We start from the raw sequence: 71,773 nt of genomic DNA, 5'->3' as shown, positions 1-71,773 counted from the left end.
AGTTGAGAAACATTCTACATAAGAACTGACCTGTGCTCAAAACTGTCAAGGTCATCAAAAAAACATCACAGCCAACAGGAGAACTCAATGCATGTACTGTGGTACCCTGGATGAGGATGGGACCCTGGATAGGATCCTGGGCTAAAACTAAAGAAATCCGAACAAAGTCTGGTTTAGTTTCATATAATGCATCAATATAGGCTCATTAATCATGACAAATGCTCCACACTAATGTAAGATGTTAATAATAAGGGATATTGGGAGTACAGGCAGGAGTGTATGGGAGTTTCCTATATGATCTTTGGGGGTGTTACTGTAAATCTAAAATTATTCTAAAAGAATAATTATTCTTAATGAAATCTAAAATTATTCTAAAAATATAGCTTATTTAAAAGAATAATAGGTGCTATAAAGTAAATGAAATAGGGTAATGAGAGAGAAGGGTGGGAAGGGCTACTTTAGAGGGAATAGTCAAAGAAAATCTCTAAGGAGGTGACACTTATGCTGCCACCCAAATGCTTAAATAAGCTGGCCATGTAAGAGCTGGGTGAAGAGCATTTCAGGCAGAAGGAATGGCAAATGAAGGCCTGAAGGAGTTTAAGGGAGAAAGAAGGTTCATGGGGCTGAAGCAAAGCAAGTGAAAGGAAAAGGCAGGTGATGAGATTGGGAGATGGGCAATGCTGACGGAGCCTGGTCTGCAGACAGTAGCCAGCAAGGAGTCTGTGATGTCCACAGGTCGACCTCTGGATTTGACAGCATGTGGATATCAAGTAATATAACTGTATTAGTCTCCTATTGCTGCTGTAACAAACTGCCACAGATTTAGTGGCCTAAAATAACACAAATTTATTATCTTACAGTTTTGTAGGTCAGAAGTGTGACATGAATCTCATGGGCTAAAATCAAGGTGTCACAGGGCCACGTTCCTTCCACGGGCTCTGTTGCCTTGCCTCTTCCAGCTTCTAGAGGCTGCTGGCATTTAGGGGCTTATGCCCTCTTCCTCCATCTTCAACCCCAGCAGTCACAGCCCTCCACCCTCTGCTCCCAGCATCTCCTCTCCTGAGAGTCTGCCTCGCCTCTTTCACTTCAAAGAACTCTTGTGATTACATTGAGCCAAACCAGACAATCCAGGAGAATCTCCCCAACTCAAGATCCTTCCTCACTCAATCATTCCTGCAGCGTCCTCTTTGCCATTGCCATGTAAAGTCACATTCATGAGTTGCAAAAATTAGGATATAACATATCTGTGGACCATTATTCAGCCTATAATAACAACAATAACAACAGGACTACAGACATCAGATTGTGGACTCTTTTGTCAAGTTGAGGCATTAAAAAAAATCGCCATATACCAATTACAGTGGAAAATCATCCTCAGGTTTTAACCGAGGAAAGGCATGATAATGGCCACCATTTTCTGTAGAGACTCCTTTGGGAGAATGCCAGGCCCCCTGAGAGATGCTGTCCTGCAGATTTCTGCCTCCCGTTGCCCCCCAGGCCGGCACACTTGAGCACAGCATAACCGCACAACCATGAGCAGTCACCTTGGATATAACCTCGTTTATGGTCTAAAAGTTTACTTTTAAAAACCCCTTACTATAGGAATCTCAAGCAAATACAAAAGTAGAAAGTATACTAAATCTCCATGTGCCCATCACCCAGCTCCAACAATTACCAATACCTATCATCTATATTCCCACCAACCTCCCTCCCCCACTGGGTTATTTGGAGCAAATCAGACATCATTATTTTAATCATAAGTAAAAACTTTACCCTTGATATTGGACAGAGAAAGGTTGTTTAGGGAAGAGGCAGTGGGAATGCAAAAGTGTGCAGGGCAGAGTGGAAGTACGGAGACCCGCTAGATGGCTTGGAGTAAGACAGTAGAAGTGGGAAAAAAAAGAGATGTGGATACATTGGGGCTATACCGTGGAGGCAGAGCTAACAGTGATAGCCAGTGGATTGTACGTAGGCCATAAAGAAACCAGTCAAGATGGCACCTACAGAATGGCAAACAATGCTATGACTTCACCAAATTCTATTTCCTCTTCTTCCTGGGCACCCAGCAAGACTACATTTCCCAGGCTCCCTTGCAGTTAAGTGGGGCCATGTGACCAAGACTGGGCTGATGAGATTTTGTCAGAAATAGCATCTGTTATTCCGGGGCCTCAGATCTCCCACACAACCCTCATGCCCCCGCTCCTCCTTTCTCTGCTGATCAGGGGCAGAGAGACCTAGGACTCTGAGGCTGAGGTGCTAAAAGAGTGCTTCCGAAACTATATGTAGTGAGGAGCTTTTCTTTTTAGTTCTTATCTATCATGGCCTGCTACTTTTATAAAATACAGTAAAAATAATCACTGAGACAATTACATTTAAAAAAAGACAAAATATAAGCCCAATTCTATTTTTTATTATTAGATTCAATAGACCTAAAATTATCCTGTCAAACGGCTGTAATTTCTGAACACTCTCAGTTCCATAATTATCTTGGCACAAAATGGTGACAAAGAGTTCATGAAACCCCACTGGCCCATGGACCACATTCTGAGTAGCACCTTGCTAGAAGACGGCAGAGCCAGGTAGAAGAAGCCTGGGTCCTGACTGGCCGCGTGGAGCACAAGCATCCCCTCCCCCAACACTCCTTCCCCAGCCAACATAACTGGACTCTGACACGAGTAAGAAATAAACCTTTGTTGTCTCAGGCCACTGAGAGTTTGGAGTTGTTTGTTAAGACAGCTAGCACATCCCAACTAATACATAGGGTTTTGGTCTGAGCAGCTGGCCAGATGCTAATAACTGAGATGGGAAGACTGAAAAAAGTCTTTCTCTCTCTCCCTCTCCTTCCCTCCCTCCCTCCCTCTTCTTCCTTTTAAGCCAAACTGCCTGGAAGTATTATTTAACCTTACTAAATACTTTCTTAACTTCCTATAATTTGTTTTCCACCCTTATGGTGCTCCTGAAATCGCTATGCTCAGGGTGAGATACACTGAGCCCCAACCACGTACCAGTTCAAGAGTCACCTCCTCTGTAAACACTTTGCTGATTCCCTCAAGAAAGGCTAGTTGTCATTTCTGTGTGAATCCTATCCACCTACACACCGCTGAGCCTTAAGAGGCCTTGAGGATGTATTCCCTTTCTTTATACCACCCCAACCCCTAACACCTAACTGGGGCTTGTCCGGGATCCTTCCTAATAAGTGTTGCTAACAGACTCAGCCACTATGCACTTCCTTACGAAGCCCAGGTTTAACGCATAGTAACCTCCAGGTAAAGTTCTAAATTTTAGCCAGAATCCTTCAAGCACTTCAGTGCTTTTCCTATGGAGAGCTATCAGGGGAAAGGTAGCAAAGAATATTTTGTCAGTTCCTTCTTTCGCTTGTTACAGTATTGTTGTATTTAAAAAGATACCATCCTGGGGCGCCTGGGTGGCGCAGTCGGTTAAGCGTCCGACTTCAGCCAGGTCACGATCTCACTGTCCGGGAGTTCGAGCCCCGCATCGGGCTCTGGGCTGATGGCTCGGAGCCTGGAGCCTGTTTCCGATTCTGTGTCTCCCTCTCTCTCTGCCCCTCCCCCGTTCAAGCTCTGTCTCTCTCTGTCCCAAAAATAAATAAACGTTGAAAAAAAAAATTAAAAAAAATAAATAAATAAAAAATGAAAGATACCATCCTGGGGCGCCTAGGGGGCTCAGTCAGTTAAGCATCTGACTTCAGCTCAGGTCATGATCTCGTGGTTCGTGGGTTCGAGCGTCAGGCGGGCTCTCTGCTGCCAGTGCGGAGCCCTCTTGTGATCCTCTGTCCCCGTCTCTCTGCCCCTCCCCACTTGCGTGCTCTCTCTCTCCAAATAAATAAATAAACTTAAAGAAAAAAAAGGTATCATCCTTCAAAGGAGTGTAAAACAAGATCATGTTAATTGACCTCAAGCCCAGTCAGCAACCAGACTGAAATTCTTTTTTAAAAAAAGGCGAATCTTCAAGGCTGCTGTTTGTTCATTCAGCAAATCTTCATTAAGCATCTACTCTTATGCTGGCACGGAGTTAGATGCTGAGGATACAGCAAGAAGCAAAACAGGTAACATCCCTGCCTCTGTTAGCTTCCTAGGGCTCTGTAACAAAGCACTGCACACATGGTGTGGCTTACAACAAACATTTTTTTTCTCTCACAGTTCTAGGGCCTTTAAGTCTGAAATCACAGTGTTGGTAGGGCCACACGTGCTCAGAAACCATAGGGGAGAATCCTTCCTTGCCTTTTCCTAACTTCTGGTGATATGCTGGCACTCAGCTTGCAGCTGGACCCTGATCTCTGCCTCCATCCTCGCATGGCATTCTCCCTGTGTGCCTCTGTTTCTGTGTCTCTTCTTTTTATATAAAAAGACACCAGTCATCTTGGGGCAGTGACCCACCCTACTCCAGTATGGCCTCTTTTTAACTAATTATACCAATAACAACCCTATTTCCAAATAAGGTTATATTCTGAGGCACCAGAAGTTTACAACTTCAACGTATCTTTTTGAGGGGACACAATTCAACCTACAGCACTGTTTTTGTGTTTTGTGTTTTTCTTTTTTAGTTTGTTTATTTTGAGAGAGAGAGAGAGAGAGAGAGAGAGAGAGAGAGAGAGAGATCATGCACGCAAGCAGAGGAAGGGCAGGGAAAGAGGGAGAAAGAGAGTATCTGGACTAATAGTGGGGAGCCTGCGTGGGGCTTGAACTCTCGAACCGTGAGATCATGACTTGAGCCGAAACCAAGAGTTGGTTGCTTAACGGACTGAGCCACGTGGGCGCCCCTAAAACACTGCATTTATAGAGTTTATAGCTTAGGAAGGAGCCATAACTCAACATGAAAATGCCATTTGTGGTAAATGCTCTAATGGTAACAAGAACCGGGAAGACATTATAACAAGAAAACCTAAGCTAAGGTAGTTAGTAGTCAGGAGGAGATAGTCAGGAAAGAAGGAGGGAGTCAGGAAAAGTTTCTCTGGGGAAGAGAAACTTAAAGTGAGGCCTGAAGAATTTTCAAGCTGGGAGCATTCCTGGGCATGGAATGACAAATAGGGAGCCCCAGGCTGAGGAGAAATTTGACGAGGGACACATAAAAGACCCTCCAAAAAGGACAGCTAGAGAAAACTTGAGACGAAATAAAATCTCTCTCGTTTCATTCACTTCAGTAATCTGAATGGCCCCAACAGGTTGTGTGCATAGGAAATTCAGTTACTCCACTGAGTCTATGAAAGAAGGAAGATCTGTCCTATCATCAGGTTCCCCGACTATTTTAGTGATTGTTTTGCTTAGTCTTTTCAAGACCGTGTTGAGTGAGCCAAATTTCACTTACCGTCATCTCCCTTTGGGAGCTGGCTGAGGCCGCCGGGTGTTTTGTCTGACCAGGCAAATGTGATAGAGTCACTTCCAGTTTGAAATGTTTGAGAGAAACATATCATATTTACAAGATTTCTGGATTAGCGAACATCGATTTGAGGGTACGATTTCAGTCAGTTGCCGCTGGAATCATTGTGAGTTTTCAGCAAAACACTGTTTAGTGAGCAAACCTCTGAAAGTATGCTTTTATACTTTCCACTCACCCCCCAGAAAGTCTCCAAAACCCAGCTATCCTAAAGGGAGTTAAGACTTCCTGAAGCAGTAGACAAAGAATTGAGTGTTAGCTTCTTGGCCAGGTTTGGATTACCTCCGAAGGCAACTGGGCCATCGTACGTGGCATATATTTTTAGAGTTAGATGGGGAGAAGGGGAGGGCCTGTTGTCCCGGGAAAGGCTGTGCTGTGGCTGGGTGTGGTAGGAAGTCACCCTCCCTCTTTGGGGACAAAGTGTCCCACCCTAAGCCGGATTGTGACATATCACAGCTCAGCCTCCCAATTTCACCCACTGGCCTCTTTCCCATATCATCCAAGGTCAGAGAGACCCAAACCAACAGAGGTGACTCCACAGCCCACAGGAAGCTGAAGCTGTGAGAATAAGGATGTGCCACACCGTGCACGTCCCCAAGGAACTGTCTGTGCACTGGGCCGGGGCTGCTTCCGGGCCGGCGTCCAGGTCTACTGCTGAGGGCCAGGTGGTGTTGGAGTTGACCCATTACCCCTCCTCCATCACATTTTCCAGGAAGGGGTGGGTAGGGACTGGTGGTAGGTGGGGACATTGTCGGCAATGAATGTTGGTGTTTTTTGAGTGGGAGCCAAAGCATTGTGTGTTTCTGGGGGTCTGGCAGACTGCCTCCATTGAGGGAGACACACATGACAAGATCGCCACCTCGGCCTCTAGCAGATTTGTTTGAACTTTGCAGGGTAAGACGGACACTGGGGTGAGTTCCATCATGAGGGTCAAGCCTTTCTCCCCCTTCAATCTTCAAGCAAATGAAGGAAAGGGGCTGGATGATGGGCTTGATGAAGTGGGAGGGTGCTGTTTACTACCAGCCCTGTCAATTATTTCCAGGGGTTAGATATTGACACAGAGTTCTTCTCCTTCTATTGCCCTGTACGTGAGTCTAGATCTTAGCTGAAGCAAGTGGGCATTAATAGTGGTCCAGGGCCACGTGAGTGTCTCAGTTGGTTAAGCGTCCAACTTCGGCTCAGGTCATGATCTCGCAGTTCATGGGTTCGAGCCCCACGTCGGGCTCTCTGCTGACAGCTCAGAGGCTGGAGCCTGCTTCGGATTCTGTGTCTCCCTGTCTCTCTGCCCCTCCCCTGCACTCGCTTGCTCGCTCGCTCTCTCTCTCTCTCTCTCTCTCTCTCAAAATAAGTAAACATCAAAAAAAATATTTTTAAATAATGGTCATCCAGCCCACAGCCAGGGTAGCATAATCAAGCTGTGTTGAGTTCCTAATTGTTTGTCAAGCCACTTTCCCACTGTGATTAGACTTCTTTCTCACATAGACTTCAGTGGCCTAAGAATAACTCAGGAGAACAAAAGCAGGAGAAGAATGTCAAAGTCCAGAATGGCCAGCTTCTAGCAACTCTCCAGGATTTTTTCTTTTTTATTTTTTTTAAGTTTATTTATTTATTTTGAGAGAGAGAGAGAGAGAGAGAGAGAGAGAGAGAGAGAGAGAGAATGCATGCACATGCACCCAGTGGAGGAGGGGCAGAGAGAAGGAGAGGCTAAATCCCAAGCGGGTTCCACACTGTCAGTGCAGAGCCCGATGCAGGATGCAAACTCAGGGACAGTGAGATAATGACCTGAGCCAAGACTAAGAGTCAGACGCTTAACCCACTAAGCCACCCAGGTGCCCCTCTAGGAAATTTTCTACCAGAAGTGGGTCTTGCCAGCACAGAATGTTCTTCAGGAGCTAGGTTGCTGTGGGATTTGATTGGCCCTTTCTACACTCTGCCTGATCACAGCTTGTTCGCATTTGGAAGCTTCAATGCTGCAGGCTGTTGCCCACCTGATGTACATCACAGGGGCTAGTACTGCCACCAGGCCTGGCATTTGTTACAAATTTGAGGCTTGTGGTCTTTGAAGCCAGACAATCATTTGGGAGACTGAATATTCATGGAGTGGAGGTGGGGTTTGGTGAGGGAGACTGATGTCGTAGTACAAGCCGCAGAGGAGACCGTCCCTGCTCTGAACTCCTGGTCTGAGCATAGCCTACAACCCTATCAGTCAGAATTTCAGAGAGTCCTTCAGAGGTTGCCAGATGTAACAAATAAAAATATAGGACATCCCAGTAAATTTGAATTACAAACAGGCAACGAACACATTTTCAATATAAGTATGGCCCAAATATCACATGGGATATACTTACGCTTAAAAAAGTATTTGTCCTTTATCTGAAATTCAAATTGAACAGGGCACCCTTATTTTCTCTGAAAACCCTAACCCAGGTGCAGGATGCCTCCAGAAGCTTCTACTAAAGGCGGAAGTGAAAGGAAACTCTGTGAATGCTGGCTTTTTAAAAATTTGATAATTAGCCTTTAGAGGCTAAAATTAACCAGCTTAGAGGCTGTTGTCAGACTCCAGCAGTGTTTGCTTATGGGATGAACAACTTCATGCAGAGAACCTGAATGGCCAGTTATCACCAACGCAGCCAAAGGGACTGTCACAGAAAAAGAAATGTTGTTGCCCTTGTAGAAAAGTTAAACCTTCAGGTGTTTTAGCTTTATCTCAATGGCTGGCTGAGGCCTTGGCAAGGAACTGCCTCAGCCCACGCCCTGGGGCACCTGGGCTTGTCTTCTCTTTTTTCTTTGCCCTCTTGGCCTCTGGCTGTGAGGAAGGCAAGCCCTTGGGTGTCTCTCCTCATTCCTCCACGTACAGTATTTCCCTAACCCTGGTTACCCGAGAATCTGAACCATTACTTGGCCGGAAAAGTAATTTAAGTTTTGTACCGAGGTGAAATTCACATAACATTAACCACTTTAAAGTGTATGACTCCACAACATTTAGTACCTTCACAATACTGTGCAACCGCCCACCTCCATCCGGTCCCAAAACATTTTCATCACCCCAAAAGAAAACCCCGTCCCCATTAAGGAATCTCCAGCGACTTACTTCTGGTTTCTTCGAAAAACAGAGTGCTTCCCGCTGCGAGGCTGGAGTAAGGGAATGAGAGAAAAGCAGGCAGCACAGCACGGCTGTTAGGAGCTTAATCACACACCTTTAATTGGTTTGTAAAATGGAAGATTTCACAGTTAAAGGGCCCCAGAAAGACAGGTGTGAGAGCAAGTGAGGCTGTGGTTGACAGGAGAGGGTGTGATGCAGGGCAGGGCTTCCCAGGGAGAGTTTGGAGAAGTTGCCAGCCTGTGAAACAATGGGAAGGGAGCCTTCCGGCAAGAAAGGGTGTGAAAGGTATAAATCTGCTCACGGACCACATTCTTGGGGGATAGAGTAAGGGAAGGGGCACCACAAAGGTGTAGAAATGGGCCTGACTTTCCGGGTTCCGCGGGAGTAAATGACTCACTTTGGGGAGGTGCCGGGCCTTCCCTTGGACCGTCAGTACTTTGACGTTTCCTGATTTACAGAAGTTGGTTCCTTCTTGAAGGAACCCTTGACTGTCTCCTCTCCAGAGGGACCAGCCCTCCCTATTATATATAAAATCTGGTGCAATGGCATTTTTGGAGCCAGCTGCTACTTCCTGCAGTGACTTGCGGCAGTTTTATTATCCAGATGCTTCCAGTTTCCTTTATTCTTTTGCTGCCAACAGGGGTCCCCAGCTTACTGCAAAGTCAGAAGCTTCCTCGCTTTGAACAGAGCTGCAAGGGGAGCCCTTTGTTCAAGATTTAGCTCAGGTATTGAGCAAATGCCCCTTTTGTTAAGGGAGGCAAGAAAAAGAACCAACCGATCTCCCAAAAGGGAGATCTTCTGAGACAGTTCAAGCCACCAGGGTGCACAGAGTGGAACGTCCATCCACTCGGCAAACACCTGTCGAGTGCATGTTTGCATAAGGCACTGGAGGAGAGGAACGAACGCAAGGGAAACGGTGTTGCATTCTTAGGTGTTAGGTGTTGCATTCTGTGTACCAGGCACCGTTCTGAGTGCCTCACTGATATTCACTCACTGAAGTACAACTATCCTGTGATTATTGACACGAAAATGAGCTCGTCTCAGGGTGGGGGTTGTCCTCAGTGTGGTTCACCCTATGTCCAGGCCTTAACCACCACCCCAGCCACCAAGAGGAATTCAAACCCCCTCCTCTCCCATCTGAGGTAATTACAGGACCCAAAGAAGTTGCAATAATGACAGAGAAGGGGAGGAACAGAATACTCCCACCCTTGTGTGCACAGAGTTTGCCCTACAAATATCTTTACCCCGTCCCCTTGCCCCTGTGTCCGTGGAGTTGAAACAGTTGCCCACTCTGTACAGCCTATGGACACTTTGCTCAGGTATCAGAGAAGTAACAATATTCAAATAGATGCCCTAGATAACTGAACCAGGAGAATCTCTGGCCCACTCTGCAAGGTAACCAATCATTCATCCTGGGTTTGGGGAATGAGAGATGTAATTATACTTTGAAATTAAGAACTAGAGGAGGATTTAGTAGTAAATTGAGAATAGAGAGCTCAATTGAATTGGGCCACTTATTTCTAATAATTTATTAAACGTATAACAAGTTGAGGGGCGCCTGGGTGGCTCGCTCGGCTAGCATCCAACTTCGACTCAGGTCATGATCTCACAGTTTAGTTCCTGAGCTCAAGCCCCACGTCGAGCTCTGTGCTGACAGCAAAGAGTCTGGAGCCTACTTTGGATTCTGTGTCTCCCTCTCTCTCTGTCCCTCCCTCGCTCGTGCTCTCTCTCTCTCTCAAAAATAAATAAACATTCACAAAATTTTCAATGTATATAACAAGTTGATTTTATGCCCTTATACAATTTCTTTCATACTAACATCCATAAATTAGGAAAAAGTCTTTATCGTGCCCAGTAGTGCAGATCAAGAAATATAGTCCCTATGTTTTGCCTTCCACACTGTATTTAAGCAGAATTGTGACTTCTCAAAAGTACATTCCAACTGAAATTAAGTCTCACTTTCAAATGTACTCTTGAATGCTGCATACTCTTACCTTGTTTTCCTACCTCGGATCAGGGTATAGATGCTGTGTGTGTGTGTGTGTGTGTGTATGAAAGAGAGACAGAGAGAGAGAGAGAGAGAGAGAGATTGAAGTCTTTCAAGGAAGGGTTAAAGAATCTGTGCATATCAGCTTCTTTCTCATGGTGGACACTTGGAATCACAGTGCTTAGAAGAAGTGGGATAATGAGGGAGTTGCTGGTTGTGGAATTGCTTCCCTGGGAAGCTTCAGGAAGGGTGAAGAGACTAATTGGCTGGTCTGGCAAACAATTCAAGATGAGCCCAAAAGGAGGAGCCAGCTGCTGTTAGGAAGTGAATGGAAATTCATCTACCCACTGGCCCTTCAGTGGTGGGTACGCAGATGTGAAAAGCAGAGCACTTAGGGAGAGAGCAAAGACCCTTCTCTAAATCACCTGCCAAGAGGAAAGCAAAGAGGATTTGTCATTGCCTCCGGGGAACAGCCTTTGCTGTCATTTCAAGATCACCTAAGGAGTTTGCCTACATTGCAAGCCCGTTAGCATGAGCTTGATGGCTTCAAGGGAGTCTCCAGGCAGCATAACTAGGGAAGGGTTATGAGTGAGGCTTTAGTGGCAGCAAAATAGATGGATGTAATTAGTTTAAAATACTGGACATGGGGGACGCCTGGGTGGCTCAGTCAGCTAAGCATCCAATTCTTGATTTCAGCTCAGGTCATGATCTCACGGTTAGTGAGTTCGAGCCCCACGTTGGGCTCTGTGCTGACAGTGTGGAGCCTGCTTGGGATCTCTCTCCCTCTCTCCCTGCCCCTCCCCCGCCTGTGCTCTCCCAAAATAAATAAATAAAAACTTTTTTAAAAATTAAAAAAAAAATACTGGACATGGGCACCCTCTAATCTGGGATGACCTAGGGTAGTTACACAGGTCGTGCACTACAGAACACTAGGGGGCACCGTTGACATGGAACCGGCATTCCCTAAAACACCCCACCCCACCCCAATCCTCCCTGCTGCAGCTCACAGCCTACACAATTTCCTGTGGCAGTCCTACTCTTGACTGCTTGGAAGCTGAGTCTCTTATTCAATTTCATTCTACCTGCTCAAAGTGGCTCTTCTAGTTTCCAACCAGGAAGCATTTTCAGGGGCAATGCTGTCCGTATCCTCATTTCCTCAAGGGACTGACTGGTAGTGTATGTTTTTCCAACATATTCACCTCCAGCAAAGAAATCTCACAGATTCAGATTAACTTGAGAGTGGATAGAAAATAAGGAAGAAGGCAATAGAAGTTAACCAAAAAACATCTGAGTACTTATAATGACATGTAATATCTTTATGCTTGAGTACATAAAGGGAATTAATTAGGACAGGGCTATAATTTTTTTTAAAAGTTTAAATAGTTTAAGTGATATTGAGAATTTACTACGTTGCTTAAGAAGAAGTCTTGTGGTAGGGCAGAAGCGAAGTTAGTTAATTTAATGCTTCAACAATGTCTAGAAAGATGGGTTTTTTACAACCATCCCATACCATTCTCACTTGGAAGGTCAGCTTTGTCCCCTCTGGCTACCTTACCTCATGGTAACAAGATGGCATTCATGGTTCCAGACATTCTGCACAAACCCCACATCGTCTTTTGGACAGAGTCATTTCCTGTGTGTGTGCAGGTGTGTGTGTGTGTGTGTGTGTGTGTGTGTAGGTACATGTGTGTCTTTTATCAGAGCGGAAAAGCTTAGTCAGAAGCACTCCATATTAGAATACAAGTCAAGCTGCTAAAACAGAAAGTCTCCAAAATATGATGGTTTGAATAAGAGAGAAGCGTGTTTATCTCTCATGTACCAATCCCAATACGAGTAAGTCTGTCTTATTACTCTTGAAGTCACGCTGTGTCTTCAAGTTGAATCACCAATATCACCTCCCAGGCTGCGGTAAGTGGAACACACGATCTGGAAATGAGACTCAACACTTCTTCTCATATCCCCTTGGCCAAAACAGCCACATGGCCATACCCTGCAGCAAGGGAGGCTGAGCAGTATGGTTTTGTGGATGGGCATATGCCTAGCTCACACTGAAGGGGTGTTACTACTAAAAAGGAAAAATGAACAAGGGCAGGTAATCAATATTCTCTGCCCCATTCCCCTCATGGATTTCTGCTCATGTCTTATTGACCAGAATTACTTCACATGATCAGATCTAAAGCACTCACTGCATGAGAAATGGAAACGCCGCGATTAGCTTCGACCAGGGTTTCTCAACCTCAGCACCGCTGACATTTTGGATTTGGTGATTCATTATTGGAGGAAGCTATCCTAGACTCTGCGAAATGTTTAGCAGAATCTCCGAGCTTTACCCACTAGATGTCAGAAGCACAACCGTCCCCCTATTATGACAACCAAGAGTGTCTCCAGACACTGCCGAATGACATTTACTTGAAAATCCCTGGCTTAGAGCAGGAATAGGATGCCTCTTCTTTGAGTCATATTTGAGCAAGATGGACACAATATCAGAGCTATTCCAACTGGAGTGATGGAAGAAATAGCAACCGACAGTGCCTGTGATTGTCAGTAACACAACAAATGTCAAACAACATGTTACCAAGTGGATGTCCTGTCAGATCATTTTAATTAAATAATTTATTTATACTACATATATATGTCTTAAGAGCATACATGGTGGCAAAGTGTTCCAGATACACTCTTGGCTCTGGAAATACAGTAATAACAAAGCAAAGTATAAAATCCCTGCCTTTGTGGATCTTGAATTTTAGCACATAGCTACCTAATAGTTACAAGTCAGCTCTGGGGGCAGTATAGGGTAGTATGGCATTGGAATTAAACACTCCTGCACCCAAATTCTGATTCTGCCACTTATCAGATACGTGACCCTGGTCAAGTTACTTTCAGCCCCCTGAGTTACACTTTAGAAGAGACTTATACTATCACCTCTTAGCATTATTTGGAGGATGAGTTGAGATATACTTTGTAGCCCAGCACCTAACACAAGTCTTCGATGTGTGATAGCAGAAGAGCACTGGACTGGGAGTCAGAAGTCTTTCATTCAACAAACATTTATTGAGCAGCTACTATGTGCCAAGCTCAGTTCTAGATACGGGGCATTCTGAGAGTCAGGTAGCTAAGACATACACTCTGTGCTTAAAGGGCCCTCCAGGTTTAATACCTACTGGGATGACACGGTGGGGGTGGTGGTGGTAAGAGGATGAATATAACCTGTTTATAGGTCCCAGTTTAATCAGACCATTTTCTTTCTAGCACCTGGAGCAATGCTTGGCACATAGGAGGTGCTCAATAAAATATTTATTAAATGAAGAAATGAATGAATGTCTCTATACAGTGAGAACAAAAATTCTGACTCACAGAAATGTTTTGTAGACTTACAAAGTCCAACGTAGATATCAGTGAAGTCAGGAACCTTGATAGTCATTTGTCATTATCAAAGTAAATGACTTACATGCAAATTGAAAATGTCAAAGCTTTTTCAAGTACTTGGAAGCCATTTGACTTCTTAAATAGATTGAAATCATATTTATATTATTTTCCTAGTAAACCCTTTCCCCCAGTAACTGGAAAAGTAAACTTTAAACCAACTTGTATCCAAATCATGGCAAACATGGGCGAAATCCAAATGAATGGGATTTCACTACATAATTTATCTGGATTTAAAAGTTTTAAAAAATGATCATGTTAAATTCATTGACTTCATCTATAAAAATACATTCAAATGTGCTTAGAACTTGTTTTGGCTGGAGATGTGGAAACAGAGAGTAATAACAAATGACACTCTACAAATTCTAAAAATTATTGGTGACAAAATTGAGTCTGTTCTTCCAATTTGCTTATAATTATTTTACTCTGATTTTTATTATTTTTTATTTAGAGAATCAAGCTGTTTCCACTTAGATTACCTCTAAGTCTTCAAATGTAGGTATATTTAATATAAATCAGGGGGCAATTCCAAAGTTTGAGTGAAAACAGAGGTCCAAATTAATGTCATGCTGTGGGGAACGGCTGCAGGAACTGTTATCACATGCTTCATTTCTCTAAAACGTTGTATTTAAATCTAGACAATTAAAAAGGTAAGGTGTTTGTTGGCTGGGGGCAGAGGTGGAAAAAGAAAAGATAAGTTTTACAGAGAACTAAAGTTGGCAGGAAATTGCAAGATGAGATTCGGCTTGAAATATAAATTTATTTACCAAGAAGGAAACTATGAAAAGATCAAAGTACCCACGTCCCCTTGCACATTCCCCCAATTGATTCTAGGTATGACTTGCAAGATCAGGGTAGCCACTACCTATGCACTATATTAAAACTAGAGACACTTGAAATATTCCCCTTGCTACTTTGCTTGAAATATGGGTCACTGCCCCAAGGTGCACGGAGGTACTCAGCTTACAGCTTTGGCCAATGAGCTAAGCTTTTGCATGCATGGATAACTGCATTTCTTTTTATACCCTATAATCCATTTATATATATATTTTTTTCCACTAAAAGGATGTATTGAAATAAGAAGCATAAGTCATAATCACTAAAGGCATTTTTACATATGCAAGACAAAGAATAGGCTAGAACAAGAATGAAAGACATAAAAATAAGGGAGTCTAATGGAGAACCTTCCTCATTAAGTGAACTCTAATATTGTCTGATTTGACCTCAGAGATTGAGGAATTCATTGTGAATCTTTTCTTAGGGACAAAAGAATTCTTTGCCGTCAGAGCTTACTGTACCTAACAGACACCTTTGGTAGATGTGCCCAACCCACAGCCCAGCCCATGTGGCCTCAGCTTCTTCTTGGGTGTCTTCTCCATGGCTCTAGTTCTGCCGGTCTTCAGTGACGCCCTTCTTTCTTCCATGCCCTTCAGGCCTCAGGATGGTACTGGTTTCCTGCTGTTGTTAATCTCCTGGTGCTTCTCCATCACTTTGTGGTGCCCTTGACCTCCATAAAACCATTACTTACAGTCTGTTCATGTGCCACTTGTGTCTCTCAGGGACCCAGACAACCACACTCCTTGTATAAGTAGTTCCTATTGCTAAAAAAAGTACCACAAGGTTGGTGGTTTGAAAAAATGTATTATCTCACAGTTCTGGAGGTCAGAAGTCCAAAATGGGCTTGACTTGGCTAAAATCAAGATGTTGGCATGGCCTCATTCTTCTGGAGGCTCTGGGGGAGAATTTTCCTTGGTTCATGGCTCCTTCCTTCCTCTTCAAAGCCACAGTGTACCATCTTCAAATCTCTCTTTCTCTGACCTCTGCTTCTGTCATCCTCTTGGCTTCTCTGACTCTCCCTCTCCTGCCTCCCTCTTTCCCTTATGAGGCCCCCTGAGCGTAGACTGGGTCCACCCAAATAATCCAGGATAATCTCTCTAACTCAAGATCCTTCATTTACCAAATCCCTTTTGTAGTGTAATTTACTCACAGTTCCAGGGATTGGGACATGGATGTCTTTGGAGGGTGGGTGGGTATTACTCTGTCTACCACACCTTCTTTCAAGGCAAAGGATTCTTCTGTTTCCTTCCTGGACTCTCTGTTCTCCCATGCTCTATTTTACCCGCCTCCCTTGTGGCATTCCATTAAATTTTGTGTGTCCACTGCTAGGAATTTACCCAAGGGATACAGGAGTACTGATGCATAGGGGCACTTGTACCCCAATGTTTATAGCAGCACTCTCAACAATAGCCAAATTATGGAAAGAGCCTAAATGTCCATCAACTGATGAATGGATAAAAAAATTGTGGTTTATATACACAATGGAGTACTATTTGGCAATGAGAAAGAATGAAATATGGCCCTTTGTAGCAACATGGATGGAACTGGAGAGTGTTATGCAAGTGAAATCAGCCATACAGAGAAAGACAGATACCATATGGTTTCACTCTTATGTGGATCCTGAGAAACTTAACAGAAACCCATGGGGGAGGGGAAGGAAAAAAAAAAGAGGTTAGAGTGGAAGAGAGCCAAAGCATAAGAGACTGTTAAAAACTGAGAACAAACTGAGGGTTGATGGGGGGTGGGAGGGAGGGGAGGGTGGGTGATGGTATTGAGGAGGGCACCTTTTGGGATGAGCACCGGGTGTTGTATGGAAACCAATTTAACAATAAACTTCATATATTGAAAAAAAAATTTTTGCGTGTCCATTATCCCTTTCTGTCTCAACCTTGACAGGTCAGATAGCATGAGGAATTACCTAGTACCAAGAGTTCCATGGTTATAATGGATTTTTGTGTTGCCCCTCCCACATTGTGTTTACATTTTAACCAGATCTCTACTGCCCCAAAGAAGGGAATGATCATGGGGTTTCCAGGTATTCAATGAAAAGATTATACAGTTTGTGTTTTACAGCCCATTTGACTGTCCTTCAAAGCCCAATACAAGGGGTGGTCTTGCCTGGAGATTATGAACTTTTGGAGGAATAAGATCTTATTATACAGTTAGTGGTTAAGCTTAGGCTTTGGATTATTGTACAATTAGCTTGGGTTCTGGATTCAAATCATTACCTGAGTTAAAATCCTTTTGCTGTCATTTATTACCTTTGTGATCTTGGGCATGTTACTTAACTTCTCCATTTTAGTGAAAGAACATGCTAAGACGCTGTAATAAAGACACCCAAACTATAGTGATTCAAACAAGACAAGTTTACTTCTTGTTCACATAATAATCTAAAGATAGATTTAGGGTCAGCATGTACATGGCTTTGTCCCATAAGCTCATCTACAGACCAGGTTCCTTCTATGGCGTTGCTCTTCTCTTCTTCATCCTATGCTCCTTGTTTCCATGGTCAAAGCTGGCTCACTACTGTCCAAGCATGGGGACAAGGAAAAGAGGACAGAGAGAGCAAGAAGCTTCCTTTCAAGGATGGGACACTGAAATTGCAGCCCTCTTTTCTATTCACATCCAACTGGCCCAAATTAAGTAATGTGGCCACATCAAACTGCAAGGGAGGCTGAGAAATGTGGCCATTCTTGGGCACCCCTGGGTCTAGCCAAAATCCATCAGCTTCAATTACTTAAGGAAAAATAGAGAAGACAGAAATTAGGGAACAATTAGGAGTCTCTGCCCGTTGTCTACAGCTTAGTTTTCTCATCTAGAAAATGAGAGCATGGTTTTGATGATTAAATGTAATACGCAGAGAGAATTAGAACTGTGTGCAGCGCATGGTAAGTGTTCAATAAATGCTAATTTACATTACAATACTACATGTCTCCTCTTCCCTTCCCTGCCTGGGTCCTAATGTCTGTACAAGGGAAAGGCAGACAGTGAATGATCCAAGGACTGTTGGAGGCTCATTCCATTGGGTGTTGTCCTGCTGGGTGTGGATGGACTGGCTGGTTAAAGGTGCAAGGGTAGGGTGCACCATTTGGTATCCACAAGACAGCCTGGCCCTAAGGTACTGAATAATGTGTGCCGTGATAAATTAATCTCTTTATGAACATGGAGCAGGTTCAGCCTAAAGAGGAGAGTAAGGAAGGAGAGAAGCTGAAGCAACAATGATGAGAAGGACAGGAACACAGTGGAGGGGGCCAGCACCTTTGTGTGAATTTGAAAAAGACTCCTCTTCTTCAACACATCTTACTGCCATCTGCCTCAATGCTGCCATAATATGCAAATGTACGCTATGATATGAACGATGCCCCCTAGAGTTGTTCAGCTACAACCTGTACAAGTCCTAGAAAAGCCATATAAAGATTCAAGGATGGGTGAATAACAGGAAGTAAGAAAGAAAAGCTACATTAGTAAGAAGTATGAGAACAGAGTTTATAAATAAAAGTGGTATTATGGACTGAATTGGGTCTCCCCAAACTCATATGCTGAAGTCTTAATACCCAATGTGATTGTACTTGGAGATAAGGTCTTTAGGGAAGTAATTAAGGTTAAGTGAAATCATAAGGGTAGGGCCCTAATCTAATATGGACTGGTGACCTTACTAGAAGAGGAAGACATACCAAAGCGCTCTCTCTGCATGTGCCTAGGGAAGAATCACGTTAGGATATAGTGAGAAGGTAGCCATCTACAAGCCAAGAGAGGGGCCTCACCCAAACCAACCCTGAAGATATCTTGATCTGGAACTTCTAGCCTCCAAAACTGTGAGAAAATGTCTGCTGTTTAAGCCATCCAGTCTTTTGTACGGTAGCCCCAGCAGGTTAATACACGGGTGGGGCGGGGGGCAAGGGGAAGGAAAGGTTTATCACAGTAGAGAGAGGGCAGATATTAGAGGAAAAGGAAGGACAGAAGAGGAAAGGGGTTCAGTTCCTCATACCGCATCTGGGACTTCATGAAGGAGGGAGTTTCCCCGACTCCAATGAAGTCTTCTGGTGGTTTGGTTAGTCCTTATAAGTGAGGCACTACTGCCACCTGGTGGCAACACACTTAATCCAGTCCTTATTCTCTCAAACTTCTTTTGAGCACCTGCTCTGTGCAAAGAAGGTTGCCAAGAAGAGGGAATAATATTAGTAAATGTTGATTGACACCTGCTATGTGCTGATCTCTGTCCTATGTGCTTTACACACACACACACACACACACACACACACACACAATTTAAGATTCACCACAACCCACCACAATAATATAGCAATATTATTATTGCTATTTTACAGAGGAGGAAACTGAGATACTAAGAAATTCAGTAAGTTGCCTAAGAGTCTACAGCTAATAAGTGAGAGAGTCAGATCTTAAACCAGGAAGTCTGGCTCCAGAACTCTTTACAGGCATCTTTCCTGCTCTTATAGTTTCTTCCTAATAAGAAGTAAATAACCAGCTAAGGGAGTTGTGTAAAATACTAACAATTTGAAATGATAGCATACCATTTTATTTTTTATGTTTTTGAGTCATGATCAAGAATCCTCAGGGTGCCTGGGTGGCTCAGTCGGTTAAGCCTCCGACTTCGGCTCAGGTCATGATCTCGCAGTTTGTGAGTTCAAGCCCCACGTCAGGCTCTGTGCTGACAGCTCGGAGCCTGGAGCCTGCTTCAGATTCTGTGTCTCCCTCTCTCTGGCCCTCCCCCTCTCACGCTCTGTCTCACTCTCTCTCTCAAAAATAAATAAACATTAAAAAAAAAGAATCCTCCTCTTTAGCTAAAAGACTGACTGACTCATTGTGCATCCCCTGGGTTAGGGCACTGGCCCAGAATGTGAAAGTCCATATCCCACAGAAGCTATTTCAGCAGAAGGGAGAGGGACGGGTGAAGAAATAGGTAGAAGAGGCAAACCAAGAGAGAGGAGAGAGAAAGAAACTATAGAGCTGTGCTATCCAATACGGCAACCACTGGTCCTTGTTTAAATTTTCATTTTAAAAATTAAATTAAAAATTTTAATGCTTCAATTGCACTAGCCATCAATTCATCTCAAGTGCCCAGTAGCCACTGTGGCTGATGCTGTCATAATGCACTGCATACAGAACATTTCCATCATCACAGAATGGTCCATCTGTACTGCTATAGATCCTTTATCCCGGAGAATGGAGTCTTCTCCATGGCTGATCTGGGCATAAGTTATCCAGAATCCACCTTGCAGCTGGCAGTCTGCAGGTCAGTGACAAAGTAGGAGGCCAAAAGTACAATAATCCCAGAGCAAAACGGATGGTACCTCCCTTGCCCTCTGGCCTGTCCTGGGGCAGGCTGAGAGTGAAGATGTTGAGGCTAAGTAGGACTTAGCTCCTTTTTTAGGTGAGCTGATGGGAAGCAAAGAGGCGCCTTGTTCCTCCCTTCCGCTGGGTCCTGGAGCTGGCTGTAGGGTGCTGTTGCACATAACTCTCAGGGTCTCTTACTGGATGTCCTCTTAGCTGGTGGTTAGGGAAGGCAAAGACGTCTTCACCACCCAGTTTCCATTTTACTCAGGGCCTTTGCTCTTAGCTGATGCTCCATTACATTGTCCAGGAGCTGCCTATCACCACAAGCTGAGTTGTGTGGGCCTCTCAACTCCCAATCCTATCTCTAGGAAGACCTGAATGTTGTTTAATAAAGCTCCTTTTTTTGTGATAATCACGGTTATTGGCTCATACGTGAACCTCTGTCTAACATTAATTTTTCTACTGTGACAAACTGGCAGAGATGGGCAATTTAGACAGGCAATAACCAGCTAGCAGTATGAAATTTAATTTAGTTGGCTGCTCAAGAGAAGTCTACTAAAACACACACAGAATGGTACATAAATACACAGAATGGGGTAGCACTCGAGCTTCAATGTAACTACTGTGCACCCCATTCTGTACCACTGCCTGGTTCTTTCTTTGATTCCTGTCCCTTTTCTTCAATCCCACTCTTCAGTCCCTCGATTTTATTTTGTACCAGCTAAGTTCATTAGCCTCCATAAAGATGTCCCCGCTCTAGGCTCAGTTCCCTCCAAAACACTCCTCAACTAAATTCATTCAACAAATATTTATTCAGCATCTACTGCCCCCAAAGAATTATGGTCTAGTTCACATTGGTACAGTCAGATAGTTATAGATACATGGTAGAATACATCTACTGGTTAGTATTCCTCTGGTTGCAAATGAGTGAAAATTCCATCTGGAGTAAGCTGAAAAAGGGAAGTCTAGCTCATCGAGTCCAAAGGTGTATCTTGAATTTAGGTGGGGTTTGACCCAGAGGTTCAAACAATGTCTCCAGCAGGCTTTTTCACTCTCCTTCCTTTCTCCCTGTCTTCAGTTTGGCTTCATTCTCGGGCACAGTGTGAAGACAGAAGGCTGCCGGCAGCTCTAGACTTACAATGGAATCATGTGTTTCTCTCCACCAGCTCCTGTCATGTCCCAGGATTCGATTGGATTAGACCAACCTGGTTCACATGGTTGCCTCTGAATTGTGGCACCAAGGAAAGCCTCAGGTCACACGGACCACCCCTAAAATGGGGGAGAGGCGCATCACAGAACTGGTAACAGAGAAGGTAGACGAGAAGCCGAGTAGATTAAAAAATAGCCCATGTCTCAATAAAATGATCAAAGCATATTAAGAACACAAAGAAATAGGTGCATAAATCTTTATGACTTCCAAGTCATGGAAGGCTTCATAGTAGAGGGTAAACATGAATTGACTCTTAGGGGAAAAAAAAAAAGCGCAGAAATTGCTGGTCAGGCAAGAGAAGGGGTGAGAGTGGGAGGGAGGGGATGCTAGTGGCAAGAAGGGCCTATGAGGTCACAAAAGAGAATGACCGAGGCATCCATATTTTGTTCCAGCCAAAAAGCTTGACTAAAAGCCAGGCTCTGCAGCTCTAGTGCCTGGTTGGAACCCAGTCTCGATTCTGAAACTTACTAGCTGTGTAATCTTGGCTGGTTACTTAACCTTAGGTTATTTTGTAACTTGTGTAATGTGGAACTTAACCAGGATAGCGCTTGTGCCTCAGGTTCCCCGTCTATAAAATGGGAAAAGTAATCATACCTACCTCTCAGGGTCGTTGTCAGGATTAATAGAAATATGTAAAACAGTAAAGGTCATCTATGATAAGCCCACAGCTAACATCCTACTCAATGGTGAAAAGCTGGAAGCTTTTCATTTAAGATCAGGAATGAGACAAGGATGACCATTCTAACCACTTTTATTCAACATAGTATCAGAATTAAAATCTTTGAAACCTCTGTACTGTCCAAGGCAAGCTACAAATTCAATGAAATCCCCATCAAAATTCCAATTGTATTTTTCATAGAAACAGAACAAACTATTCTAAAATTTGCACGGAACCACAAGAGACTCCAAGTTAGCCAAAGCAATCTTCAGAGAGACGAACAAAACTGGGGGCATCATGCTCCCTGATTTCAAACTACATCACAAAGTATAGTAATAAAAATAGTATGGCACCGGCACAAAAACAGACACATAGATCAATGGAACAGAATGAAGACCTAGAAGTGAGCCCAAGTATATATGGTCAATTAATTTGTGGCAAAAGGAGCCAAGAATGTACAATGAGGAATGGACAGTCTCTTCAATAAATGGTATTGGGAAAACTGAACAGCCACATGCAAAAGAAGGAAACTGGACCACCATCTTATACCATATACAAAAATAAACTCAAAATGGATTAGATTTAAATGTAGAACCTGAAACCATGAACTCCTAGAAGAAAGCATAGGCGGTTAGCTCCTTGACTTCAGTCCTGATGATGATTTTTTTTTTCAACGTTTATTTATTTTTGGGACAGAGAGGGACAGAGCTTGAACGGGGGAGGGGCAGAGAGAGGGAGACACAGAATCGGAAACAGGCTCCAGGCTCTGAGCCATCAGCCCAGAGCCTGACGCGGGGCTCGAACTCCCGGACCGCGAGATCGTGACCTGGCTGAAGTCGGACGCTTAACCGACTGCGCCACCCAGGCGCCCCAGATTTTTTTAAATTGGACACCAAAAGCAAAGACAACAAAAGCAAAAATAAACAAGTAGGACTATACCAAACAAAAAAGCTCCTGCACAGCAAAGGAAACCATCACCAAGATGAAAAGGCAACCTGCCAGATGGGAGAAAACATTTGCAAATCATGTATCTGATAAGAGGTTAATATCCAAAATATATAAAGAATGTATTCAACTCAATAGCAAAAAAAAAAATCTGACTAAAAAAATGGGCAAAGGATCTGAAAATCCGTTTTTCCAAGGAAGACATCCTGATGGCCAGCAGACACATGAAAAGACGCTTAACATCACTAATCATCAGAGAAATGCAAATCAAAATCAAAATCAAATGCAAATCAAAACCACAATGAGATATTACCTTATACCTGTTAGGATGGCTATTATCAAAAAGACAAGACATAACAAGTGTTGGTGAGGATGTGAAGAAGAGGGAAACCTTGTGCACCGTTGGTGGGAATATAAATATGATGCAGCCATTATGGAACACAGTCTGGAGGATCCTCAAAAAACTAAAGATAGAACTACCATATAGTCATTCTCTTTTCCTCCCTGGCTGCTTGAAGCTCAGCCACCATCAAGAAGGACACAGTACCTATCTGGGCCAGGAAGTTCATGACCAACCAACTACTTCAGAGGAAGCAACTGCTCATTGATGTTCTTCACCCTGGAAAGGCAACAGTACTTAAGACAGAAATTCAGGGAAAACTAGCCAGAACGGACAAGACCACACCAGATGCCATCTTTGTATTTGGATTCAGAACCCATTTTGGTGGTGGCGAGACAACTGGCTTTGGCATGATTTATGGTTCCTTGGATGATGCACAGAAAAATGAACCCAAACATAGACTTGCAAGACATGGCCTGTGTGAGAAGAAAAAGACCTCCAGAAAACAGGGAAAGGACCATAAGAACAGAATGAAGAAGTCAGGGTGACTGCAGAAGCCAATGTTGGTATGGGCAACAAGTGAGCCGGAGATTGGAAAACAGAAGGAATAAAGGTTCTGCAGTGACTTTATCTGTGGTGATGGTGCAGATTTTTCATGAGAGGATTAATCAGCTAAGAACTTAAAAATATATATGGGGCGCCTGGGTGGCTCAGTCGGTTAAGCACCTGACTTTGGCTCAGGTCATGATCTCATGGTTCAGATAGTAAGTTTGAGCCCCACATCAGGCTCTGTGCTGACAGCTCAGAGCCTGGAGCCTGCTTTGAATTCTGTGCCTCCTTCTCTCTCTGCCCCTCCCCTGCTCTCTCTCTCTCTCTCAAAAATAAATAAACATTAAAAAAAAAAAAGAAAGAACTTAAAAAAAATAGAACTACCATATGATCCAGCAATTCCACTCTGGGTATTTATCTGAAGAAAATGAAAACACTACCTTGAAAAGATATATGTACCCCCATGTGCATTACAGCATTATTTACAATAGCCAGGATATGAAAACAACCCAAATGTCCATCAGTGGAAGAATGAAAAAGAAAATACGGTGTGTATGTCTGTGTGTGTGTATATATGTATACATACAGTTATACACACATATATACACATATACCTACACTTACACACACACACACACACGCACGCACACACACATGGTTCAGCCATAAAAATAATCCTGCCATTTGCAACAACAGGAATGGACCTTGAGGGCATTATGATAAGTGAAATAAGTCAGGAAGAGAAAGGTAAGTATATACCTACATACCATATGATCTCACTTATATATAGAATTAAAAACAAAATCAACCTGAGAGTTACAGAGAACAGATTGGTGGTTGCCAGAGGTTGGAGGCAGGGGGAGTGGACAAAATACATGAAGAGGGTCAAAAGGTAGAGACTTCCAGTCATAAATAAATAAGTCACGGAAATATAATGTGCAGCATGGTGACTGCAGTTAATAATACTCTTGCATATTTTAAAGTTGCTAAAAGAGTACATCTTAAAAGTTCTCATCACAAGAAAATAAAATCTGTAGGTATGGTGACAGATGTTAACTAGACTTATTGTGGTGATCATTTTGCAATCTACACAAATATCAGATCTTTATGCTGTATGCCTCAAATTGTTGTAAAAAAGAAGTTTAAAAATTATGTTAATATGTCTAAAGCACTTAGAATAGGGCCTGACATAGAGAAAATGCTAACATAAATTACTAAATAAAACAAAATGTGTGTATTGATGAATGCCGTGCCATATCTAGTTTAAAATGATGGCCTACAATTCAGCGCAACTACAGATTTGGTTAAGAAAAGATCATAACAAAAGAACAACAAAACTTTACCTTTCTCATGATCGTTTATACAGATAACATTAAACATCATATATAGTCCTACTCCTTCTCACACATAGATCGCCCTCTATCCAGTCACACTGTTGGCAAGATGTTATCCAATAGTTCCACTTTTTATAGGAAATGTAGTTTCTCTTTCCGGCTTTTGTTTCCTAAGGTCTAATATTGCAGACTTATTTTAGCAAAATGTTGCTCAATTTAGCCCACCCAGACTCGTGAGACAACCTGACCGAAACAACCAGGAAGGGAGAAATGGAACAGGATGTACACACAACCCACTACCTTGTGATCATTTTGTAAATGTCAGATTCTGAAATCGGGTCAATGGTCTTGTTATTCTCAGTCTCTGGATGACATTTTCTTAGTTAATTAATTAACGTGTACATGTTAGGGACTTTGGCCAGATATTCTCATTGTATTTCCTTCTTTGGAAACCCTCCAACCTCCACCCTTAAGAAACAATGACTTTTGAAATGGTCTAAGCAAAAGGAAATCTATCTCATTTGCAATGTTTCACGCAGTGGGGTGAAGAAAGGAAGTTAGAAAAAGGCCTGCGGTGAGATCAGGCTACAGTGCTGTGCTCAAAAAGGATGTGCTCTGGGGTCACACTCCCTGGTTGGAACCCACGGTCTGCTTTTTCCAAGCTAGTGACTTGAGCAAATTACTTATTTATCAGGCCCTCGGTTTCTTCCTTTGTAAAATGGGGATGATAATAATGCCTACGTCGTGGTAGTAGCCAGCTCCAACAAGGCTCCCAATGGCCTCTACCTCCTGGTATTCATGTCTTTGTGTAGTTCCCTCCTATGGTATCAGGGTTGGTCTTGTGTGACCAATCAAATATGGCAGAGGTGAAGGTACGTCACTTTTCAAGGCTCAGTGATGCTAGTTTAACCTGGAAAGGTAAGTTTCCAGTGGCTGCGATTTCTTCCGGTTCTAGGGGACAGAAAACCTCAGTGAATCCCTGCCCTGATCACTAGGCCAGGGTGGAATGCACAGCCCCAGTGCACATAGGCATCACAAGTAAAATGTGATGGATTCGTCCTTTGGAAATACATCTGGGGGTTCAAGAAGTGTGAGCTATTTTTCTGAATTTGCATTTGGTTTCTGACTATGCTCTTAACCATTAACGTCTTAGGAATTACTGTCCCTTTCAGTTACCCATCCAAACTTTACACATTCACTCAGGAGAGGTTTCCAAAGCAGGATAGACAATGCATGCAGCAATCATTTGGGTACAGGCAGGAAATACTAAACCTCTAATTTTATTTATGAAAGTGGTCTGCTTCACAGATATGACTTGTGAGATGTAATCATAAACAACTGTATTTTGTTCTTCTACTGTTCCTTTAACTTTTCTCAGTGGGCTGGCATTATTTCTGTTGCCCCTGGCCAAACCACTCTGCAGGCTCATGACTTTTCTGGAGGCTCAGGTAATTGGAAATGCTATGCTTAGGTTTCACAGATTGCAGCCTCAATGCAGAAGTTACCGTGTAAGTATAAGTAAGCAAACGAAAATGGCAGAACTTATGCTTCTATTCCAAGATAAGGTAGGTTACCTCGATTTAACGAACAAAATGAAACAATGATGATCAAATCAAATCTGACAGGAAGGTAGCTCTATATGATGCAAAGCAAAATTATGAAGATGATTATTTAAAATTAAGGATTTATATTCACTATCATTGACCACGACCCTTCCTCCAATGTATTTTGTTTCATGAGATATTCATTAGTTACATTAGCACATGTAAAGAATTTATAAACAAGCAAAAAACCCCACATTTTTTGAGGGTGTGCCCCCCCAAATTTTTATTGATATTGGTTAGCAATTTAAAAAAAATGAGACCTCTGCTTTATGTTTCCATGCATGCCTCACTGCTTCCAGAAAGATGCCCACAGACCTCTCCACTGAACTCCTACAGCATTTGTGGACCGGTCCACCTGAATACCCTTTAATTATTCAGTCACCCACTCTGTTCTCTAGCGGTTTCATTTTATGGTCTTCATTTGCCCAATAAGGTAATGAACTTCCCAAGGACAAGCCAATATCCATGCTGCTTGCTACCCATGAAAGGTGTCTGGTAATATCTCAGAGTTGTATTTAAGCCTGCCTTGAGTACAGTTCCTTTTGGCCTAGAGTTGGGGAATTACAGGGCTTTCCTGCTCCAAGTGAACAATGGGTGAAGAGTGGGTAGAAGGAGGAAAAGGAAACATTTTTTTAAAATTCCAAAGAATCTGGAAGATTTGCTCTGTGTGATTCCTTAAAGAGCAGAAATAAAAGCCAAAGCCATCACAAAATAGCACTTAATTTCTAATTTTATGTTATTCTAGTTCAATGATTCCTCTCGGAAATAAAGAGGAAGCATTTGAGGACTGTGAAATTCCGGGAATCCAAGCTCTCTTTGACAAGCAATAATCTCAGCTTCCACTGTTCCTTCCTTCCCCCCACCCCCACCCCTCCTTCCTTTGTCCCATCCTCCCTCCCCTCCTTCTTGGATTCCTTTCCCATCTACTGAGGACCCACCTACCACATTGTACTGAGCTGGGTGCTCTGAGAGAGTAAGGTATCCCCAGGGAAAGCTTGCCACCTTAACTGCTTTGGGAACAGAGAGAGGTTGAAAGAAACAAATGTGAACTGACTGGAAGGGCAAGAATATGTACAGTTGACTCTCCTTACTTGCTGTGGTTGTGCTCTATATAAAGTTGCAGTGAGCACTGAATTAGTGAAACCTGAACCACTGCTCCCAGGGGAAGCACAGTGGGGTTCTGTGAACTTTTGGTGGCATTTTTCAATCAATACATAACTTGTTTTAATTTTTTTTTAATGTTTATTTTTGAGAGAGAGAGGGAGGGGAGGAGAGTGCAAGTAGGGGAGGGGCAGAGAGAGAGGGAGACACAGAATCTGAAGCAGGCTCCAGGCTCTGAGCTGTCAGCACAGAGCCCGACACGGGGCTCAAACCCATGAACCATGGGATCATGACCTGAGCTGAAGTTGGACGCCTAACTGACTGAGCTACCCAGGAGCGCCTTAATACATAACCTTGTTTTATGTGTGCTTCTGTCCAAAGACACCTTATCTAATACAGGGTTGATTCATTAATATCAAACTCATAGCCCCCAGCAATGTGAGTCATGCCTGAACGAAGCTTCTCTAACACATGTATGTTCTCCATGGGGCACATCATAGCCTTCCTGTGCTTCGGAAAACAAGACAGCACTTCAGCATGTGCTTGGAGGATATTTAGAACAGTGAAATAACCACCCCCCAAAAGCACAAAAATGTGAAAAACATGACACTAAACACCACGAAAAGGACACTTGTTTACAGTGTAAGCTGTAGGCAGAAACAAGAAGGCTCAGCTTTGCCTTGTTCAGCTTCAGCTGAGAATGTGAGCCTCAGGCAACTCAATTTTTTCACTGCTCTGCATGTGTCCACAAAGGACCATGAAAGGGCTTCAAGTATTGATTTGGGGTAACAACTAAATTTTAGTGAGTGGATGAACTCACAAATATGAAATCTGCAAATAATGAGGGTTAACTCTGTGTGTTGTGTGTGTGTGTGTGTGTGTGTGTGTGTATAAAGTTCCTATTCAGAAAACTTCAGGACCAACAAGGGAAGGACAATACATTGGGAAGATATTTCTGGAGAAGGGGGCCAGCAAACAGGGGAGAGAGGAGTGAGCAGGGAATCAGTCCAGCACCTTGGCCTGGGGGAGAACAGTGGGGTGCACCCCTGGGAAAGAGTAGAGTCTGTCTGGAGAAGGGTCTGTATTGGATGCCCGGAGGAGGCAGCATTTGGAAGGGAAGTGGAAAGCAGGGTGGGAGGTGAGGGGACGTGCATGGCTCAGCTGGAGAAGTACTAAGGCACACACCTGCCGGAGAACGTGAGAAGTCAACTATATGAGCCTCTTACTTGGGTTTGCTCAATTCCAAATACAAAGCACAAGAGGCCTTTTATAAGAAATGACAAAATACTAGTTAGTTCTTCAAACACAAATTTGTAAAGGAGAAGAATGTTTAGAAGGAAAGACTTTTAGGTAGGTCTTTGCTGCAAACGTATTTTACAAGCAAATAGCAATCACCCCTGCTCTGCAGGCAAACAAGAGAAACTGGGCTCAACGCCAACCAACCTGAGACAGAAATACTGTTTTTGAAACCAGTAATGACACTTGTCAAACCCCACACATGCTTTAAGCCATCAGAACAAAAGGTGTAAGTACCTACTTTGATGAAATACCACTGGCTACTTAGCAGGAAAAATGTAAGTAGAGCCGGAATCTCTGAGTCAGAAAAAACCCCAGTGCGGCTGAATCTTGCAATCAGGTGCACCTAGAAAAGAAACAGTAGGGACTGAGAAGAAAATAAAGTATGATTTAGATCAGTATGTGGGAAGAATTTTTTTAAGTTTATTTATTTATTTTTGAGAGGGGGAGAGAGCGAGCAAGAACACACACTGGGGAGAGGCAGAGAGAGAGGGAGAGACAATCCCAAGCAGGCTCTGTGCTATCAGTGCAGAGCCCCGTGCAGGGCTTGAACTCATGTGAGGCTTGAACTCATGCGGGGCTTGAACCCAAGAACCGTGAGATCATGACCAGAGCTGAAACCAAGAGCCAGCTTAACTGACTAAGCCACCCAGGCGTCCCTGTGAAGAAAATTTTTTTCTTGTAACTTGAAAACAGCCTCCCTTCCTGCTTGATCCACCTTTCCCTACTCCAGCTGGGAGCTTGTTGGGTTTGAGTCCATAATGAGAGAGCCTGGGTTGCTGCAATGAATGAGTTTTGGCTTGGTGCAGAGGTCCCAAAGGAATGGGACCTGGCATGGGTCAAAGCAGCACATCAAAACCTGGCGGCAATATGTCCACCAAAAGACATGTTCTGGAATGTGCTATAGCAGCACCATTCACAGTAATGCAGAACTGAAAATTATCCTAATGTCCATCCACACTAGGACAGATAAATATATCGTGGTCTACCCACACATGTAACACTACACAGCAGTGAGGACACATAACCCAGAACTATACACAACAATATGGAAGAATCTTACAAATATAAGAGCTAAAGAATCCAGGCATGAGAGTACCTACTGTACATTTCTTTTTAAGTAAAGGAAATATAAATAACAAAACAGGTAGAAATAATATGTTGTTAGCAATCAAGCAGTGATTACCTCCAGGGAGCGAGGCTTATAAAGAATAGGAGAGAATTTGAGGGGGCCATCTAGTGGGGTGGTGGTGATGCTCTGTATCTAATCTGGGTACTGATTGCACTGGTGTGTGTTCAGTTTATAAAGCTCAGTGAGCTATGCACTTATGATATGTGCACTTTTATGAGTAGATTCTATGGTTCAATGAAAATATTTGTAAAGGGTTTACCATTTACAAGAGGACAGTAAGTGCATTTTGTGTTGCAAGCAAACATATTGCCTGGTGACATCAGAGGACAAGAAAGAGTTCAAGAAGCAGCTTTTTCTTTGCTTCAAAGCCAACAAAGAGTAAAGCACTGAATAAAAGTATCCCTGGAACCTCATATGAAAGCCTCATTCATTTGTACATTTATTCATCCATCCAACAAACATGGTCAGAGATGGAAAATATACCATCTGGAAATTCAGGACACTCCATTGAGTGGGGAAAAAGGACAAATAAACTGATATTTATGCTGTATTGGGGATGACATTAGACTATTAGAGGAGTACCGATTTGAGGATCCAGGGCCAGGACTCCAAGAGAAGGAGTCCTGATATGTTTGATAACTCTTGAACTGAATTTCCTCCAATCCCAAAAGTATCCTTTGAGTCTCTAAGGCAGTGGTTTAATTTAATATTCATACTGATCCCTGGGAGTATCTTATTAAGATGCAGATTCTGAGCCAGCAAGCCAGGGCCAGGGCCTGAGATCTGTATTTCTGGTGAGGCTTTTAAGAGACACTGATACTGCTGGTCTTGGAACCCTACTTGGTGTGGGGGAAACAGAGAAGGTCATGTGACCAGCAGTCCCACCCAGCACAGCTTGACAATCTATCCTGTTCTGGCCAGTCCCTCCTGTGGGCACAAACAGAGAAGCAAATGGCAAATCTGTGTGAGAGGCTCTCCAGACCCAGCCTGCTTTCAACCAGGGATAGGGGCCAGGGAGGAGGTAGAAGGAGTCAGGGCAGGTGGAGAGGGTCGCTTATGCTATTTTACTAACTGGGAAGAACTTTGTCTTGTGCTCCCTTCATTTCTGGCCTCCCCAGCTGCCCTCACCTTTTCTTGGCATGACCAGACTAGAGATGTGAATATTAAGTATAAAATTCTTGAACACACAAAAACAGATTTCATAGAAAAATGCAGAAATGGGTCAGGGCTGCCTCAACCATTTTGTGAACTAAACATGAAAAAAAAAAAAGTAGCTAAAATAATTTCTTCCACTTTCTCACCCACTGGAAGGAGAACAGGAAGGGCGTCACGTACACTTCTGTTCTGTCAGGAAAAGAGATTCTGCTAGACTCCTGTCCAGATTAGAGGGACGGGAGAGAGCTCCTGGGAGAGAACTCTTTCTAGGAGCCCTGGGGACGGGTGGAGGTCAAGTCTTAAGGAAGAGCTCCAGAGAGCTGAGATCTTTCTTGCACAAGCTACTCTGAGCTTGGCTGAAGTTTGGCGTGTGAAGGTGACCCTGAAGAGCTCGACATGATGGAAATAGGAAGTCATGTGTTAATACACCTATTGCGATTTTCCCAAATTTCCTAAGTGTAAATATATTTCAAAAACAGGTGATCATCACTAATGTTGGGAACTCTCTTCAGAGGTCTCTTTTGGCACTATCTGCTGATTTCCCATGTCTTGGTTGCTTCTCATTTTCCAGGTCTTCCTAAAAACTCTTGCTAACAAAATAAGGAAAAACACATATTAACATGACCAAAATGGACAAAATAAAAACCAATAAAAATAATAGCAGCAAACATGTAACAAATGATCACTATGCCAAGTACAATGCTTAGCACTTCACATGCATTATTTCATTTCATCCTTCCAACAACCCCATGAGGCACAGGTATCTCAATTTTCCCGAAAGGATTGAGGATTCTAGGGATTAAGTAATTTTTCCAGGTGAGCAGTAGAGCTAAAATACTCCCTGTTCAAATGGCTCTGTAAATATATTTACTACTTCTTTTAATAAAACTTTACATTTAGGGGCCCCCAGGTGGCTCAGTCGGTGGAGCGTCCGACTTCGGCTCGGGTCATGATCTCACTGTTTGTGAGTTCGAACCCCACATTGGGCTCTGTGCTGACAGCCTGGAGCCTGCTTCCGATTCTGTGTCTCCCTCTCTCCGCTCATGCTCTGTCTCTCAAAGATGAATAAATGTTAAAAAAAATTTTTTTAAATAAATAAATAAATAAAATTTTACATTTCATCCTTAATAAAGTCTCCTTTTGTATATCATTCTTATTGTTATCATTCTTTTATAGAAGCAATGGAAAAGTTCATGTTTTTATTTTTTTTAATGTTTATTTATTTTTGAGAGAGAGAGAGAGAGAGACAGAGCGTGAGTGGGTTAGGGACAGAAAGAGAAGGAGACACAGAATCCAAAGCAGGCTCCAGGCTCTGAGCTGTCAGCACTGAGCCCAATGCAGGGCCGAAACCCATGAACCATGAGATAGTGACCTGAGCTAAAGTTGGATGCATAACTGACTGAGCCACCCATGTGGTCCAAGCTTCATGTTTTTAAACCTTCCCAATCCACCACTGGATATGAAGAAAACTTCTATTGTTTGTGAATTGCTAATTTTGGACACTGTATTTGGGGTCAGTGGTATCTTAGAAGGTAATTGCGACTGAATATCTATCTTTTGACTAATCTATTAATCAATTCGAGGAATGCATTTGTGGTTGCCTGTGACTCCCTCTTTTTGCACACATTGGCATAAACCCTGTGGGCTCCTGGTAATCGATAATAGAAGATGATGATATTGACATTCTTTTATTAAAACAAACTATCCTTTCTCCATGAGGAAGATCATTTGATCTTCAAATGTATGCAAATGTCAAAAAATGCAAATCTCAAAAAAATGTGTGCAAATGTCAACTATGTCACAGATTCTTAGGTCCTATGAAATTCAGACTTTCGCACGTGTAAAATATTGGATTTCATAGTTTTGGATGTTTTTATTTTATTTTGTTTTCCTTTGGCTTGCTTAAGCCAACACCAACCACACTTGGTGGTGTGACTTGCTTAAGCCACAACCTCCCACACTTTTTAAATCTTCAATTTCTTCTTCTCTAGAAACCCGTTCACATCTATATCTAAGCATGTTAAGGAATCTCTTTCCCTAAAAAAATAAAACACGCTCTCAATGCCACATTCTTCTCTATTCCTCTTTTGTCTTCCTTTCTCAACTTGGCCAAACGTCTTGACACGTTCTATCTCCCTGTTCTCTTTAATTGCTCAACCTATTGCTCTCCGGCATCCACCTTCCACGAAATTACAAACCTCAATAAAACCACCATCCTGCCTACTTCCACCCCGTTGCTGAATCCAAAGGAGGCTTTTTATTTTTTATTTTAATGGCCCTCCAGGCTGCATTTGACATTGCTGGTTGGCTCTTCTTAGTTTGTTTCATGAGTTCTTACTCTCCTTGACCCTCAAATTTCAGCTTTATTGAGATATAATTGACAAATAAAACTGTAATATATTTAAAGTGTACATTGTGGTGATTTGATATATGCATACATTGTGAAAGGATTCCCTCCTTCCTTTAGCCTTTTTTTGTTAAAACCTGCTGTTCTCCCAGCTTTCAACCTGTTTTCACTGCTGTTCCCTTTACACACTCTACTTGGACTGAACTCATTCACTGCCAGAGCTTCTTCACCTGCCACATTCCCGGATGTTCTGATATCTGCCATAAACTTCCCCAGATCTATGGATTTAAATATCCAAGTGATTCACAGACATCTCCACTTTGACTCCTATACATTCTAAAACTCTGAGTGTCCAAAATTAAAATTAGATCATCCCGCCTAAATCTGTCCTCTTAATATGTTTGCTCACCTTAATGATTCTCACACACTGAAGCCAAAAATCTGAGAAACACTTTAGGCCGCTTCTTAGTCTGTGAATCCGTTTATCTCTTAAGTATTCCTTCTTTTCTATTTTTACTTATTCTCTTTTGTTAGGCCCCATGCATCCTCTTCCTGGACTATTCTAATAGTTTCCTAACTCACCTGCCTCTGTTTTTGATAACTCATAGCCATTCTCTGAATAACCACCAGCGTTCTCTCCATGACGTGAATCTGACCATGTCCCTCACTTGTTTAAAATTCTTCAATGCCCGCCTCCCCCCAGCCCCCTCCCACCCCGCTCCATGAATTCAGGATTAAAGAACCAGCTATTTAAAGTCCTCTGAATCCTGTCGTCTCCCAGTTTTTCCAGCTTCAACTCTGAGGTCCCATCCCAAAGGAAATCATCCTTCAATCTTTCCTCACCTTCTGGAAGAGCCCCAGAGCCGAGCTAGATGTCCCAGCTCCAAATTCCAATCTTGTGGCCAGCACATACTCAACATCACAGAATTCTCTCATTACAGTATATTGAAATGACCTTCCTAAATTTCTAAAACGGGAATATTGGCTTATTCCGTTTTTGCTCTCCAGAACTTGGAAATGTACCTAAGAAGCACTAAAGAAAATCCTGTTGAACTGATACAATATTTAGCTCACGTGTATTGGGTTGCCGACACGGCAAGCCAGCAACCAAACAACTCTTAAAAAGTAACGCTTGCAGGTAATTTGACATTGGTTATTTCTTCCGTACTAACTTTTAAAATGTTTGAAGGTGCACTTTTATCACAGTTGTTGTAAAGGCAATAAAAGAAAACGAAAAAAAGCTTCTCTGTGCCTCCCCGTCGGGGAATCGAACCCCGGTCTCCCGCGTGACAGGCGGGGATACTCACCACTATACTAACGAGGAACTGCACGAAGGCAGGCCTTCTGCTAGGCCTCTTATTGCTTCTGACCCTGCCCTATCTTTACTGCCCGCTACTACCAACAGGTCTGACATTCTTCAATTGCCATTGCAATTTCTACCGAAGTTGGACGAAACTAAAATGGAAGCATTCACTTGATCTCCCCGCTACACTTGGGATCATTTCCGTCGGCCCACCCCTCCACCGGCTGCTCCCACTCCCCTCCTCTTCCTCCTCTCCTTTCAGGAATGTCCCCAGTCCTTTCAGCACCCCCCCCACACACACTCCCAGGGAGCATAGCGCACGCCTCCTCGCTCTGCATCACGGGACTTGTAGTTCCAGCCACGGGGCAACCTACTCTTCTCTCACTTTGAGAAACTTCCCTTCCCGGCGGGCGCCACGAGTCCTTCAGCTCTTTTTTACCTCCCTCCCTCCTCTCGCTCTCAGTCGAGTAGTCTGGCAGCTAGGTTTTGGGGTGCAGATCGGCGTGCGGAGGGACTCCCCAGAGCCATGCCCGAGGTAGTGGATACGTGCTCCTTGGCCTCTCCGGCTTCGGTGTGCCGGACCAAGCACCTGCACCTACGCTGCAGCGTCGACTTTACCCGCCGGGTGTTGACCGGCACCGCCGCGCTCACCGTGCAGTCTCAGGAGGACAATCTGCGCAGCCTGGTACGGTGGGACGAGCGCCCAGTGTCCGCCTCTCTCCGGCCGCCTGCGTCGCGTCCCTTTCCCCGCTGCCGCCCCTTCCCAGCCGCGCACCTCGGTCCGTCTGCAGCCCTCAACTCATATTCCACACCTCCCCTTCAGCCCTCACTCATTTCTCAGCCTCCACTTCCTCAGCCCCCACTCACCCTATATCTCCTCCTCCCAAACCCACTTATGTCTCTGCATCCCTCCGTCAGCCCCTGAATATACCTAAGTGTCTCTTCCTGCGCGCCTCTCCCCAGACTCCTCTTCCCAGTCCCTGGGCACATCCTAGCGCCCCATCCGCGCCCTGCTCCTCACCCAGCGCTCAGGCTTCATTTTAGCACGAATCCTCCCTCCCCTGTAATCCTAGTTTCTGGCGCTAACCCCCTTGTGGCCTCCCCATTTCCTCGGCCTGCAGCCCAGAACTCCCTCCTCGGGCCCCAGATTTCTTCCAGTCCCCCAGCGCACCTTCCTCAGTCCACAGTCTGATCTAAGTCACACCCGATGTCCTGCGGATGCTGATCCTTTGCTCCCAGGCACCTTATTTCAACCTGCACGTCTGCAGGACGGGACCCATCGACCTATCGTAGTCTTTCCTCAGCCTCCCTACCAGTGTTTCTCAAATCCCTTAGGATTTCCAGCTCCAGACCCGTCTATCCCTACTGCTTTGGTATTTCCAGTCTCTGCTAACTCTAGATGCAGCTCTTTTTCTCCAGGGTCATGGTCCTTCTACCTTTGATTCTTATTGCCCTTCTCTTCAAATAATTTAAGGACCGTTGGGCCATTCAGGCTTTCCAAGCGTATCTCAATGCAGTGTATTATAGTTGGTTCCAAGGAGCGAGTAATTATTGCGCTTCTTAGAAAGTAATGTACTTTCACAAGATCGCTAGCCACTTGAGTGATGAAAAGTTTGTTTAGATTTATGGAGCATGATTAAATTATTTTATGTGTACAACGTAACTTGTTTTCAGTGTTCTTACTCAAAGTGATAGTATTTGGATTGTGCCTTCCGCCTGAAGAATTTCATAGGTGAGCATTTTAGAAATAAGAGGGACAAGGGTTTAAAATGCCAGGCCCAGTGTATTTTGCATAGAGTATTGTGGCATCTACTAAAGCACAGCATTAAGCAACCTGATCACCATACGTTGTAGGCTTGATGGTGGGAAATTAGTGTGGTCAATTAGTTGGGTATAAGTTTAGATAAGAATTGGTGGTTCTCATGACTCCTGTTTGTGTAATAGGCCTGTGTTTTGAGTTTATTAATATGAACTAATGTAGCAGGTAACCTACTCTTTGCCCTTTACCATCTTGCTAGACTGATTCTGATTTGAAAAGTAGGTGGACTCCTCTATATATTGATATTTAGTCACCAAAAATACTACAAGGAAGAAAATTAATATCACAGGCAAGAAGATATCTATTTCCTTGTAGGTTGTACTTTGTTCTGCCTGAAGAACCATGCTATCTTTTATTGCAGGCAGCTTTGCCCTGGTAGGATTGGCCACTTCAATGCAATCTCTCTTTTTATTAAAAGAAAGTCGATTTTGATAGTTCATCGCTGCTTAATACGACCTTGCACTCTCACCTGTTTTGTAAAAATAAAGACTGAACTCTGATCCTTGAGGAAGCACAAGACAGGATGCTTCAATTTGGAAAAGAATGTACATTCAGTGTTCCAATCTAAAAACTTGCCCATTGTTTTCTTCATTCCCCAAATCTTGAGAGAAGTAAGGTTTTTAAATCAGGATGTCTGGCTGGCATGTCTGTTTAGTAAATTAGAGCCGAGAATTATAATGTTAGATTTTATGCAAGGAAGTCTAGTTGTATACAGTGGCATCTGTTTGTAATTTGCTTATTTATCACAACAACTTGAGGCCAAGAGTTTGGTTTTATTTATTCAACATTAGCATCTTTCCTCCGCTAGATTACAGGCTCTTGAAGGTAGTTCTGTGTTTCATGGCTCTTTGTATCTCAGGTTCTTAGTATAGCACCTGGCAGGTAGAGGACGTGTTGTTAGTTTGATGAACCAATGGATGAATTCAATTAGAAAGCAGTGCCTAAAGTTTACATGGGCTGCACTAAAAATGTGCTAAGTGTATCTTGAAGGTGAGAGGACCTCATCCTCACCACCAACCACCAATAGAGAGGACCCAGTGGCAGTGCTGGGTGAGGACATCAAGTGTCCTTTCTCACTTCATTCTCGGAGTCCTTGATCCTGGGAATGTTGAAGGAACCCTGCTAGGACTAAATCCCAGCTTTTCTGAAAATCCTTCTGAAGTTTTGGGTTATTTGCACTGAAGTTTAATACTCATTTGTGATAACTTCCAAGCATTTGTTTCTTGTATTAAAATTTTCAATTTTTTTAGGTGTTCTGTCAGTTGATGGCTCAAAGAGTTTTTAATGTCTTGACCAAGATCATTCACTAGTAAGTTGCAGAAGCCAGGATGTGAACACAGATCTTTCTGACTGCAAACCCTTAGTCTTCACTAAGTAAATAGCTGAGCTGGGAATCAAATCAAGGTGTTGTTTTAGTTTTGGTTTTAACAATAACCCCATGCTTTTTTCGTTATAGCATCCTGCAAATAACAAATAGAAAATGTAGAGACATAATACTGAGGCATAAAGCTTTTTAACTTAATTTTTTTCATGTTTATTCATTTTTGAGAGAGAGAAAGAACATGTGCGTGAGCAGGGGAAGGGAAGAGAGAGAGAGAGACACAGAATCCAAAGCAGCCTCTGAACTGTTAGCAGAGAGCCTGCTGAGGGGCTCAAATCCACAAACTATGAGATCATGACCTGAGCCAAAGTCCGGTGCTTAACCAACTGAGCCACCCAGGCGCCCCATAAAGCTTTTTAATTTAGAGCCATGCTTTGTTGAAGAAAGAATTTGAGCTTGCTTTAAAAAAAATATACAGTATTATAAGATTAAAAATACTTTAAGAATTTGGAGGAAGAGAGGGGCACGTGGGTGGCTCAGTTAGTTAAGCATGAGACTTCAGCTCAGGTCATGATCTCGCGGTTTGTAGGTTTGGGCCCCCCATCGGGCTGTGTGCTGACAGCTCAGAGCCTGAAGCCTGCTTTGGATTCTGTGTCTCCTTCTCTCTCTGCCCCTTCCCTACTCACGCTCTGTCTCTCTCTCTCAAATAAACAAACATTAAAAAAATTTTTTTAAAGAATTTGGAGGAAGAGAGAATAAGGGTAGGGAAACCAAATGTATGGCACAAAGTCCTAAAAAAAGAGAAGTGGGTTGCGAGGTTTAACATGGAGCTTCCCAGCAGCCTGTGCAAAAGGGAATTGGTTATATATTCCATGGCATCTAGCCAGCTGGTTTTGGGGGTGTTATTCAAAGAGGATACTGTGAGATATAGTAAATCAGTAACTTCGTAGTAACTTCCTACCATTAGTAGGTCTGTTTCTTACAACTGCATGTGGGTATCTTGGTCTTATACACAGTTGGTGTTCAGTAAAACTTTATTGAAAAGTACTATTTCCAGCTTTTCAACTATCCAGTTTCCTTTTTGTCCTATTACTATTTTTGATCAATTGTTTAATAACATTTATTAGTGAAATTTGAAGGGGAATTTCTTAATTTGAGAATGATAGCTGAGGTTAAGACTTGAGATACATAGCTTAACCACTGTGTTTTGTATTGTCTCTTGGCTCAGCACTTGCTTCATGCTGATATCAACTGATACCTACTACTTTTCAGGTACTGTGCTGAACTCTGGGAATGCAAACCTAAGAAGGTTTCTGTCTTTTTAAGAACCCTCAAGCTAGTAGAGAAAAACATAGCAATATAATATGGTACAATAAATGCTATAGGAGAGATTTGGACCAACTACTGTATTAAGTTCAGAGGATATGAAAAAGATTAAAAAAATAGTCATAACAGTAATCTGACTCTCTGATTCTGAATAGATTTGAAAAGTTTAGGCGATACAGACAATAGAATATGTTCCTCTGGGAAATGAGCCAGTTGAGTCATCCTTTTGGTTATGAAAGTCATGTAAACATGAGTAGTTATATACATAGATATTCAAATTAAGTTTTTAAAATAAATCAGATAGCCAGAAATAGGTACTGGAATAGGAAGGCACAAAGGAGTAACCCTCTCATTCTCAATAAGATATAAATCTAATAAAACCAAATATTCTGAATATGCAAGTGCAAGAAGATAAGTCAGTTCTACTAATTTAGAGTAAGGGAGATGGTTGAGGTGCCCCCAGAAGAAAGTAACCCAAAAGGAATAATTACCTATTAGCAGGAAAACAGGTGGCTCCCCTAACAAATATGGCTGCTTTAAAAAAAAGATCAAACCAGAATGGAGATTTTTTCCAACCAAGTATCATTGACTCTAGAAAGGTAGACTGCCTCTTGTGACTTTTCCTGAGTTTATAGTTCAGTTAACCAACTTGAAAGAGAAGCAGCTGGTCCTCCAACTCCCCATGCCACTGCAGCCAGATTTCAGTAAAAAGATGCCAGAGGTAGGGAGATCAGACCGCAGGTGGTTCTAAGGCAGGGTCTGGCCTACAGTGGTGATAGAAGGACAGAGAAGAAAGTATGAGGACGGCGTGAAAGAAAAATTTGTTAATTGGCTGTGGGGGATTGGGAAGTGGGATCAATTGTGGATTATTTAAATGTCTCAAGCCTTAGGTACCTTGAGGATTCTGTTAACAGAACAGAAATAAAGGGAGAGAGCTGATTTCAGGGACATCCAGGTAGCTTCATTTTTGGAATTTTGAGAAGCCCACTGACTATGAGGCAATATTTCCCATGGAAATGTCAAGCAGGCAACTCAGAAACCCGGCAGCAGTCCTGGGGAAGAGGTAACAACTGTAGAAACAGACTGTAGTCATCAGCACAGAGGTATTGGTTGATGACACGGGATGAGTGAGAATGAGAGAGTGACGAATATGGTAAGAAAATGTAGGGATCAAAGCTAGAACATTGGGACATATCCATTTTTAGGAGCTAGAAAGGAGGTGGAGGAAATGGCATTAGACAAGGAGGAAAACCATTCATGTTTAAACTCAAAGAAGCCAAGGAAAGGACATCGAACAGATGAGGTGGCCCATAAGGGCTATGAGTGGATGGGGGTCCAGATTACAGAGCAGAAAAGACCCCTCGATCAGGAGGAGTGCCCTGCCCTCTCAGTAGCAGAGGATGGAGAAGCCAGACTGAAGAGGGAGAAAGGAAAAAAGGAGGAGAGATTGATGAGGAAGAGGAAATAGCAGCCGTAGGTTGCCCATAGCGTTTAAGAATGGAAGGAGACAGGGGTGCCTGGGTGGCTCGGTAGGTTGTGTCCGACTCACGATTTCAGCTCAGGTCATGATCTCAGGGTCTGTGAGTTTGAGCCCCATGTCAGGCTGTGTGCTGACAACGCAGAGCCTGCTTAGGATTCTGTCTCTCTCTCTCTGTCTTCCCCTGCTCATGCTCTCGCCTGTGGGTGTGCATGCTCTTTGCCGATCTCTCTTCCTCTCAAAATAAATAAACTTTAAAAAAAGAAAGGAAGGAGACAAGGTATCAGGGCAGATTGATCAAGTGAAGTTTAAAAAGTAACATTGGGAGACTTGTTCAGGTTGTTTGGAAACAGTCTTGTGGCATAGGAAGGTTGAAGATTCTAGAGCAAGAGAGAGATGATGAAAGGTATGGTCTCTAGGGCTCAGATGGAGGATTATGGGGATGGAAAGCACTCAGACACCTGCTGCCACTCCCTTCCTGCCCCACGCAGTTGTCCTTGATGGGCCATGGCAAGTAGACACCCTCTCCCAGTCCTTGGTAGGTCATGTGGTAGGAGCTGTCCCCCACCCCACCCCACCCCCGCCGCCCAGGTTGGGCTTTTTCAAGGTACATAATGGCAGTATACAGCCTGCGTATTTGCCCAGCAAGTGCCAGGGTTTCTTTTAATTTGGGGATAGATGCAAGTACATAGGAGTTGGAATTTCAGGAAGAAATACATGGTGAGATACATCAAGGAGTGGTGATGAAAGAAACTTTTAAGTTCGAGGTGAATTTCGTTCATAACAGGGAAGTTAAGTTTTAGGAGATAGGAACAAAGGCATTTTAAATTAGATTTGACTTCCACTTAAAACCTCAAATTTGTGGGACTATCCCGGAATTACCTAATGATATATATGCAAACTTTAGAACCAAAAATTTTTCAGGAAGCTTAGAGCCCCAAGAGACGAGACCTACACTAACTTTTGACTTCTTTAATTCTTGTAATTTCACTCTGTATTTTACTCTCTATGAGCAACTAGTTCTACTCTGTAATCATTATAGTTAACCCATAACTAATATTAGTTTTCTCTGGTGCATATAAAACAATTTTCTTATCACTTAAAAACACTAATTTAATTCTAGATTTTGGATACAAAGGACCTCACGATAGAAAAAGTGGTCATCAATGGACAAGACGTTAAATATGCTCTTGGAGAAAGACAAAGTTACAGAGGATCACCAATGGAAATCTCTCTTCCTATTGCTCTGAGCAAGTATGCATGTTATTATCTTTCTCTTTTACGTAGCTAAATAATAGAGAAAAAGTATTTTTAATGTAAACAATTTTCCTTTCCTATTTCTAGTTTGACTATAGGTAGTAACTGGTGCTCTTACTGATCTCCTCAGATTGAAGTTTATGGTAAAAGTTATATGTTCTTAAGATACTAAAGAAATTCATTGTACAAAATCCTGAAGAATAGGAGTTTTGCTAACTGTTACTTCTTTACTGATCATTTTACTAATACCTAGAGTGATGATGGGAGCATGCCATCTTAAGGAGGCATTTCAGGATCACCTGGGAAACTTTTACAAGCTGCACATTTTTCACCTTTTCCCCAGAGGCCAGCCACTTGTATTAATGGAATAATGGCAATGACAAACATAGAACCGTTTCTGTATACCAGTCTTGAGATAATGCTTTAAATACATTTATCTAACTTACCGAATTTACATAATTTATCTAATCCTTACAATAACCGTTGTGGTGTGATTTCCATTTTACAAATGAGGAAAGGGAACCTCAGAGAAATAAAATAACTTATTCAAGAAAGTGGCAGCCACAGTTGTCATATCAGGGGTGTATCCCACTCCTTGGTAAATTGGGAAGGGGAGAAAGGGTGGAAAACCATTGGCCTAAAACAAGAGTGATCTACCCTCACCTTCCGGTGGCCAGTATATTCATGCTTCCTCTTCGTGTTTAAGAAAAAGAAACAACCACATGTAACTTGTCAGGTAGATATCATTGACCTCTTTCTGCAGATAAAGAACTATGGCAGAGGGTGGTCGAATAACTTGCCCAAGTTCCCTGAACCAGTAGGTTGTAGATTCAGGATTCAAACACAGGCATGGCTGCCGGTCTCCACAACTCTTACTATTTCCTCATGATGAGTGCTGCTCAAACTGAGGTAAAGGGCCAGTTCTTGGTATTTCCAATCTGTCACAGGCTGATTCTTTTATAAAATGCAATAAAGATGAATTGCTAGGAAGAAGAGATTAAAAGCAAGCACACATTTTTGATTACTAGATTCAGCAGATGTAAAAATGACTCCAAATTTCTAAATGCTTCTTCTCAGTGTCAACCTGTCCGGTAAGTTTGCAGGCCAGTACAACTCTGTGTCGTGCTGTGGCATCCACTGCTGGAGTAGTCACGGTTCCAAAATTATTTCTTCCACTTTCCCATTATCATAAAAGATTACATGATACCACAAGCGCAAGTGTGTGACAATCAGTAGTGTACTCCACGAATATTAATTCCTGTTCCTGTTACATCTTCATAAGCAGTTAGCATGGTGGAGTGAAAAGGACCCGGAAGCTGGCATTCAGGTAAGAACGTGAGAGGCAAACTTGACCTACTTAGGAGGCAGCATTCTAGAGCTTACGCTCCATCAGTCACGAGACCTTGTAAAATATTATTTATAGTATATACTCTGTGTATTATGAACCCAAACTGTAGTTAGATTGAATTATATGCTACTAATGTATTTGTTTGTTGCATACAGAAATCAAGAAGTCGTTATAGAAATTTCTTTTGAGACATCTCCAAAGTCTTCTGCTCTTCAGTGGCTCACTCCTGAACAAACTTCTGGGAAGGAACACCCATATCTCTTTAGTCAGTGCCAGGTAAAAGAGATCTGGAACGATTCATTATACATAGAATTCCCAGCACATTCAGTTCAATGAAGCAAAGTGGACAGTGGTCTCAGGTCTCACCTAAGATAGCATTTTAATGTATGTTATAACAACAATATGTATTTTCATTGATATCTCTCATTATTAACACATTCATATATTACTTTTAAAAAGAAACTCCCTTCAGTTTGAAATCTTGCCTCTTTGAAGTAGACTATCTAGGTCATATTTATATTTTTGTCCCCAGCACCTGGCATAGAACTTGGCATTCTTAAGTGGGCACTCAAGAAATGGTTATGAAATAGAAAGGAAAAAATTAATAAGGCAAAAGTAATATGTACTGGTTATGAAAAATGTTAATTATAAATGGAAAGTGAAAGCTCAGATTTTTCAGTCTTCTGCAGACATCATTGCCCAGAAGTAACCACCACTGAGTTAGGTTTGCATCTATTCCAGATTTTTCTTACGCATTTACAACTGTATATGTTTTGTAAATATATTAAAATACTGTTAAAATGACACAACTTAAACTATTTCTCTTTAAAAACTAAGAATGTGGATGGAACTGGAAGGTATTATGCTGAGTGAAATAAGTCAGTCAGACAAGGACAGGTATCATATGTTTTCACTCATATGTGGATCTTGAGAAACTTAACAGAAGACCATGGGGGAGGGGGTGAGGGAAGGGGAAAAAAATAGTTACAAACAGAGAGGGAGGTTAGGCAAACCATAAGAGACCCTTAAATACAGAGAACTAACTGAGGGTTGATGGGGGGGTGGTGCTGGGGAGAGGGAAAAATGGGTGATGGACGTTGAGGAGGGCATTTGTTGGGATTCCCCAAAAACCAAGAGAATCTACCCCGAAAACCAAGAACACACCTTACACACTGTATGTTAGCCAATTTGACAATAAATTATATTAAAATAAAAATAAATAAAATAAAAACTAAGAATAAAGAATCCTATAGAGACAATCTGTCACAAGGATAATACATATCAAACTATCTTCTAAAAAGAAAAAAATCTAATTCTGTTAGTAATCAAATAATTTATAATTAAAGGAACTCACTTTGTTAAACACTTACTGTATTTTCCAGCACTGTGTTACGTACTTTGCATACTTAATCCTCTCAGTATTCCTCTGGAATAGATACTATGTTAGGCTCAAATTTGAATACAAGTCTATTAAAAAAGAAGCAATAGTGGAACACAAAATAGACATGTTTACTTTCTATTGGCAATTGGAATACCTTTTTAATCCAGGAAACCCTTAGTTCAGTAATCTGAAAGAGATACAGTTTTCTAGGCACGAGTGTACAAGTTGTGTGCGCTCTTAGAAACATCTGATTTTCAGTCAGTACTTCTTTTAGAATGTCCATAATCTAAAGTTGGCAACATGTGCAAGATTTGAGAGTCACAAGAATGCGAATTTTCAATATGGTATTCCACTTCTTATTGGCAACAGTGTTTGAAATACAGGAAAGAGATTGCAGTTAAATTAAGAAATGACTGCGGGGGCACCTGGGTGGCGCAGTCGGTTAAGCGTCCGACTTCAGCCAGGTCACGATCTCGCGGTCCGTGAGTTCGAGCCCCGCGTCAGGCTCTGGGCTGATGGCTCAGAGCCTGCTTCGGATTCTGTGTCTCCCTCTCTCTCTGCCCCTCCCCCGTTCATGCTCTGCCTCTCTCTGTCCCAAAAATAAATAAACGTTGAAAAAAAAATTAAAAAAAAAAAAAAGAAATGACTGCGGTTAATGGGGAACCTGGACGTGATTTTGTTCGACAAGTTTGCCACGGTTGCCCTCCACACGTGTGCCTGGGTGTGGGCTTTTCCAGTGAGACACTTGTCAAAACCACTTTGGTGCTGCTGAGCCACCAACTAGAGATCGTTAAGGAACTCCAAAGACATGGTCTTAGAGGCCTGTTTTCGGAGAATCAGGTGGTTCTTCTAGTCTTACTTAATCCAGGTAGAAGTCATTTAGGATCCCATGTCCTTGGAGACTCTATTAGATAGGAAGTGAAAAGGGCTAGAGTTTGGGGGTTGTAAGGAGCGTGCAGTGGCAGCAAGTATGTCTAGGATCTGTAACAAGTTCAGGCAGAGATGTTAGTGTCCACGCTCCTTTAAGCTCAGGGGACTGTCTCAAGGAGGCTGGGGCTGCTTTGCTCACCAGCAGTCAGTCCAGAGTTGTTTGTCGGCCAGGGTACAAAATTATGGGTACTCTGGCCATTCTTCTTGATGGAACCGGCACTCGTGACAGATGGATGGGGAAGCAGAAAAACACTGCATCTCATGCGAATGAATCTGTCTAGATGGTATTGAGGAAGACTGTTCTTTCTCCTTTTCATCTTCGTTTTTACTTTCCAAGTTTGCTGCAAAATTGAAATGTCAAGACTCTAGCGACATTCCCCAAGCTGTTTTCCTCAGAACACAGACGTCCCATGAGATGTTAATAACTGACCAGAGAAAAATAGTTCCCCGTCAAAAACAATTGTAAGAATTCAAACAGGTTTCTTTATTGTAGGTCTTTTCAGAGTCTTCAGGAGGCTATGTTCCAAATGACTCATTAAGACAGGGATGTAGAATGCATGGTTTGCCATTTTATTTCACCAACGAGCCTTTTTTTCTCAGGGTCCCTAACAGCTTCTCACTGGGCACTACTGTTACTCTAAGTAGAGAGTAGGAAACAATGTTTAAGGTTGCTTCCTGCTTCAACTGAAATGTGACGATTGACCATACATTAAAATGGAAAATCAAACTTTTTTGTCCACAAGTCTGTTTTTGCTACTTCAATAGATCTGAGCAAGTGTGAGACATACTTTTAAAAAGAATGTGTCTAAGGACAGTGCTGCAATTTTAACGATTTCTTAATGACTTGATTTATAAGAAAGGAGAATAGCTTTCTCTTTCTTCCCCTCCCCCCCCCCCCCCCCCCCCCCCCCCCCCCCCCCCCCCCCCCCCCCCCCCCCCCCCCCCCCCCCCCCCCCCCCCCCCCCCCCCCCCCCCCCCCCCCCCCCCCCCCCCCCCCCCCCCCCCCCCCCCCCCCCCCCCCCCCCCCCCCCCCCCCCCCCCCCCCCCCCCCCCCCCCCCCCCTCCAGGCCATCCACTGCAGAGCAATTCTTCCTTGCCAGGACACTCCTTCTGTGAAAGCAACCTATAGTGCTGAGGTAAGTATCACAAATTATTAACTGAATTAAATGACTCATGTAAGTAAATGTGGTAGAAATGATAAGCAGAGAAAATAGTTGGATTTTTATAGTTAGTAATACTTTACTTAAATTCTATATGAAATATGTACCAAACAAGCTGGGGTCCTCATTTTGTATCTCTCAAGATTTTATTTTTAAATAATCTCTACATCCAACATGGGGCTTAAATTTACAGCCCCGAGATCCAGTGTCTCATGCTCTACCGACTGAGCCAACCAGGTGCCCCTGCATCTCTCTTTTAAATAAGTTCTTTTTCTTTAATTTTTTTAATGTGTATTTATTTTTGAGAGCGAGAGAGGGAAGGGCAGAGAGACAGGGGAACACCGAGTCTGAAACAGGCTCCAGGCTCTGAGCTGTCAGCACAGAGCCCAACATGGGGCTCAGACCCATGAACCCATGAACCGTGAGATCATCACCTGAGATGAAGTCGATCGCTTAACCGACAGAGCCACTTAGGTGCCCCTGCATCTCTCTTTTAAAGGCAGTTTTGAACATAAGTGTAATAAAAGGAAATGGGTACTATTTTGATTGTAAAAGAAATTCAGAATAAAGGACCTCAAAGCAAGAACTTGGGGACAGTGTCTTTTAACTTTTAAAAATTAACATTTGCAGGATTAAAGGTTCTAGAAATGTGCTCTGTAGCCACGTAAACTTCTATCTAGGTATCCTAACAGGCACATATTGCAGATTTACTGAATACATTTCCGTCTTGTTCTTGTCATAGGTACTGCTAATCGTTTTTCAGAAAGGACTATGATAATAAATACATACTAAATAAATAATAAGCGCTAAATAATATTAAATACATACATACATTCATACATACATACTAGCTCCCGGGCCAGACCTATTTGGACCAAGCAAATAGAATTGAGGACCAACCTGTCTTAACGGGGCCTTCTTGATTCTGAGATCATCCCACAACCAGACCACACCTACTGTGTATAGGGCTATAGAACACTATATACTTGGAGGCAAAGAATCTCAGCTTCTAGACTCTCCTCTACCACTTAATAACTGCATGACCCGAGGCAAGTCTTATGACCTCACGACCTCAGTTGTCTCATCTGTATAACACATCACTGCCTAAATAGAGGAAGCAGAACCAAATTAATTCCCAAATGCTTTTCAGTGCTAGAATTATGGTTGTTGTAGCACTGGTTCTGGAGCTCCTGCTTCTGTATCTGCCCCAGAGATAGCTTTAAATACGGGGCATGCAAGAAGAATATGAAAGTCTAGAACTTGGAATGGATGTTTCCTCGATCGTTAATACTGAGGGGATAGTCCTTGATTCCAGCAGTCCAGGCAGTTAGTAAGTAGCACACTTAGAATTTTAAACTAGTTTCTACCTAATGCTTGTAATATGGATGGATGAATGGATAGATACTTCACATTTGTTTTGAAAGAAGCCAGTTTTATGTATTGCTAGCTTTATTTATAAACCTGATATGTACAAACTTACCTGGCCAACAGTCTATTGCATAGTTAAGAAGGGGAGAATACATTATTTTACATACAGAGTTTAAGATACATAGCATCTTTTATTTATAACCGGAAATGACTTCTCTTCTTGATTAGGTGTCTGTTCCTAAAGAATTGGTGGCACTTATGAGTGCCATTCGTGATGGAGAAGCACCTGACCCAGAAGACCCGAGCAGGAAAATCTATAGATTCAGCCAAAAAGTAAGTTCTTAGGGTCTAAATTTTTGGTTTAATTGGTGGTGAACTACGAATAGCTTTTACCCATCCAGAGAGAAAATTACATTTGAAATATTTCAGAATTTAGGAAGCAGCTTCTTTTTTCTTCATTTCTTTTTCTTTTGTGCCTATAAAATGGTGTGTTCTACTTACAGAGTTGTACTAAAGAAAGGGGTTGCTGGATAAGCAAAGTGGGGAGCATGGCCTGATCCCATTTTCTCTTATCCCAGTTAGTAGCAGATTTTCTGTTATTTTAAGCTACACTTTTGCCCGCCTTGGTACCACAGTACAGGCATGTGGTTATTTAGTGTTTATAAATGGAAGGGCTATATTAGACCAAAAAAAAAAAAAAAAAGAAAAAAGAAAAAAACCAACAACACTGTGTTACAATCCTTAAAGTTAAAATTCCTGTGTAATTTAAGCTGGTAATTTGACTTGCATCTTTGACCTTTGATGAATTGTGTGTGTGTGTTTATACATAGTGCTTTTAGTTTTTGTTAATGTTTATTTATTTTTGAGAGAGACAGAGACAGAGCACGAGCAGGGGAGGGGCAGAGAGAGAGGGAGACACAGAATCCAAAGGAGGCTCCAGGCTCTGAGCTGTCAGCACAGAACCCAACGCGGGACTTGAACCCATGAGCAATGAGATCATGACCTGAGCCAAAGTCTCACACTTAACCAACTGAGCCACCCAGGCGGCCCTGTGCATGTTTGCTTTTTTTTTTTGTTTTTAATTGACCTCCTTCACAGTACATGTAATTGAGCCACAGCAGACAGTTTTGCTCCTACACCAGCATCTGGGATTCCAGGCTCCCAAACCTTCAGCATCCTCTTACTGCTGGATTCTTTTATATGTCTCTCAAATATACCAGGAGCGGTTTTAAAAAAGAAAGTAAAATATTGTTTTAGATCAAGGAAAACATTGAAAACTTAAGAGAAAAAGCACAGTTCCTTCTTACAGATTACTTTTTGAGAAATGCTTGAAATAGACCTTGTGCAATCATGATTTTCACACTTCAGAATCTGTCCTTCCTAGTAAACTGAAAGAGAAATAGATGTTTTGAAATGTTTTACATCACAATTTTGAACTATTTGACCCCCTAAAAATGAGAACTGTGAAATTTGAAAAGGAATTTATTTACTTTTAAATATGAATTGTCTTACTCTATAACATTTTTAAGCACTAATTTGAGCATGTGTGTGGGTTGTTTTTTATTGTTTTTCGTTTTTTTTTTTTTCACTCCCTTTAGGTTCCGATCCCCTGCTACCTGATCGCTTTAGTTGTTGGAGCTTTAGAAAGCAGGTGAGCTTTCGAACAAATCTTGAGGTTTATGAAAAGGTTAAACTTTAGGCATCTTGAATCTCTGGCAGGATTAACTAATAGCTCATTTGTGCATTTCTCAAGATACCAAGCTGACAGCTCTGGAAAAATCAAATCTAATTATAAAATGTAAATAGCAACTAATTTTAAATTAAAGTCTTTACCAGTTGCCCTTCAGATTTTCCAAGTATTATAGAATAAGCATGCTCTTACCTTTTTTTTTTTTTTTTAATTTTTTAATGTTCATTTATTTTTGAGAGAGACAGAGACAGAGATAGAGCATGAGCAGGGGAAGGGCAGAGAGAGAGAAAGACACAGAATCCAAAGCAGGCTGCAGGCTCTGAGCTGTCAGCACAGAGCCCGACGCGGGGCTCGAACTCACAGACCACGAGATCATGACCTGAGCCGAAGTCGGATGCTCAACCGACTGAGCCACCCCGGGACCCCCCACTTTTTTAAAAATGTGACTACTAGGCAATCTAAAATTAAATAGGCAGCTTATACTTGTGGCTCCCTTTAAATGTATTAGATAATGTGAGTTACATTTCTACTCAGTGTGGTCTAGAAACCAATAGCTTTGGCATCACCTGGGAGTTGGTTAGAAATGCAAATTCTTGGGCCCTATCCAGACCTACTAAATCAAAGTTTGCAGATGAACAAGCTTCCCAGATCATCTGTATGCACATTATGCAAGTTTGAGAAGCAACAACCTAGAATCCACTGCCTCTCTGGGACGGGACACCTAGGCAAAATCTTGTTGTTCGGGGTTTGGTGGTGCTACATAAAATTTTTAAGATGAAATATAGATGAGAAAAATATTTTTGAGTTCTAGCCCTATATAAATGATATATGTAGTTCCATTTGTTTCTTCCTTTTTAAAAAAAAATTTTTTTTTAATGTTTATTTTTTGAGAGAGAGAGACAGAGACAGAGGTACAGCGTGAATGGGGGAGGGGCAGAGAGAGAGGGAGACACAGAATCTGAAACAAGCTCCAGTTCCGAGCTGTCAACACAGAGCCTGACGCGGGGCCTGAACTCATGGACCATGAAATCATGACCTGAGCCAAAGTCAGAAGCTTAACTGACCGAGTCACCCAGGTGTCCTTCTTTTTTTTTAAATTGTGGTTTAAAAAACCCCACAAAATTTACTATCTTAATCATTTTTACATGTACAGCTCAGTAATCAGTAGTGTTCAGTATATCCACATTATTGTGAAACAGATTTTCAAAACTGTTTCATTTTGCAAAACTGAGACTCTATAGCCTTTAGAAAACAACTCCCATTTCTATTTCCCTCCACACCCTGGTAACCACCATTCTACTCTGTTTCTATGAATTTGACTACTTTAGATACCTCGTGAGTGGAATCCTAGAGTATTCATTCTTTTGCAACTGGCTTGTTTTATTAGGCATAATGTCCTCAAGTTTCAGTCATGTTGCAGCATGTGACATGATTTCCTTGTTTTTCTACTTGTTTCTTCTTGTATGAGTGTTCAACCTGTAAATGCATAACAAAGTTTACATCTGCCCCTGTTCTGGAATAACGTCTTACTGAGCCACGATTGGGTTTCTATAGCTGTGAGATTGTGGGAGGAAACTAGGTCCCCAAAGTTCTTACCAGAGCCAATCAAGGCACTTTATGTCTCAGTTTTCATTTGGCTTAGCCTGTGCCTCCTTCTAGAGCTGCATATACAACAGCAGGTTTGTATCTCAGAGAAGCCATTTAAACCTTACCTCCTCCCCATAAGCACATGGTAAATCACACTAGTACTGCAAGGATTTGTGTATAGTACTGCAGCTCTTTCCTAGAACCAGGGAGGTAAGCTGTCTTGAATTTCACTTATTAAGCTTTTTAATTTTGCAGGAAGATTGGCCCAAGAACACTGGTTTGGTCTGAGAAAGAGCAGGTGGAAAAGTCTGCTTATGAATTTTCTGAGGTTGGTCATCTAGTTCCCCTTTTTAATAATCGTGGTAGACAGTAGATTTAAGGTTTTAAGGACGAAATGTTATGGTGTTAAGTGATGTAGTAAGAGAATCAAATACACCTTATTTTATGTGAATTTGTAGTTGCTGCATTTTTTGTGCCAATATCATTTAAAATGAGCATCATTAACTCATAACCTTCATAGAAAGCAATATACACGTTTAAGAAATCCATCATTGTGATGACTAAGACATACAAATATATATGCATTAATTTTCCAGACTGAATCTATGCTTAAAATTGCAGAAGATCTGGGAGGACCGTATGTTTGGGGGCAGTATGACCTGTTAGTCCTGCCACCATCCTTCCCTTACGGTGGCATGGAAAATCCTTGCCTCACTTTTGTAACTCCTACTCTGCTGGTAAGTATAAATATTTCTTTCTTTGAAACCGAGTTCTCCCCAAACATAAAGCTAGACACGAAGAGCCTTAGACTCCTAATAATATGTTTTTTAAAAACGTATTTTCTCTTATTTATGTAACTCCTCTTCCTTCCTGATTTTATTGCTTATTATGGCTATTTTCATCATCTTATTTTTCAAAAGAAAATAATTTGGCCCTTAGGGAGAAAAGAATATTATGTCCAAGGTGTGCGGGGACGTTGGGGGAGGGAAGGCTGTATAACAATAATCTGTTGATGAATGATGCAGCCAGACAGAGAAACTAGACCATTTACACTTGGTGTAGAGGTACTGGTACAACAAAATAAACAAAAGCTTACTTGACCGTGCATAGGGAAGGATTGGACCTACAGTATATAGCTATAGCTGATATGCCTTTGTAAGCTGCTTTAAATCACTACAGACTTTTCTTAAAATACACTGTGGGCAATAAGGAGAGAATAAGGTACATGAGGGAAATTAGGGCAGATATCAAAAATGGAAGTAGGAGACATGTTTCCCGAAAGTTAATCAGAGATAAGTATACTGGCCTTCCTGGTCCTGGAAAAATTCCTGAGATGAGGGAGAGAAAGCATTACGCTATTTTTTTAGTCCTGCATTTTTTGTTTAAATTTCTCCGTACATACCCTTTGGAGTGCCATAGTAGAAATACAGTGGACTACTGATACCACAATACATCCTGATGCAGGCGGCCTTCTAAATATAGTCTGTAATTTGAATACTAAGATAACTTTCTTCTTTTTTAGGCAGGAGACAAGTCACTCTCCAATGTAAGTTAAAACTTGTTATCAGGGTCTTACCCTCAAGACCTATTAAGTCAACTGATTTTTCTAAAATACCCATTGTATTGTTACATTGAAGATATGGCTATAAAAGATAATTTGGGGATTGTTGTTACATTAACAGTTAGATTTAATAGATTTCATAACTTTATGGTCTGATCTTCATACGTTTATGAAATATGTCTTAATGGAGTGATATCTCCACTTAATATTTTCTAAATAGTTTTTTGTTTCTAATTTATTATTTTTTTAACGTTTATTCATTTTTGAGAGACAGAGATAGTGCGCAAGCAGGGGAGGGGCAGAGAGAGAGAGAGAGGGAGACACAGAACCCAAAGCAGGCTCTGGGCTCTGAGCTGTCAGTACAGAGCCTGACACAGGGCTTGAACCCATGAGCTGTGAGATCATGACCTGAGCCGAAGTTGGACGCTTAACCAACTGAGCCACCCAGGCATCCCTGTTTCTAATTTTTTAAACTGTACTTTTGTCCTTGGCCAAATTATGATCCATATGCTGAACTAACTCCCTGAATATCTCGGCTGATACTAAAAAAAAAAAAAAATTGAACATGGAATTAAAAGACCTAGAGTACCTACTTATGGAGTTTAGATTAAAGTGATCCATTTCACTCCTAACCCCTTCCACTATTTACTCTGAATCATTTCCATTTTAGGTTATTGCACATGAAATATCTCATAGTTGGACAGGAAATCTAGTGACCAACAAAACTTGGGACCACTTTTGGTAAGATTTTTTTATTATTTCTTTTTATTTTTTTAATTTTTTTATTTAGAGAGAGAAAGATGCGGTGGGGATGGAGAGCAGAGAAAGAGGGAGAGAGAATCCCAAGCAGACTCCATACTGTCAGCGCAGAGCCTGACATGAGGCTCGAACTCACAAACTGTGAGGTCGTGACCTAAGCTGAAACCAAGAGTCAGATGCTTAACCAACTGAGTCACTCAGGCACCCCTATTATTATTATTTCTTTATTGGTCCTTGTTATTAATTTATTTCCTTACTTCCTGGCCCTCTGAATTGTTTTGTGGAAACATCTTGTTGTTCTTTGTTATCATCTCTTTGATAGACAGTTAAAAAAAAAAATTCTGCAACACTTGTCACAATGTTAGGGAGAGTGGAGTATTCAGCTTATGCTTGTTATTTAGTTCCTGGTATGGTCACATTTTAATACACACATCAAACAAGAACCAAGGCTTAACTTTCCCCTAGGCTATCTGCTGGGCTGGGCTTCCCATTGTTCTGAATGGAATGCAGAATAGCCACTTAGGCAATCTGCTTTGACTGTAGTGTTTGTGCTTTACAATGCTTTACTCTGGAAAAGCCAAAAGGAAATTTTTGTTCATTAAAATGCTCTTTCCTTTTGACTGTGTCACTGTTTTTATTTTATTTACAACAAAAAATTTTTTTCAGGTTAAACGAAGGACATACTGTGTACTTGGAACGCCACATTTGTGGACGACTGTTTGGTGAAAAGTTCAGACATTTTCATGCTCTGGGAGGATGGGGAGAACTACAGAATTCAGTAAGTGAGTCATGATGTGAAAAGCATTCATCCAAGGTTATACAGGCATTCAAGTATAGTTTGTAAACTAACTTTACTAGGTAGCAACAAGAAAGCCATTTTTACAGGTGTGGAAAATCAAGCAGATCTGGTATAATATTCTATTGATACATGCTAATCATTATGCTGTGTAAGGTCATGTTCATGACCAGTAGGACCTCGTTGGGTCTTTACAATTAATGTAGTCAGTTACTTAGTTTGAATTTTATTTGGTATATTTATGTCATTTTTCAGTGCTCCCTCCTAAAGGTTGAATTTGCTGACCAGGAATTGAAACATCCTTCTAGTTTTTTATAAGGATAAAACCCACTATTGGGCAGGAAATGTTATGGAACATGACACAAGTAGCCATTCCATTAATAGACTACCAGAAATTTATGCTAACATACCCTACAATTTCTAGTCTCTCAGTTTAAGTTCTAGACTGTCCTACTAAAGTTATGCCTCTGGGCTTGCATGGTGGTAACCAGTCTTCATATTTGAACATTCATCGAATTCTGTGTCTTGCAGATAAAGACGTTTGGAGATACACATCCTTACACCAAACTTGTGGTTGATCTGACGAATGTGGACCCTGATGTAGCATATTCTTCAGTTCCCTATGAGAAGGGCTTTGCTTTACTCTTTTACCTTGAACAACTTCTTGGGGGCCCAGGCAAGTTGTTGGCACTTTCTGATTTTTTTTTTTTTGAGAGCAATTAAATTTTATTTAAAATTAAATAAAATTGTGTTGCTTGTCTTTAAAGAAAACACATCAGTATTTTAAAAATTATGAAGGGGCGCCTGGGTGGCGCAGTCGGTTAAGCGTCCGACTTCAGCCAGGTCACGATCTCGCGGTCCGTGAATTCGAGCCCCGCGTCGGGCTCTGGGCTGATGGCTCGGAGCCTGGAGCCTGTTTCCAATTCTGTGTCTCCCTCTCTCTCTGCCCCTCCCCCGTTCATGCTCTGTCTCTCTCTGTCCCAAAAATAAATAAACGTTGAAAAAAAAAATTTTTTTTAAATTATGAAAATAGTATGTACTTATTGAAAAAAAATTATGTGGTACAGAAGTTTGTGAGAGTCCCTCAGCCCCTTTCCACTCCCCAGCTGACCACTGTTAGCCATTTGGTGTGCATGGCTCCAGATTCTTTTCTAAGTATAAATGAACAAACAGACAAATATATTTTAATTATAGAAAATGGATCATATTATATATATATATATATATATATATATATATGTAAAATTTGTTCTACCTTTTTTTTTTTAAATTCAGCAGTGTTCCACAGACATCCTTCCATGTCAGAACATACAAATCTTTCTTAATGTTCTTTAATGCCACCATACTCGTTCATTATACAGATGTGCTGAGTTTATGTAACCTTCCCCTATCAATGGGTGTTGAGGTATTCTCCTTTGCTCATGGACTTTGAAGGCCCTTCTTCACCCATACGCATTCTGCCAGTCCCAAATTCTTCTTCTCCTTTTGGGTCACACCGAGGCCATCGCTTTTAGAATTTGTGTTGTGGGTTCTTTCTATGTTTCTTTCTTTTTTTTTTTTTTAATATTTATTTATTTTTGAGAGAGAGAGAGAGCATGCGCATAAGAGCGTGAGCAGGGGAGGGGCAGAGAGAGAGGGAGGAAGCGGGCTCTAGGCTCCGAGCCCCATGCGGGGCTCAAACTCACAAACCGTGAGATCATGACCTGAGCTGAAGTCAGACACTTAACCGACTGAGCCACCCAGGCGCCCCCTATGTTTCTTCATTGTATCTTCCTCTTAATTGTAATTAGGATTTCTCTTCTCCCTTCCACTAAATTACATTTACTTTTCAAGGCCCAGCTTAAGTCCTACCTCCTCTTTTGAACATTCTTTCACCACTGGAGCCCTTACTGGTTTTGCTATTCTCTGAAAATTCTCTGTTCTCTATGGTTAATAGTACTACACTAAGGACCCCCCAAAATATTAAATAGTTACCTTTCCATTAATCAACTTTTCTTTTTCTCTTTTCTTTTTCTTTTTTTTTTTTTTTAACTCTTAGAGGTTTTCCTAGGATTTCTAAAAGCTTATGTTGAGAAGTTTTCCTATAAGAGCATAACCACTGATGACTGGAAGGATTTCCTGTATTCCCACTTTAAAGATAAGGTTGGCTTTTAAAAACTTCCTTATTTTTCATGCCCAATATATCTTCATCTAATGGCTATTTGTTAGGCTGATTTGAATTACTTAATAGTAGTACTGGTCTAGAATTTAAGATTCAACCTTTCATTGTATTTTTTCCTATTTAAAATGTGATCTCAACAACATGAACTAATGTGTATATATTTCAGAGAGATCTGCAATAGCATGTTTCAGAAATGCATTATAATTTTCTTTAGTTATGTCAGTATAGACAAAATTACAGATTTGAGGACCTAAAAGTCTGTTTTAGATTCTTTTTGTTTCCAATGGAAAAGCCTATTCTGTAGCAAACTGGGTGCCCTTCCTGTTCGCAGGTTGATATTCTCAATCAAGTTGATTGGAATGCCTGGCTGTACTCTCCTGGAATGCCTCCTGTAAAACCCAAGTCAGTACTTACCTGTTAACGCTTTCCTTCTCATTCTCCTAAATCCTCAAGCTCCTCCAAGATACCGGGGAGGGTTTTATCACTTCCTTAAGCTGTAACTAGTTAGCGAGTAGACTTCATAGGTGTTTGAACCTTAACCCTGAGGTCAAAAGAATCATTTCCGTGATATAAATCAATGAATTGCAAGTAATTACGGAATGCCTCCTTTTAGCTGAAGGTTGGTGATACAGAGAAGAGTACAATATTTCCCTTTCCTTCAAAACCTTTGTAATGAGAAATAACTTCTATAAGTATTATGTTAATCGTTACAACAGTGTTATAAGTTGTCATCCCATTTCCAGAGAAGACACATTAGGCTTAGCTAGGTAAAATGTCTTCCCTAAGTTTGCACAGTAGGTAGTAAGAGTTGAGATTCAAACCCTGGCAGTCTTTACTCCCCAGTATACTGTTGTTGTTCTTGTTGTTTGTTGTTTTCTAAGTTTGTTTATTTAGGGAGAGAGTGCACATGAGTGGGGGAGGGACAGAGAAAATCCTGACCCACGGCTCGAGCCCACAAACCGTGAGACCATGACCTGAGCCAAAGTCAGACACTGAGCCATCCAGGTGCCACTCCAGGGTGCGGCCTTTTAAACTAAATACCCTCCTGAGATCAGAGACCTGAACTGAGGTTGTTCACTACTATTAGCCCTTCCCGCCACATGGCGTAGTCTTGACCCGGGTAATTACAGTCTCAGCTCAAGAACCACTTGCTCAAAGGAACATTCCTTGACCTCTATGACCAGGTCAAGTCCCCGTATAGGGTTTTCTGGTGCTGTGTATGGCCTCTTCATTGTTGTTACCACAGTATTCATTTCAAATTGGTTTGTGTGATTACCAAAGTCTTTCTCCTTCACTACACAGAAGCACCATGCAAGCAAGGCTCATATCTGGTTTTGCTCACTACTGTTCTTAGGACCTTGCCATAAGTAAGGGTTGCTTCTCCTCCTGCCATAAGTAAGGGCTAATTCTTACAAGGTTCTTTTTGTGACACAGAGAAGGACGTTTCAGGGCACAAGAAAGAGATAAGCAGAGGTTTTGTACTGCCCTTTTGTTCCTTAGAAATCAGTGCTAAGAAATATTCTAGCTGAAGGTGATTTACTGCCTGAGCAGTTTACTGCCTCTGATCCCCTTTGGTTTTGGGGACAAACAAGAGGCTTTCCCTGCAGTCCGCACCCTGACTACTTTATGGAGATTGACTGGCAGCTGCTTCAAAGGAGTTCCCTGCTTTAACCCATTTGTAATTTCCCCTAGGGCACAAACTCTCTTTAAGCAGGTTCAATGGTAACTTCTAATCAAAACTTATTTAATTTAGACCCTCAGGGGCAAGTTCCCTACTGTTCTCTCATGGAAACATTTCACAGCAAGCAAGCATGATTTATGGACAAATAGGGATGTTTTGCAAGAATTTTGCACACATTTTACAGTCTCTTCCATCGTTGCAAAACATGTGGTTTATCTTCTAAGTTGAGAACTCACAAATTTTAATGCAGTTTGCTTTGCTTTACAATCAGAGTTTATTTCCACTTTCTTCTGAGAAGAAATAAAATCATCACATTGTTTCGGAGTCTCCCAAGGGTCTCCTGGGACACCGCTATTTCCCCGGTGTCTAGAACAGTGCCTGTCACGTAGGCACTCGCAGATTTGTGGGATGATTAGATAGCTGGAACAACAGAATGTAAAATCCACGAGAGCAGCGTGTTGTCACATTGTCATGAACACCTAGAACTGTGCCTGCCATACAGCAAACACTAGATCTGCCCAACTGAGTCCCAGCTCCTTCAGCACACGCTACTGAAGCATCTGTCTTTGCGGAGATGTTGGGGTGTGCTCTCTGAAGGACACTCAGGTGCTTCACTAATTTGGTATCCACGTGGATTTCCAGGTTCTTAGATGATGCCAGAATATTTAAGTCAGGTAGAAGATTTCCTGTTTCCATCACTCTGGTGTTCCTGATCTTTATTTAAAAAGAACTTTGAAAGTTAAGTGCATTCTGTAGTTTCAACGCTGGATTTATGGAAAAGCATGTACATCTTTATGAAATTTAATCTCCAGTATTTTTTCATCTTTGCAGCTATGATATGACTCTGACAAATGCTTGCATTGCCTTAAGTCAGCGGTGGATGGCGGTGAGTACTGATGTGCGATTTTTGGCTCCTTGTTGAAATGTACAAATATGTCTCTACTCATCAGGGACTTTACTTATAAACTCATGTATTTGGAAAGGTTATTCATAAATCAAGTCTGGGGGTGCCTGGCTGGCTCAGTCAGTGGAGTATGTGACCCTTGATCTCAGGGTTGTGAGTTTGAGCCCCAAGTTGGGTGGAGAGATTGCTTACATAAATCAAATCTTAACAACAGAAAATAAGTCAAGTTTGTCCCAAGTGATACCAACCCTCAATGTGTAAAGTTAAGTTTTGGGGGGGAGCAAATAGATGTTTGGTACTAGTTCTCATTTTTCTTGCTCCTTTTTCAAGTCTTAAAAAAGGTATGCAAAAATACTTGCATTTTCTCTTTCTTCTTTTCCTCATAAATCACTTGTAAGATACTGTTTCAAATATAGCCCTTACCCATACCAGGTAGATCTAAACTTATCTCAGGTGAGTGCTAATGCCAGCTGTTAGGGAAGAACCGAGGCACGTTTGCTCTGTCGGTCGGTGTTGTTCACATCTATGGAACCTCCTAAAGAAGAGCCTCTCTGTGTATATACTGAAACATAACCCTTAGAGAAACCCGAGTGAAGATGTACCCTGGACAGCGCTTTAATGAAAAATATCAGAAAATGTAGGAGCAATCCTTGTAGGGGAAGAAAAGTACTTTTCCCTCTGCCCTCTGAGTTCTTAGCTGAGAGTCCTGTAATAAAATGCAGATTACCAAGAGAAAAACAAATTTATTAACATGTATATCTCATGCATACATGGGACAGGCCCATGGAAAAATGACTAGCTCAGATGTGCCTCATTCAGGACTAGACACCATTTCAGTGGGGAAAATAAATGATTTTTAGGAAAGATAAATGGGCCCTCAGGAGAACAGATGGAAGGTATGACAGTTTGTGACAAAGTTTGGCTGTGGTGTCAACTTTTAGTTTCCTTTTCTGTGATAGGAGTCAGTCTTGCCTGATTGATGAAACAGTTGAGCTCCTTTTGGAAGGTCTGTCTTTAGGCAGATGAGCATAGTGCAGAGAAAACCTCTCCTTGCCCTTCCTATTTTTCAAGAGCCTACAACTGAAATAATCAATATACTAAAGTGGCATATTTGGGAGTAGTGTATTTTGCTACCCTTCATCCTGTTATCTGCAGCAAATTTAGATGTTGCCTTTTGACACTTGTTTGTAAAGTTTAGTTATAAGTAACTGATGCTAAGCAGTAAGTGATGAGCAGCATGAAAAAGATACAGGGGCACCTGGGTGGCTCAGTCGGGTAAGCCTCTGACTCCTGATTTTGGCTCATGTCATGATCCGAGGGTTGTGGGATGGAGCCCTGTGTCAGGCTCCACTGAGCCGGAGCCTGCCTAAGATTCTTTCTTTCTCTGTGTCCCTGTCCCCCCGACCAACCGCTTGTGTATGCACAGAAACAAATGAAGTCACAAGAGGTCACCAGAAAGAGCCAGTACCTCCACCTGGGGCGGGGGACAGTGGATTGGGGTTAGCTGCAGCATGGAGGAGAGCTTTGTCCAGAAGAGGGTATTTCAGCTAGGACTGGATATGGTTTGGGCATGGATGAGGTAGAGGAGGACATTCTGGGTGGAAGGGACAAAGTCCAAACAAAGTTTTTTTTTAAGCAGCAACAAAACGTGGAACCTACGCAGATAGGTGAGTTCTGCCTGGTTAGAGCTTAGAGCCTATTCATCTGGTTCATCTCCCAACCCTCCTCTTCCCTTCTGACATGGGGCCATAGCCACAATGACTTCTGTTAAGTTCCATTGGGTTTCATTAAGATAGTGTTTTTCCATTCCTTCCTGCCTTCTATAATGCTGCCCTCTCTGCTTCCTCCCACCCCTCACTCTCTCCTCATCCCAGGCTAAGTAAGGCTTTCCTTCCTTTTCTCCCATAGGATCCTAAACAGCCTTATCACACCATTTCTGGCTTTGTGTGTGTGTGTGTGCGCACTTGCACGCGTGTGTGCTATCATTAAAGTACTCTTATCAGATTGGAATGAATCAGTTAGCCAGTCCAGTGAACCAGTTAATTGAAAAAATTGGCTAAAGTATGGTGTCATAAAAACTAATCATAAGGAAGACATTTTATTTTAAAACATAAATTACTCAGATTTTTACTATGGGGCCAAAGCTGTGTATCAACTGCATAAACTAAATTCATGATGCACCTGTAACTTCCAATTTTAGTTTCTTTTATTTTTTATCTATTTTTTTAAAATGTTTATTTATTTTTGAGAGAGACACAGTGGGAGGAGGAGAGGGGCAGAGAGAGAGGGAGACATAGAATCCGAAGCAGGCTCTGAGCTCTGAGCCGTCGTCAGCCCACAGCCTGACGCAGGGCTTGAACTCACAAACCGTGAGACCATGATCTTAGCCGAAGTCAGACACTTACCCAACTCAGCCGCCCAGGTGCCCCAATTTTGGTTTCTTTTAAAGTGGGAATAGAATTTAAATACACTTGCAAAGCAATTGGTAGCTCCTTCTAGATTTTTCTGTTGTTATTCCCATGTTTACAAAGATCTTGTCTACAAATTCTGTAGCAACATTTTTTGTACAGCACTTCTTTTTTTTATTTTTTTTTTCAACGTTTTAATTTATTTTGGGGACAGAGAGAGACAGAGCATGAACGGGGGAGGGGCAGAGAGAGAGGGAGACACAGAATCGGAAACAGGCTCCAGGCTCTGAGCCATCAGCCCAGAGCCCGACGCGGGGCTCGAACTCCCGGACCGCGAGATCGTGACCTGGCTGAAGTCGGACGCTTAACCGACTGCGCCACCCAGGCGCCCCTGTACAGCACTTCTTAAGTTAAAGTTGACTTAGTTTGTCCAGAGCAATAAACTTAATATTTATAGAGACTTCTTTTTTTTTTTTGGCACTCCTCTTTCATCAGTATACCTATTATTTAACAGGATTTCCTGCTTACAACTACAATTGACATAAACACATTTGGAAACAAGTTTATGTAGTTAACGCATAAATCAACAGGTGGGAGAAGAAAAGCACAGGTATTGAAGGGGTGGCCCACCCACTCAGAGCAAAGGGCGCACCCTGGACACGAGTCCACTCATTTTACAGAGAGGGTAGAAAGTATCGGTTAATCCAATGAGTGGTTTTAGTGGAGCTCATTTTTTTGTTGTTTTTGAGAGAGAGGAGAGAGAGCATGAGCAGGGGAGGTGCAGAGAGAGGGAGGGACTGAAGATCTAAAGCGGGCTCTGCGCTGATAGCATTGAGCCTAACGTGGGGCTCAAACTCACGAACGACAAGATCACAACCTGAGCCAGACAGAGTCACATGCTCAACCAACTGAGCCACCCAACTGCCCCAGTGAGGCTCATTTTTAAAAAGCTTTTACTGTATTTGTATTTTCTTACAGTATTGCTTGTATCTGTTTCTTTCACCAGGCGATAAGCTCCTTGAGAGCAGAAATTGTTTTTATTCATCTCTATATCCCCAGTGCCATCCCCATTTATTCACTGTTGGATAAATACATGAATTAGTAGAGGGAAAACAAGGTTGGAGAGATGTATTCGTTTCCTATTATAGAGAATCTTGATTGTCAAACTAAGGAATGTAAAACAATCTGTAAACAGCAGTGGATCCTTAAAGGTTTTTGAATAGCAAATGAAATGATCAGAGTTGCTTATTAGGACCATTAATCAAGCTGTGTAATATATAGGATCAATTAATATGGAAAAGTGAGAGTTAGTAAGAAAGCCAGCTAGTAGGTCAGATAAGATGGTAGTTCAGACCAAAAGGCTTGTGGGGTTTGAACTGGAACAGTGCAGGAGGAAATAAAAATTTTGAAACGTTTTTGAGGTTTAATTTTAAATAGCTAGTTAAGATCTTGAAAACATTAAATGTGGAGAATAAGAAAGAGGAATAGAAAGTTCCAGGTTTTGAGGGAACCCTCTTAGAGCCAGAAGAAGGAAGAAAAACAAATCAGAAGTAAGGCAAATCAGAACAATGGAATAAGAAACCAAGGGAAGGGGCACCTGGGTGGCTCAGGCAGCTAAGTGACCAACTCTTGAGTTCAGCCTGGGTCATGATCTCACAATTGTGAGATAGAGCCCTGCGTGCGGCTCAGTGCTGATGGTGTGGAGCCTGCTTGGGATCCTCTCTGTCCCTTTCTCTCCTCCTCCCCCTCTTGTGTGCATGCACACACACACACTCTCTCTCTCAAATAAATAAATAAACAGGGGCGCCTGGGTGGCGCAGTCGGTTAAGCGTCCGACTTCAGCCAGGTCACGATCTCGCGGTCTGTGAGTTCGAGCCCCGCGTCGGGCTCTGGGCTGATGGCTCAGAGCCTGGAGCCTGTTTCCGATTCTGTGTCTCCCTCTCTCTCTGCCCCTCCCCTGTTCATGCTCTGTCTCTCTCTGTCCCAAAAATAAATAAACGTTGAAAAAAAAAATTTTTTTTAATAAATAAATAAACAAATAAACCAAGGGAAAAGATACTGTAATTTAAAATAAAATATAAACATCTTTCTGAAGATTCTGATAACATCATGACCAAGTTAGAACATTACTAACCCTTTAGATCTAGTTCACGATTTTTTTGAGGGGGTAGAAAGTGTCTAGGCAGCTCCTTACCCAGCAGGGTAGTTGTGCACATACGTACGTCCACTGTCAATACTTTGCCTGGAATACTTCCTGCGTTCAGTGTTGTAACAAAAAGGACTAGAGGTGTTGAGTTATGATTGGAAAAGTGGTTTAATCCTGTATGCTAAATAATTTAGAAAGGTCTAATTATTCCTATGCAGGGAGGGAAATCTGGTGGCACATCTTTTGCCACAGATGATGCTTTAGTTCTTCTGTGTCTTAAATTTATGTTTTTTGTTTTTTTTAAAAATTTTTTTTTTCAACGTTTATTTATTTTTGGGACAGAGAGAGACAGAGCATGAACAGGGGAGGGGCAGAGAGAGAGGGAGACACAGAATCGGAAACAGGCTCCAGGCCCCGAGCCATCAGCCCAGAGCCCGACGCGGGGCTCGAACTCACGGACCACGAGATCGTGACCTGGCTGAAGTCGGACGCTTAACCGACTGTGCCACCCAGGCGCCCCTTAAATTTATGTGTTGTGTAGTTCACAAACATGTCATGGAGAAAAGTATGAGAGATCCATGCTTGGATGGATCTTCGACAGCAACGTGATATATTAAGACCTCTGGGTTTTGTTTTGTTTTTAATGTTTATTTTTTGAGAGAGAGAAAGACAGAAAGAGAGGGAGACACAGAATCCAAAGCAGACACCAGACTCTCAGCTGTCAGCACAGAGCCCAACGCGGGGCTTGAACTCACAGACTACGAGATCATGACCTGAAATGAAGTCAGTCACTTAACCAACTGGGCCACCCAGGCACCCAGGACCTCTGTGTTCATTTGAAAAATGTATGCCAGCCCACCTACTAAAACTGCTCCTGCTCTTCATTTCTGCTTAGATATTCCTTTAGGCTCAGCAGCCAACACGGATGATTATAAATAGTTCACTATCAATAGGAGCAGGTCGTGTCAGAGACAGACTGAGGACATTGTAATCACTAGTTCTCCCTTTGCCTTGTTTTATTGTTCAATTGTTTTTCTTAAATATTAAAAAAATACAAAAGAAAAAATGTATATCACCTATCGGAAGGTGTAAAAAGGTGTACCCACCACTAACATAAGAAAGAAAACCTCAGTGGTACTTTTGGAGCAACCCTCCCCATCTCATTCCCCTCTCTATCCACATTGCCTTCCCAGCAAGGTAACCGTTACCTTGAATTTTGGCTTATCATTCCATTGCTTTTAATGTTTTTACCACTTACGACATGGCCTTAATAAATATTTTAAATTTGCATGTTTTTGAGCAGAGCATGAGATCTGTAAGTTTTGATAACCAAGGTGAGGTTCCAAAGAGAGATAGTAAAGGGGGTTCTGAACAGGGAGGAAGGTGTAAAATAATGTTTCTTTACAAGGATATATTTATGCATTAAATTTCCTGGAAGGATATACGAGGAACTATTCATATTGGTCACTGGGGAGTAGGACCTAGAGACGTGGCAAAAACAAAGGAATTTTTCATTCAGTCCTATCTGATTTTTTTAAACATTGCATATGTTTCTTTTAAAGTTAAAAGAAACCCTAGTTTATGTGGAAGATAGTATGGAGGTTCCTCAAAAAGTTAAAAATAGAAATACCCTATAATCCAGTAATCACACTACTGGGTATTTACCCAATAAATACTAAAACACTAATTCTAAGGGATACATGCACCCCTGTGTTTATAGCAGCATTAATTTACAATAGCCAAATTATGGAAGCAGCCCAAGTGTTCATCAATAGATTAATGGATAAAGATGATGTACACACACACACACACACACACACACACACACACACACTGAGGAATATTATTCAGCCATAAAAAAGAAAGAAATCTTTCCATTTGCAATGACATGGATGGAGCTAGAGAGTATAATGCTAGGTAAAGTCTGTTAGAGAAAGACAAATACCATATGATTTCACTCAATGTGGAATACAAGAAACAAAACAAATGAGCAAAGGAAAAAAGAAACAAACCAAGAAACAGACTCTTAACTATACAGAACAAACTGATGGTTACCAGAGGGGAGGTGGATAGGAGGATGGGTTAAATAGGTGATGGGGACTAAGGAGTCCATTTGTCATGATGAGCGCTGGGTAATAATGTGGAATTGTTGAATCTCTATATTGTATACCTGAAACTAATATAACAGTGTAGGTTAACTATACTAGAATTACAATAAAATAATAATAATAATAATAATAATAATAATAATAAAGAAACCCTAGTTGAAAGGAATTCAAAACTACTTAAAGATTTTTTAAATAATTAGTTTGATAATCTTCATTTAATATCTCTTTTTAAAAAAAAATTTTTTTTTTCAACGTTTATTTATTTTGGGACAGAGAGAGACAGAGCATGAACGGGGGAGGGGCAGAGAGAGAGGGAGACACAGAATCGGAAACAGGCTCCAGGCTCTGAGCCATCAGCCCAGAGCCCGACGCGGGGCTCGAACTCCTGGACCGTGAGATCGTGACCTGGCTGAAGTCGGACGCTTAACCGACTGCGCCACCCAGGCGCCCCTAATATCTCTTAATCATATCTTCAAAGATTTTTGGCAGTGAATCCTAAATTAAAAAGTACAGATTCATTTTTCTTTTTCTAAGATGATTTCCAAGATTAAGTGGGGAAAACAGAATGTGTGGGGTTGGAGGGAAACATCAGTTTGTGGCCTTACCAATTAATTAGTGTAATATTTAAAAGATATTATTATGCAATTTGATCCTTTACCCAAATTTTACAATTAGCCTGTAAATGAGTTGACATGATGTTTGTAACATTTCTTTACTTTGACAATCTGTACATCTTGAATGGTACAAAGGATGTAAAAATTTTTTTACTATTAATAGTCTAATTTCTCTTAAGTAATATAAATTTTAGGAGTCATGTTAGCTCTTTAAGTTACAGTAACATCATCTCAAAATTATGAAAGTAGCCAAGGCTTAAATTTATTTTTTGCCATCTTGTACATCCTTGTATTTCTGTCTTTTTCTTAATTTTTACTTTTATGTTAGGTGAACCAATAAATATTATTAACTTGTACATTTTATACAAAATAACCAGGAAACATTTTTTTTTAGGCCAAAGAAGATGATTTAAATTCATTCACCGCAGCAGACCTGAAGGACCTCTCTAGTCATCAGCTGAACGAATTCTTAGCACAGATGCTCCAGAAAGTAAGTACTAGCTCAAAACATGAGACATTACAATGGATATAATAAAAGCACAGCATTTAGGTCAAACCCAACTTGGAAAAAAAATGTTAATGTGAAAACTAATGGGAAAAAAATTTATAAAATTCATTTGTTTCTTTAAAGACATTTGTTGAATGCTTATTATGTTTAGTGTTATTATAAATATGAAAATATTCAAGAAAGAAAGAAACCATGTCCACAAAAGCTTATAATCTAGTAGGAAAGGTCACACATACAAAATCTGGCAATTAAAGGAGACATACTTTAGGTATCATTTGAGAAAAACTTAATCAGTAAAGAAGGACTCCCTTCTAAATGGCATCATCAAGGAAAGGTTTTGTGGGAGTGGAGCTAGCTTTGAGGAGAGCAGCATCATAATGCAGAGGTGGAAATTCAAGTCCAAGGGAGTAGCAAGCCACCGTGTTGCAGAAGTTAATGAAGATCATTCTAGAAAGCCTGGTATAGGATGTGATGAATCTTGGATGCTAAGCTAAGAATCAGATTTTGTAGGTAGAAAGGGATCTAACATTTTTAACAGGAAAGGATGGATTATAAAACAAGCCTGCTGGTCGATCAACATGAGGAACACGGGTGGTGGAGTTATCTGGGAGACAGTACCAGGGGGCACTGGTAGGAAAGGAGGGGGCAGGGGTGAAGGGGGAAAGGCATGGGTTTGTGCCTGGCTGGATCTGGCGGTTAACAGGAATGAGTCCAAGCAGATCTTAAGGTTTCAAACCAAGGCAATAAAAAGAAAGGCAATAAAACAGAAAGAGGAGGCTGCATTTTGAGAGGGAGGGAAGGACTGGGTCTTGGCTTTCACATTAAAATGCTCTGGTGGGCCTGAGGACCTTGAGAGGGATAAAGAAGACTGGACGGAGTTTCCTAAGGAATCAACACAAAGGGAGGAATGGATTTTAAGCAACAGGGGCTTGGTGAGAATCAATTTTTTAGGGCATAAAGTCGCCATTTTTCATAAATGTCTTTAGCGCTGCCTTGGGGCCAGGGAGAGGGAGGACCTGACGGGATGTTTCCAGAAAAGGCATGGCAAAAATGGGGGAAGGTTGGGGGTCCAGGAGGGGACCTTAACCAGGGGACCTACCAGGGCGGACTTGGAGGTTAGCTGAGACCAAACAGTTTGGGAAGGGTCTGGCACTCAGAGCAGAGATGCTTCCGGAGCGAGCATGGGGTGGGTTTTGTAAGAGGAGTCGTGGCAGCAGAGGAAAGTCACCACCCACCTAGCAGCACCTCAGCCTCCCTGCTTGTCCAAACTGAACTTGTCTTCCTTCTTTCCTCACCAGACTTGCTCCCCATTTTAGCTTAAGGTTAAGCCAGGCACAGGCACAGGAGGTTCATGAACTCCTGAAATTGTAGAGAGATATTTGTGTTTGTATGGCAAATGTATCTCTTTTTCCTAAGGAAAGGGTCCATATTACTCATCAGGTTCTCAAAGGACCTGTAATATAGAAGTTTTAAAAGCTATTTTGTAGGCATATAGATCATTTAAAAGGGATTTCAGAGGAAATATGCAAAGATAAAGCTCAGGGTACTCTGTGAGGAAACAAAGAACTGTGGTTTAATACAGAGAATGGGATAAATTTAAGATAGATAAAGTATAAGGAAAAACTTGAAGGACTCTGGAAAGAGTTAGAAAGTTAGATTTTATATATACCAGAAGGTCTGAGGAGAGAAATTCTCATTTAATTCTCTAGGTACCTCACGAATTAAACTATCCCTTCGCTTCTAGCAGAACATCCTTATCCAGAATAAGTTGGCACAAAATTTATTGTAGTGTGCATTTGTTTTCATTTTATCTAACTTATTTCTATATTTGAAAATATTTAGGATTTTAATCTGGCTAAGAATTTCCCCCCAGCTCCTTTCTTCCAAGGAATCCTGTTGAAATGATATGTCATACTTCTTTATTTTGCTCTTAGGCACCTCTTCCATTGGGGCATATAAAGCGAATGCAAGAGGTGTACAAGTTGAATGCCGTTAACAATTCTGAAATACGATTCAGGTACATCATTTTAACTTGTCTCTGTGGAAGAAAGTAGAAACTAGTTTAAAATGTGGAGAAAGGGAAAGCAGAGTCGGAGCCATACATGAGTTTTAAGAAATCCTATGAAATCTTCTGCACTTGTATAAATAATCATAGGAATACTTGCAGTATCTGTAAGATGAGAGTATTAATCTTTTTCTTAGAATTTGTTCGAAGCTTCTCTTGGCCTTAAAACAAAAAGGAGAATTAGGAATCCAGAGGTAAATAGTTCTTCCACAACTAGCCAAACTGACTCTGATAAGGGAATAGTTAGAAATCTCTGATTCTGTTATGTGGCTAATCTTTCTTAATTCTGATTTGTAGTGTGAGTCTTAAACCAAAGTTTAATTTCCTTTAGAAACTGCACAGATAAGGTACATGAACACCAACGTAAACTAGCCTTTTAAAATGTCTGGTCTTTTTCAAGAACAAACTCCTCTTCCTTCTCTTCTCCAGTTATTGAATTGTATATAAAAGGATTTGAAAAAAAAAGAAGGATTTGAGATTCTCAGAATAAAGACATAATATAAAGAGGTGTGCAGTAGAATTATAATGGGATTACTTATCACTATGAAAGTAATCTTCAGATGTGACTGTATATCCCGCCCCTTCCTCCTCATTTCCTACCCCACGCCCCCTAAAAATCTTCCTTTCAGATGGTTACGGCTCTGCATTCAATCGAAATGGGAGGAAGCAGTTCCTTTGGCTCTAAAAATGGCAACTGAGCAAGGACGGATGAAATTTACGCGGCCCTTATTCAAGTAAGAACCCACTCAAATGGTGCTTTGAATTTAGATCAGGAATGGGGAAGAACAATCTTAAGTTTTTCCTGTTGTTAAAATACTTTGTAAAATGCCATCTAAAAATAATTTTTAAATTTGTTAAAGATTACAGGTATAATTTTGGAATAGGAATGAACACTTCTAAAATATTTAGAATTTGAGGTAATTGGATTAGCTGTTTTAGAAACCTTATATATCAATTACCTATTATGGGCCAGATAGGTTTAGACACTGGTGAAAAGGAAGTAAATAGAAAGCAATCTTATGTGCACCGGTCTTTAAAAGCAAGTAGGAGATAATTGGTGGATAGGCATGGACAAGAGAAAGAGTCTGAAGTTATTCAAATGCAATAAGAAATGAACAGATAAAGCCAAACCTTTTGATTCAAACAGATAAAGCCAAGAATAGGTTGCTTGACATATAATAAAGCAATGCGCGGTAGAGGGGGAAAGTTGTATCTTGGCTAAAAGCTAGAATTTAAGAATATCTTAATGAAGTTATTTTGACTGTGGATTTGGCAGGAATTCTGAAAAATATATAACCGTGACATAGTCATAATTAATCTTTTCATTAATTTCACAAGAATAAAATTATACCTGCCAAATAAAACATTCCTTGCCAAAATAATAAGTCATTATCCAACTTTCTTCCTTTTTTCCCGCTCCCACAGAGACCTTGCTGCCTTTGACAAATACCACGATCAAGTCGTCCGTACCTACCAGGAGCACAGAGCTAGCATGCACCCCGTGACGGCCATGCTGGTGGGGAAAGATTTAAAAGTGGATTGAGGACCCATCAATGACGATTTCAGACATTTTTCTTTTTTAAACTGAAGTCACAAAGAAATGGAAAAACTTCAGCTCACATTGTAATTAACATGTTTTGGTTTTCGGTTTTTATTATTTTGTCAGTGATTTTCATAAATAAAGCTGAGCTACCTTTTTTTTCCTCCCTGCCAGTGGCATGTTCTTTGTAAAGTGCATTTTAACAAAGTTTGGTCTTTTAATTTATAAAAGTAAAATTTGTAATTACATATTTATTTTCCCCAGCACGATCACAAAAGTGTCAACATATTATTTACCTGACATTTTAAGTTCCTTAATATGAAGCTGCTACACACCAAACATTCAACATGATTAGGGTTTTGCTCTTTAAAGGTTTTATTTTTTTAAGTTTGTTTATTTTGAGGGAGAGCAAGCGCAAATGGGGGAGGGGCAGAGAGAGAAAGAGAGAATCCCAAGCAAGCTCTGCACGCTCAGCACAGAGCCTGATGCAGGACTTGAACTCACGAACTGTGAGATCATGACCTGAGCTGAAATCAAGAGTTAGATGCTTAACCCACTGAGCCGCCCTAGCACCCCAGGTTTTGCTTTTTAAATAACATGAACACTCCGTTGGATTTGCTCCCCCACCCGCCCAGTTAACATAGTATAAATGCCCTTTCCAAACTGTATAAACTCTATAGGGAGCATTGTTCCCCCCACCCTGCATCCACCTGCTGATCCGCTGGACTTGTCCTGCTGTCCTGTCTATCAGGGTCAAATGACCACTCCGAACACCAGTATTTCCCATCAGCCTTTCAGAGTCTCTCCCGTCTGTTCAACCTTACTCCTCTCCTTAGTGGTCA

At 41.7% G+C, this 71,773-nt stretch overlaps 2 protein-coding genes and 1 non-coding gene across 4 annotated transcripts; 2 read left to right on the top strand and 1 right to left on the bottom strand.

Moving 5' to 3' along the window:
- Positions 1 to 23,182: 23,182 nt before the first annotated feature.
- On the top strand, positions 23,183 to 23,825 carry LOC122473700 (40S ribosomal protein S24-like). The gene has a single exon (XM_043564314.1). The coding sequence runs from the start codon at positions 23,423 to 23,425 to the stop codon at positions 23,741 to 23,743; it is 321 nt and encodes a 106-aa protein (XP_043420249.1). The 5' UTR covers positions 23,183 to 23,422; the 3' UTR covers positions 23,744 to 23,825.
- An 11,140-nt stretch (positions 23,826 to 34,965) lies between these two features.
- TRNAD-GUC lies at positions 34,966 to 35,037 on the bottom strand. The gene has a single exon. It is a non-coding gene; the product is annotated as a tRNA-Asp (tRNA).
- A 387-nt stretch (positions 35,038 to 35,424) lies between these two features.
- LTA4H (leukotriene A4 hydrolase) lies at positions 35,425 to 71,099 on the top strand. 2 transcript variants are annotated; one of them, XM_043562183.1, is made up of 19 exons: positions 35,425 to 35,701; positions 42,083 to 42,213; positions 43,720 to 43,840; positions 46,943 to 47,011; positions 48,632 to 48,736; positions 50,002 to 50,054; positions 51,936 to 52,008; positions 52,277 to 52,417; positions 53,203 to 53,226; positions 53,912 to 53,982; positions 54,667 to 54,778; positions 55,328 to 55,472; positions 56,835 to 56,938; positions 57,289 to 57,359; positions 59,470 to 59,524; positions 67,213 to 67,308; positions 69,261 to 69,343; positions 70,021 to 70,125; positions 70,817 to 71,099. In XM_043562183.1, exons 1-19 carry the CDS (start codon positions 35,543 to 35,545, stop codon positions 70,932 to 70,934), a joined length of 1,836 nt encoding a protein of 611 aa, XP_043418118.1. In that variant the 5' UTR covers positions 35,425 to 35,542; the 3' UTR covers positions 70,935 to 71,099. The 2 variants fall into 2 exon arrangements, with proteins under 2 accessions (XP_043418118.1, XP_043418119.1); XM_043562184.1 differs by lacking the exon at positions 69,261 to 69,343 and having other exon boundaries at positions 35,437 to 35,701; positions 70,817 to 70,912.
- The last annotated feature ends 674 nt before the right edge of the window (positions 71,100 to 71,773 follow it).

The sequence above is a fragment of the Prionailurus bengalensis genome, chromosome B4 (genome assembly GCF_016509475.1).
Source record: "Prionailurus bengalensis isolate Pbe53 chromosome B4, Fcat_Pben_1.1_paternal_pri, whole genome shotgun sequence".
In the NCBI taxonomy this organism is placed as follows: Eukaryota; Metazoa; Chordata; class Mammalia; order Carnivora; family Felidae; genus Prionailurus; species Prionailurus bengalensis.
The sequence above is the reverse complement of the archived record's forward strand: the minus strand, read 5'-3'. Positions and strand labels throughout refer to the sequence as shown.

Excerpts from the sequence above, each read along its gene's own strand:
- LOC122473700 (XM_043564314.1), top strand. The coding sequence starts at position 23,423 with ATGACCAACCAACTACTTCAGAGGAAGCAACTGCTCATTGATGTTCTT.
- LTA4H (XM_043562183.1), top strand. The coding sequence starts at position 35,543 with ATGCCCGAGGTAGTGGATACGTGCTCCTTGGCCTCTCCGGCTTCGGTG. Across the intron at positions 47,012-48,631 it reads AAGCAACCTATAGTGCTGAG|GTGTCTGTTCCTAAAGAATT; the intron begins GTAAGTATCACA and ends CTTCTTGATTAG. Across the intron at positions 69,344-70,020 it reads AATTCTGAAATACGATTCAG|ATGGTTACGGCTCTGCATTC; the intron begins GTACATCATTTT and ends TCTTCCTTTCAG.